General features: G+C 38.9%; 4 protein-coding genes across 5 annotated transcripts in view; 3 read left to right on the forward strand and 1 right to left on the reverse strand.

The window, feature by feature from the left end:
- The first annotated feature begins 16,098 nt into the window (after positions 1-16,098).
- cfd (complement factor D (adipsin)) lies at positions 16,099-18,478 on the forward strand. The gene is made up of 5 exons (XM_046063627.1): positions 16,099-16,230; positions 16,584-16,740; positions 17,044-17,185; positions 17,381-17,671; positions 18,078-18,478. Exons 1-5 carry the CDS (start codon positions 16,167-16,169, stop codon positions 18,255-18,257), a joined length of 834 nt encoding a protein of 277 aa, XP_045919583.1. The 5' UTR covers positions 16,099-16,166; the 3' UTR covers positions 18,258-18,478.
- A 4,317-nt stretch (positions 18,479-22,795) lies between these two features.
- Positions 22,796-49,054, forward strand: dnaaf9 (dynein axonemal assembly factor 9). 2 transcript variants are annotated; one of them, XM_046061945.1, is made up of 38 exons: positions 22,796-22,954; positions 24,499-24,578; positions 24,695-24,820; positions 24,921-25,045; positions 25,406-25,502; positions 25,671-25,777; positions 25,896-25,973; positions 26,875-26,976; positions 27,556-27,611; positions 27,722-27,857; positions 28,145-28,226; positions 28,550-28,586; positions 28,688-28,772; positions 28,864-28,940; positions 29,046-29,090; positions 29,217-29,262; positions 29,371-29,482; positions 29,750-29,820; positions 30,181-30,228; positions 30,312-30,402; positions 30,708-30,811; positions 31,046-31,189; positions 31,461-31,546; positions 31,952-32,053; positions 32,777-32,894; positions 33,027-33,115; positions 33,270-33,404; positions 34,906-35,031; positions 38,457-38,494; positions 39,139-39,274; positions 39,574-39,660; positions 40,371-40,477; positions 40,780-40,854; positions 41,686-41,873; positions 42,029-42,094; positions 42,879-42,972; positions 44,280-44,398; positions 45,017-49,054. In XM_046061945.1, exons 1-37 carry the CDS (start codon positions 22,899-22,901, stop codon positions 44,384-44,386), a joined length of 3,459 nt encoding a protein of 1,152 aa, XP_045917901.1. In that variant the 5' UTR covers positions 22,796-22,898; the 3' UTR covers positions 44,387-44,398; positions 45,017-49,054. The 2 variants fall into 2 exon arrangements, with proteins under 2 accessions (XP_045917901.1, XP_045917900.1); XM_046061944.1 differs by having other exon boundaries at positions 44,280-49,054.
- Positions 49,055-51,642: 2,588 nt separating this feature from the next.
- ky (kyphoscoliosis peptidase) lies at positions 51,643-56,917 on the reverse strand. Its single transcript, XM_046063273.1, has 6 exons — positions 56,339-56,917; positions 55,754-55,868; positions 55,484-55,601; positions 54,053-54,244; positions 53,579-53,769; positions 51,643-53,412 (listed from the first exon to the last, which is right to left on the reverse strand). Exons 1-6 carry the CDS (start codon positions 56,915-56,917, stop codon positions 52,040-52,042), a joined length of 2,568 nt encoding a protein of 855 aa, XP_045919229.1. The 3' UTR covers positions 51,643-52,039.
- A 7,985-nt stretch (positions 56,918-64,902) lies between these two features.
- The window catches only part of slc4a11 (solute carrier family 4 member 11), an 84,248-nt gene continuing 77,208 nt past the window's right edge, over positions 64,903-71,942 (forward strand). The window contains exon 1 of the mRNA XM_046063274.1: positions 64,903-65,290. Within this exon, the coding sequence (XP_045919230.1) occupies positions 65,230-65,290 (61 nt within the window). The 5' untranslated portion in view covers positions 64,903-65,229. The remainder of the gene's footprint in view (positions 65,291-71,942) is intronic.

Genomic DNA, 71,942 nt, shown 5'->3' on the forward strand with positions numbered 1-71,942 from the left:
TTTCTCTAACAAGCCGTCCTGCCTTGCTGACAGACAAGGTGCTTCAGTGGAGGAGCTGTGAAAAAGTCCTGACGGTCCCTCAGTTTGGTGCAACTTCTCTGTTGTCAGTCACACCACATTCAGATTTGTTTCAAAATGGCTTCAATGTTGATATCTTTGTGTGCACAAGCCAAAGCTTCTGGGCGAATGTGGACAAGTCCTCCAGTTGCTTGCCTACGTAAATGGCTGTGTGTGGTGGATTTCCATTTTATGACTCAAACATAAATTATAGATAGAGATTACAAAACATCTCATCACTCAAGGTTTGATGAGTAAAACGTAGCTAAAAACACATGTAACCACAGATAAACCCGACAACAAAAGTATATGAATATCTTTGCTCTTTGGAGGTCTGTTGTTATTGCTCACCTGGAACAAGACAGCTGGCCCCCGTGCTATGCCCTTACACTGGATCCCCTTATTACAGACAATCCCAGCAGTAATGGAAATAACCTGTCGTCTTGGGCCAGGTAGCTTGACAGAGCCATAAATCAAACCGGTGTTTGGGGAGGCGAGGGAGGCGGGGTGTCATGGGGAGAGTGGGTCGAAGAGAAAAAGCAGGGTAAAGAGAAGTAGGGAGGAGTTTCCTGTGCTTGTTGACAGGCTCAAAGGAGGCTTGAACAAACAAGCTCTTCAAGGTGTGAGGAGCTCAGACAGACAGGTAAGTAGGCAGACAGGTTAGAAGCAGGGAGACTTGTTGAGAAACTTAAAAGTACCCTAGAAACAGCAGCATAACAGTAATGATCCAGACTAGTTTTTTGTTACATTCTTTCTTTCTTTCTTTTCAGGAACACAAGGTGGGTTGGGTTTACTCCATCAGTGTGTGTTCAGGTAGTGATATGGGAGGAGTGGTACTGTTCACAGAGAGTAGAGATTATTGCAAAGTGTGTGATATAAGTCTAGCATGTAACATGTCCTATATTATCAGTGACTGGCAGACATCATCTCTGCATTTATGAGTAGGCTTAAGACTTTCCCCTTTGATAAAATTTGTGGTTAGGGGCAGGCTCAGGTGCAACCTGAACACCCCTCAGTTGTGCTGCTACAGGCCTAGACTGCCAGGAGAATTCCCATGTTGCACTGAGCTCCTCTCTCCTCCTCTCCACGTCTTGCATTTTGCTACTGTGTGTTCTCTTTCCACCTGCTCTCCCCATCTCTCTCTTAACCCGACCGGTTGAAGCATTTGAGTTGAGTCTAGGTTCTGCTCAAGGTCTCTGCCTGTTAAAAAAAGGAGATTTTGCTTGCCACTGTTGCCAAGTGCCATTGATGGATCTCTTTAAATAGACCTGCTTTACATGTAAAGTGCAGTGAGATAACATCTGTTATGAATTGGTGCTAAATAAATAAAAGTGAACTGAATTAAATGAGCAGCGCTAATGTGGCTAAAAAGTTGTGTCTTCATGAAAGCATAAAATAAAATGTATGCCAGTCTAATCTGTACAACATGCAGTGCACCACACCAGCTCACAAACCTCAGAGCTTTTGCAAATTGTTTGGTTGCTTATAATTAGCATACACACGCACTCCGTTGTGATTTGCTTTGAAACAATTTGTCAAAGAGAGTCTTGTGGCATCATAATAATCAAAAGCCAATCTCGGATTTGTTGTACTTGGTCGGATTTTGGTGATTTGTCTCTGTGACTGGGTTAAATTCCTTGCGGTGTTGTTGCTGAACAATCCTACCACTGTTTCTCCTCCTGAGTTATGACTGATTAGGTGTCTGCTTATGATCTTGCAAACTAAAGGGGGTGGAATCTCTGTGATCTCTATGGTTTATGTTGATTAGCTTTTGTGATGTTTCACTGCTGTGAAACGGAGTCAGAGAACTAAAGTCAAATGTTTTGGAATATGCAATGAAAAAATCTCAGCAACATCTTATGTGTCAGTGGTGTTTAAATCCAAGCGACAAAACGTGCTTCTATGATGGAATCGAGGACAGAAGCAAGAAGAAACAAACATCTTACATCCTATATTCTTAGAAGCAACATTGTACCATCATGCAGAAGAAATTAAAGGCAGTTCACCATAACAAAGACCCTAGAAAATAAAACCTGGGCAGATGACAACATTTATGTCACAGGGATCCATGTGACACAAAAAAAAAAAATTGTGCATTTTTTGTAAATTTCAAATGGGTACCAATGGCACTGTGGTTGCAAGACCTTTCAGCTGCAAATGTCTGCACAGAGTATACGTCGATGTCACTGATAGTGTCTCAAAAGTGCCATTTTATTTGAAGCTACATTAATAAATACAAAGCATTACTTATGTACAAATAATTGTTGGCTTTGGCAATGTGTTTCCCTGGTTCTGTGAGCACGGATGAATCTGGCAAAGATTCATGTAAAGAAATGTATGAGAGAAACCCAGAGGGAAGGCACTTAGAGAGCTGTATTTATCACTTCCATTAGTAAAAATCACTGAGGAAAACACAGGCAGTTACTGAGCACAATGGTGCAATTGTCTTGTTGTGGAGGGCAGGGGAGGATGATATTAAGTGCTTTTAATATTCACATATATCTGTTACCAGTTTGGATTGCAGGCTTCTCCTCCTTTCCAGGAGGGCTTGTGTAGCGTCGAGCCCTGGGGGGAACAGGTGGATTTTATTTGTCTTCTCTTGTTGCGTCTGCACAAACCCGCACACACCAGGAGACAACATCCCAGAATGGACAGCATAGTTCAAATTTTTTTAATTAGCCAGTAATAGTGCCTTTGTGTCCCAGATCATTTGCATACTTCATGAGTAGGAAAAGGGCAATTATGTTCCATCATACCACCCATTGATGTTTTCTTTGGGCATGCGATGCTATGTGTGCTTGGCAGGGGTGCCAGTCTCTGCATTTCAACACAAAGCATTTTGTTTTATTGTTAATTACATGGCAGGCAAAGGCAGATGGGGCCTGTTTCTTCCTCCCCTCTGTGGGTGACAGTTATTGACAATTGGCCCTGTCTAGCCATAATACGCCAGAGGCAGTCAATCAACCACTTCCAACATAAACATTGCAGGGAGAGGAGCTTCAAATGGGGCAGATTTTACCTTGACAACTGTAACTATGTTCAACAAATTAGTCCCAAAATCCCTTGGTGTTTACACTGCTTGAAATGAAAGAGATTGCCTTTCCTCTGACTGACAGTAGGGATCCTTCAGATTTTGTGCTTTGTTTTCATTGCCGCGGTTGTGAATGGCACAGTGGATGACACCTACACCAAGATCCCAGTCTGATTCTTCAGATTTTTGTGTGTGTGTTCGTGCGTGCGTACGTGCATGCGTGAGTATGTGGGATTGCTATTTGTGAATGGTTCTTGGCATTTGTTTTAGCCTGTATCGCGTGCCAGATTTACAGCAGAACAAATTTGAACAATTTGACTGGTCGATTGCAGAAAATTACACTACAGTTTATTTTTTAAACAATTTTCCTTGAACATTTAATCTAATGTCACTCAGCCTAAAATATTTGTAGTCTATTTAATGTGTGCGTGTTAGTGTTTCTGAAGCCGGGATCAAAGATCAGCACAATAGGTCTATTTACACCGAAAGATTTAGTCTTTGCCTTCTACTGCCTTCCCCTGTTGAGTGACTCTCAATCTTGTGTGAAAATGGTTGGAAGGGTCAGCGCCTGTGAGTGACCCATAGCTATTTCCTCGCTCCTCTGATTGTCCCATGTCTGCATCCAACACTTAGTCACACTACTTTCAAAGGAGGCAGTTCGTCACACCCCGCACATCAAAGAGACACTGTCAACATCCATACCAGTCAAACTGTACAAGTGTGAGAATCTATACGCACAGATGTCCCAAAGGGACCAGATGTGACAATTTTTATTGGTCCTTAGAGATTTGCCCAGTCTGCCTGGGAATTGAACCAGCAATCATCCAGCTACAAAGGAGTTATTAAGGGCAGTTTATAAGGTGTTTAGATGAGAGATAATGGCACCAGCACATTCAAGTGCAGACAGAAGTGATCTATGAATCACCTTACATGAAATACAACAGTTTATTAGTTTTTATTAAGTGTTTGTAAAGCATGTGATAAGGAGAATTTGGGCTTCCAAGCCTACAATTTAGTGGATCGCATCTTGATTTTGTCATGTCATAACCACCCAAATGTTTCCAGCTGCAAGAGGACACTGATCGCCCAAAAAAAAGGTCTCACTGCAACAGTAACACCACATCACAAAATGCTTTAAGTAAAAGATAAGAACATAGACGTCACCAGACCCTTTTTACTGCCCCTGTATCCATGTCCTTTGCCCCAGTCGAATTTTCAAGACCTCAAGTTTCAAGTTAGCAACAATTGACAACAGCTGCAACGTATAATAATATATATGCAACGTCCGGTTACAATTTCAAAAATAAAACTACTGGCTGATGTCAAAAGGCACATTGTCGGTTGTTACAATATGAAATGTCGCAAAAAATCAAGTCAATGTTGAATGTGAGTGTTTACGAGATTGATGAGAGGACTAAGACGGACTATCCTTCTGTGAAAACAAGGCCACGCGTGAACATGCGCTCATACACATGTGCGTGAAACTCGTGCACCTGGCTGAGCAGTGCTACAGTCTGCAGCTGGACCTCATTGCATTCCAGTCCAGACAACACTGGGATGTGATGGCACTCCTCATAGGCCCACATCATTTTAAAATGAGACAATAATTATCTGTCTCTCAGTGAATGTTTAGTTACAACTCTGCACTAATCCAAGATGGAAAGCATTGGATTCACATTGGCTATTAAAATGTTGATTAGCAGGCCAGACAGGCAGTATGGATGTACATCTTTCAGTAGATAATAAACATCACATAGTCATGTCATAGTATAAATAGTATTTTCCTTTTGAAAATGTATTAAAGGAAACCTGGGGAGCCAGTTTGAATGGACTTGAAGCAGCTGATAATGTTAATATCTTAAGTATTGTTAAGTATTGATATTTATAATTTACAGGGGCTATGCTGAAGTTTCTCAGTAGAGTAGATGCTGGATCATAAGCCAGTACAAGCACAGCTGATCCAAATCCAGAAGTAGCACAGACCCAGTCCAGATGTTTTTAGAAGGTCACACAGACCCAGGTGAAATACAGGCAGCCTCAGCCAGTAAAAGCACAGCCAGAGGTCTACAGGCAGCATCAGCTACAAGCCACTCAGACCCTAATGGAGGATTGAAATAGTGTGCAGAGGTCCATTCAAATCAGCGGTGGTATTTTCTAGAAGAGGTTTCCATTCAGGCTTATTACAGAGACAGACTGTTTTAAAGGACAGGTAAGCCTAGTTCACACCACACGATCCTTATGTGTGAACTACTCAACGACGCATCAAAATGGCTCACTGACACATCACTGCCACGTTGCCAACATCTGCCAGATATCTAGCATGCCAAATATCAGGAAGAGTCGGCCGACTCAACATCCACATCCAGCCAATGAGAGCAGGCAGCTGCTACCTGCATGTGCTAATCCATTCTTTCATCCATAGTTTTTGTCATTTCCCGTTTCACATTTCACGTGTGTTTTCTTGACAAAACCTGGTTTGGAGACCAGCGACAGCCACTGTCAGCTCGTGTAGTGTGTGTACCCTTGTCACCGATCAGTCACGTAGTGTGAATTCAGACTCCTGTCACAAGACGGCAAGTTGGGTAGTGTGAACAGCTCGGCCATCGGCCGACGCTGAAAGTCGTGTAGTCTACACGAGCCTGTAGTAGTGAGAGCACTGCAGTGTCAGTTGTGACTGTGCAGCAATGGCAAACTGTTTACATTGCTCACGAGTCAAGTAAGTGTGCCCCATAGCCGAATTTTTCTTAGGTGGTACCATAGGTACTTATGCTCTGGTCAAAGCTCTTTCTGACATCCCCAGTAGAGCTTTATGTCTAGCAACTCCCCTGGATAGGAAACCGGAGAAACTGCAACTGAGTGTGCTGATTATGCACCTAAGTGAGTGAAAAGCAAAATACAGAAATACAGAGAAGGATTTTTTTTTTTTTATTCGGTTTTCACAATTTATTTTAGAAAGCAAAATAAAAACAGATAAATTAACTGCAAGAAGTTTCATTTTGTGTTGATTCTGGCAGCCCCTGTGGACAAAGGCGGTAGTGTTTCCACTACCTTGTTCTGGGTAGCAAGGCCAGCATAAAATGTTATGTTATAAGCTACATGTATTACAGTCCACTGTGTCCATTATACCTCCATGGACTGTACACAGCCAAATAAAATAGACAGTACATGCCTGTCTAGGAGGAAGAAGGACAATTCAGGATCCATTTTGAATCCTTTCAAATCCCTCTCCATCTGTTAAATGGTTGTGTTTTTGCACATACTCTATCACGGTCCCTTTTTCTCTTTGCTTTCCATAAGCACAAAATATAATGTAAAAAATAAAATTCTCTAAAGAATAATCTCCTCCTGCTTCCTTTGAACTGGTTTGTACTTATTTTTGCCTGGGAAAATGTAGACATAGGCTCTTATAGATACTTTTGAATGATTTTGCTGGGAACCGGTCCCAGTGTGGAAATAGCTACTCGGGTTTCTCCCCTGACCAAATTTGGATTTTCTGGCTGTGCAGTCCATTGACCACTGCAAACTCTGTAACTCTTGTAACAGATTGTTAAAGATTGTTTAAATAAATATTAGTTATTAATAAACAACTTTTGTGTTTTCTGAAACTTTTTTTGTTGTGTTTTTGTAAATTTGTTTTCTATAATGTTGTGCTTTGCACATCAGTGCCACTGAAAATTGTCACGTTATCCATAAATATTAATTGTGTGTTTGTGTGATGTTTTAATTTCGGATGAATTGCATCAAAGCTCACATTGGTATGCACCTTCTTGTTTGCTCAAAGTTACAAAGTGTTGGACCTCAGGGTCTCCATAATTCAGTTATTACTAATACTTTATAGCACCTTACCAAGAGTATGTTAAATTGAAAGTAACACCAGTATGATGTATGTGTATTCGTATAACTTAAGAACTTGGCAAAAATCCATGCCATATATAATTCCATTTTCAAATCTATATGAGGACCTTCAGCTTTGTATCTTCCATAATCTTTCAGTTAAACCCAAAAGCCTTTAAAACATGTTTAACAGTAAGACAAGAAATAAGGGAACGCAAAGATGCAAAGAGGGAAGGAAGAGGGAGGCAGAAAGAGACTCAGAGAAAAGAAACAGTGGCTGGATCTACAGCCACCTCAATGAAAGCATTGACAGCTTCCAATAGATTAATCTTCCTCAGCAATAACAGCTTCTTTAAACCCTCTGAATAGCTCCAGGCTGAGGCACACACATGTACACCCAAACACACTGGAGGTGTCAGACTGTCAGAAGAGCACTGTGAGCTGTTTTTGGCCTCAGATCTCACGCTTTAGTAAAACACTAGTTTTCTGTCTTTGCTCTCAGGAGTTTGGAAGTTGCTCACATGAGCTGAAATGCAGGTGGTCCAATATTCTGCCAAAGTGATCTGAATCTGAATCTGCGTAAATTACAGCGTCTGAAAACCTCACTTTCATGACATGTTCAGACGAGGCTCACGGCTTTCTCTCTCTCTCTTTGTCTCAAGTTTTTTTTTTGTTTCCCTCCTTTTTTTCTCCTTCTCTTTTTGTCTTTCTACTTTTGTTGTGTCTTACTCATTCTGTCTTCTCTGTCAACCCCACACTATTGTTGATTTGAACTGTATCAGTCTTCTCCACTCACATAGTCCAAATTCATATTGCAATACAAAAGAGTCAGACTCATTTCTACCACCTTTCCACTGGGCAAAGGAAAGTCAGGATTTTGGACAGTTTTTTCACTGCAGCCAGTCGATACAGTGTGTGAATAAAAAGGTTCATTTCTAATCCAAAAATCAGTTTGTATAGAATAAAGTATAATCCAGTATTGCTGCACCATGATGGCAACAGTGCAGTATGAAATTCTGGAGAGGATATTGTGTCATTGTGATGCATTAATGTGAATTACAACTTTCTCTCTTCTTTCTTGTGAGTACACTTTTTTTATGGAGAGCTGTTTTGGTGAAAAAAACTTTTTATTTTTGTTCCTTGCTTTATCGTTTGGAAACATCATAAAATACTTAGATGGAAGCCCATTTTACTGTTTTTTGTTTACCTCAAGTTCATATTCTTTACTTCAGACATCAGAATATGAATGAATGGTTTAATTGTAATTTCAGATAGGACACTAATATATATATTATGCATATAATTAATTAAGCTAATATCAACAAATGTAAAAACAGGACTGAAGCAACTTAATTCAGACTATATCTGTGCCACAGATATTATTAACAGAGCAAAATGAAAAAGAAAACAGCTAACCTTTCTTTTTAGGTTAAAATAGTAAAAATGTATCCATGTCACACAGAACTTTTATGTTTCTATAGCAAAAACCTGGAAATTCAAAATTGTATGGAGACAATAAATGCTGTAGAGAAGAAAGTTGGATCTGAAATATTCATACCATCTCACAATTATTTTTTGAGTCTCCAGTTTTGGACCTTGAGGTATTTTACTGTAACTTCTTTTCAGAGATCTGTTTTTTAAGTTTTTTATTTAGGGATTAATTGTATTCCCCAAAGGTAATACATCTTGTCTTGTTTTCTTTTTGAATGTGTTCATTGTGGGAATGTGAGCAGCTAGTTTTCAGGTTTGTGGGTTTGTCGCACGTTCTCACCCTACTCTCTGGATGTACAAACAAGCTGAGCGCTGTGCGCAGATGGGGACAAAAGGCAGGCTTATGGGCGAGGCGAGGAGGAGTCAGGTGGATCAAGGAGCGATGTGGGAAAGGTGGAATCTCCCGGCGAGCCTCCTGGGACCACCACCAGGAAAAGAAATTTCAGATTTACAGGATTCAGTGTTCTCCTGGGAAACAAGGAGGCTTTGACGCACTCACAGAAAGTACAGGCTTTCACACACATTTACTGGGAAAAATGGAATAACTAATAGTAGGTAGATGCTTTTGCACTTATTTCCATTGCTGAGAAAACAAGCTGATGAGTTTCACACACAGACATATTCAAACTTGTACAGTCACACAATTCCTCAATCATCTGTCCGGAATAGCTCACATGTTGTAGGCATGTGATTATGTAAATGAACAAAAACACACATTCGCACAAATTCACTTACAGTATTCAGACAATGTTCACACATACGTATAAATACTGTATACATATTTAAAACTGGTGTATGATTTCATTATTTGTATGTTAAATTTTTCTATCCAAATAAAAGACTTGTGTCTACAAAGTGCATTTACAGCATATACAGTACATAAGTGTTTGCAAAACGGATTACCTGATGATTTATCATCATTTAGCCCTGAAGTCTAGATTATGGTTAAAAGCACCATAATTACTTTTATGGTTTCCCAAAGAGTGGAGAAAAACATACACACCTTTAAAACCTGCCTGCTTTTCAAATTGCTTTGGGAAAAATATGAGTGTGAGCTGCAGAGTGTGAGGATGGCAGGTCTGTGGGACCCCGGCCTGAAGTAAGAATAGAGATTAGAGAGATTACAGTTAAAGAGTATCTCGTCCTGTGGAGCCCCTTCTAAACACCAGCTCCCATCAGATGGGCCTGGACTGATGGAGGAAACAGCAGAGATTATACCCGTTTAACAGTAATCCCCCTCCTCTGGAGCAATGCCAGCAAAGAGCAGAAGACCACCACTCAGCTGGAGAGAGAGACACAGAGAGACACAGAGAGAGACAAACAGAGGTGGAAAGATCCTAAGTTGTACAACAGTTTACAGTTACATTTTTGTTCTGTTTAACGAAGCTTCATACCATAAAAACAACATGGTTAGGGAGCTGTAGATTTCATTCCTGACATTTCTCTTGACCTTTTCAATTACCTCTTTTAAGCTGTCCATCTTTTAGTTATAAAGGTTAACTTTAACAGGTTCATGAATGGATTAATGAATGGGCCAACAGGGCAAAGGTCCTGTTTAAGGTGACTGTTAACTTTTCTTATTGGAAAGTCACAGGGCTCAGTTTAACCTAGAGATGTCATGATTGTGTTTTTCTTCTCTTTTTTTTTTGCTTTAATATTGAAAATACGGAGTCTCTTTATCTGTAGCATGGACAACATACTGATGTTCAGATTGAGTTTTGTACGTGCAGCAGCAACTGCTGAGTCTGGTTCACCTGCAAAATGTCACTGAAAGAGGCATGAAACTATCACAATCAACATGTCCTGTAATTGTTTTGTGTCTCTTTCAGTTTGGGTGTCTGTGCCTGGGGACCCATTATCTCATAGCACAACTTAATTTGGGCCTATATGAGTCTACCATGTCTCATAAATGTGGGATGGGAAGCTATCTAATGCAATTGTTGATCCTTTGGATTATCATTCAAGACAAAAAAAATGAGACCTTAGTCTAAAATATCATGTACTATTATGTTGATTGAGATTTATAGACTGTAAATGTAGTTTCTGGTGTCCTTCATCCAAAGTCCCGGCCAGAGTTTTTTGCTAATGCATTTTATGTGTTGGTATCAGTCAAAATGTAAGACACTTTTCCCCTCAACACATCACTAAAGTTTGTGTGTGACTAATGCACCAGTAACTCAGTGACTTCTGTAAAGCATGATGACACATGAATCTACACAAGTGAGTCATGAATAACAGTTATTTATAAATGACTGAAATCACAAATGAGTAATCACTTTACTTACTAGTTTTAGGCCATGATTTAAAAGACCAGTCAGTGTGGAAGAAACAGTAGCAGATTCAAATCTCAATTCAAAATGTAAAATTTTGGTTGTGCACCAACCTGTTTAAGACAGATTATGGATTGTGCCTTCACTAGTACCGTTAATAATTCTCTAACAAGTCGAGGCCGAGAAAAGATCAATGACATAAACAGACAGATACACTGACTGATGAATTGATGAACTAATGAAAAGATAGACAAACTGAATGATCGATTGATTGATGCGTAGAAAGCCTGTCAGACAGACTGACATGCACTGACTCGGTGTCTGAGAATGAAAGCAGGTGATGGAATGAGTGAGGAAGGACGAGAGACATGGAGAGAAAGAGAGTAATGAAACATTTAGAAAATATTAAGTGGAAAATTACTCTGATAACTCACCTCTGACAACTGGTTCAGTGCCAGACCACACACACGGACGAACAGATAGGAATGGCTTGGCTACACACGAACACATGTAAGAGACAAACATACACACACACTGCATACCTGGCTGGGTGGGCTTGGTAGCTCGAGGCTACAGTTGTAATTGTAACTGGTCTCGGTGATAACAATAAGGTGATAATAAAAAATATGATATAGTATAGCACATAAGTCATAAGAAATTTATTTATGTATATATATATAGAGAGAGAGAGAGAGAGAGAGAGAGAGAGAATATACATATTATAGGTATATATATCTATATCTATATAGATATATATACAGTATTCTGTAAACATTTTAGGCAGGCATGGAAAATGCTGTGAAGTAAGAATGCTTTCAAAAATAGATATTTTAATAGATTACATTTATCAATTACCAAAATGCAAAGTAAGTGAACAAAAGAAAAATCTAATCAATATTTGGTGTGATCACCTTTTGCCTTCAAACCAGCATCAATTCTTCTAGGTACACTTGCACAACATCAGGGATTTTGTAGGTCTATCGTCTGATGCATGATTAAACAATTATACCAAACAGGTGCTAATGACCAACAATTCAATATGTAGGTTGAAACACAATCATTAACTGAAACAGAAACAGCTGTGAAGGAGGAATACAACTGGATAAGGAACAGCCAAACGCAGCTAATAAGGTAAGGTTGCTAAAGACAATTTACTGTCAGATGTCATGCACCATGACAAGAGTGAGCATAGCAACAACATATAAGGAAGTTTTACTGCATCAGCAAGGTCTCTCTTAGGCAGGGTATGGGTTAGGGACATGAACTGGGGTACAAATAAATGGCAGCAGGTGCACTGGCCTGATGAGACCAAATGTAAAATAATTGGCTGTAGCAGAAAGCAGTTTGTTTGCCAGAGGGCTAGAGACTGGTACAAGAATGGGTGTCTGCAGGCAACAGTGAAGCATGATGGAGATTCCTTGCAAGTTTGGGGCTGCATTTCTGCAATCGGAGTTGGGGATTTGGTCAGAATTTATGGTCTCCCCAGTGCTGAGAAGAACAGGCAGATACTTATTCATCATGCAGTTACATCAGGGAGGCATCTGATTGGCCCTAAATTTATTCTGCAGCATTATAATGACCCCAAACACACAGTGGAAGTCATTAAGAACTATCTTCCATTTAAGAAGAACAAGGAGTCCTGGAAGTCAAGTTATTACCCCACAGAGCCCTGATCTCAACGTCGTTGAGTATGTCTGGGATTACATGAAGAGAGAGAAGCAACTGAGGCTGCCTAAATTCTTGTCTCTTTCTTGATATCTTGATCTCAATGAGATGACCTGATCAAATAAAGGTTGTACATATAAATAAATCTGGAGGTGGAGGGATGGTGTCAATCCCTCTAACAGAGTTAAGGCAAACAGCACTGAAATTGCACAACAAGAAATATTACACACACACATACACATATATGTATTAGTTGTGCATTGTAAAAATACAACTTGCATGAACTGAAATCCATTACTTAAAATCATAAAACACATAGCATCCACATCAAGTGATGAAGAATTTGCTTTAAATCTTATTTTGTGAATTATTCACAGATACTGGATATTTTACAGCTGTTTCTGCAGGTTAATTAACACATCATCATCTAGGTGGATACAGATGTCTTTGTGAGTTTTAACCTATAATTTCTTTGTGCTATTATGCTCTTCCTAACTTGTAATTGTGAGTATATGAGTCATGACTTAATTGATGAGGACTGGGAAAATGTTATAAAGAGATAACAAGTATTATTTCCCCATGCGCTTTACAGTAATGCGACCACATGATCACTGTCAGGTCAAACCCCTGAGACATTAGGAAGGAACACTCTTGGTAAGCATTTGTGTAACTTTAATTTTCATAATATGTCTACTTCCAAGAAAACAGCCATAATGATATATAATTGGCATCCAGATCATTCAACAGTAACACTTTTTGATATGAAAATACATTTGTTCATACAGCCTATTTTATTGTTTAACATTCATTCAGTTTACTTCAACTTCTTCAAAACGTAATATGACCTTTCAGCAAATCATTCACTATTTACTTCAAATGTTACATGTTAAGGCAGTAAGAAAACTTTTTCATAACATTGATGAACTTGTTAATTTCATTTTAATTTTTTTTATTAGTACCTGTTTGTACCTCCAGAGGGCAGTGCAGGTCTAGAATTAGAGACAGTCAGACCTGTGCTGCTGTTACGTTGTCTATGTGTCAGGGAGAGACTCCATGGCTTGGCAAATTGGCAAAATTTAACACAATTTATTGTAAACAAAAGACAAACAACTCAGTAACACAGCGGCTGGCTCAGGAAGTACAGCTGTTCGGCTGTCCTTGGGCGAGATACTGAACCACAAATTACTGCGGATTGTGCTGAGTGTAGGCAATGTGAATTTCTTAATAGTTTCTGTTTCTGATGAGCAGTTGTCTCCGTGCGTGGTAGCCTCTGCCGTCATAACCTTCACTAGGGTAATCTAACTGAGATCAGGATCTTTTTTTGTTACAGAAACCAGAGCCTACAGCAGAGAGAAAGAAAACTTTTCTTTCAAGGAAATTCCTTTGGAAATCAACAACTGCTTATAAAGTCAACAAACTAAACTCTAACTCTGAAATAACAGAAATAACAGAACCTCATCTCTACTTTCACTATTAAAGAATATTGTTTTGTTTTTTATGAGAAACCTCTAAGGAAATTATAAGAAAATTGCAGGCCAAAATTATGTAACCGTTTCAGTCTGTTTGGATTTTTGAGATGACTAAAATGTAATTACAGTGAACTGTGATGTATAATTACGGTGGCAAAGTTTATCCATTTTCCTTTACAAAGTTTTTCTGAGACAATTTGCAAAAGTATCTTTGCATAAAATAACAGTATAGAGTTTAAAACTCATACCAGTTACATTTATATCACTGAACCAGAAAGCCATGTATTGTAGATGGCACTCTTTTACAATTGTACCGTTTGAGAGTAGGCTACAGCAACTAAACATACATTACAGAGAATCAATATTGGTGTATGGTGTGACTATGATTTATTCTTTGCTACACATGCTAAATTACTGATTACTGCAAAGCTACAACATGTTAATTAAGAGCAAATTCGCTGTTGAAAGTGCTTTGTATTTTCTTTAGAGTTAAGCAACGCAGGCACACTGAGGCTTGTTATCCGCAGTCCATCAAAAATCTCAAGTACAAGCTGCACAATGTGGTGGCACTGGGGAACAAAGTCAATAAAGGTTGACAGGACATACAATATAAAACAATATAAATTAATCACCAAGTGCAACAGACCTTTGCTGAAACAAAACAACATTGGTAAATTTCCCTGGATAAAATATTTCACTTCTTAATCTCCTGGAAGGCTTTTCTTCCCCAGTACATCCACCCCAAATATAATCAGCCAAACAGAAATGTTCCCAGACTGAGACCAATAATTCTTACAAGTTCACAGCAGGATTAATCTGTCCAAACACCAGCCAACAGGAGTCTCAGTTAAACAAACATTTCTCAGAGCTGCTCTGGAAGCAGAAACAAATCCATGGGTTGAGTTCTATAGAAGAAGCACAGTTTGTCTGGAGAAGTAACATCAAACTGATGCCAAGTTAAAAGACAACAGGTAAAGACAGGTGGAAGTAAGGGTGTAATATTTTCTTCAAGACATAGTGGGAATTGTTCATGACACTACAATTATAGTCTTTACAGATGTGAGTGCTCAGACACAGCATATAAAACCCTTTGACAAGTGGCATCCTGACCTGAACTGTGGATTGAGTTAGCGGTTGTGCTTCAGCTTAGTCGAGAGCTGCATCATGTCTGACACAGATAATAATTAGACACTGCTTCTGTGTGTCCTTTGGTGGCTTCAGATAGGAAGATGAGGTTCCCTCTCTAGATGTTATCAATTTTGTGTTGCCTTTCTAATGAAGCCTGGAGGGGGTAATGGCTGCTGTCTGGTTCTGTTCATGTCTGGGCCTTTTTATCTTCGTCAGAAGGTGCTGAGGACAGGGAGGAATTCCCTTACATCACTTGGCTCGGGTGCTGCTGTGTCTGCATTGGCTGAATGTGTTTGCAAATAACAATGAAGAAGTTATATTGCCTTTTAATGAGTCACAAGGACTATAAACCGACTGGATTGGATTGCACAGATTGTCATTTTGAACCCAGGTCAATCAGGCTGCAGGCCTGAGTTTAGTTTAAGATGTTTCATCTGATTTTTTGATGATTTGCATGGTCATTTAATGCATATATTGTTTGTTAGACATTTTTGCAAAAGCAAAATACAAATAGGAACAATGACCATCTGCATCAGCCTATATTCTGAGGTCTAGTCCAAATTGCTAAAACTTCCAATATACAGTATTTTTTAATTTTTGTAAAATAGTGTCAGTGACATGCTGAATAATATGTTTCAATAAATTATCTACAGCTTGTGGGCCTATGTTAAATTTATGAAACTCTTACATATTACCTGTACAATATAATGTGCACAACATCCAGCGCAATGCACAATCAATGCATAGTAGTTTATTATCTGCTGTGACTGAAAAGTGTGTCAGATGTACTTGTTCCATAATGGCTGTGTTTCATTTTCTGTTGAATTTATGGGAAGAAAAGAAGAAGACAATGTCCTTCCTCTGAGTGTTGTGTTTAAGTGTGCAAGGGGTGGAGCAGGGTTACTCTCATGTATATCTGAAGTGAGTGATGTGAAAAATTAGAAGGAACATACAATAACTGAGCCTGAAATCTATGCTTCTTTGTTTGTCTGGAATAAAATGCAGAATTTTAAGTGAAGTGTCCAGAATCTAAGTAAATGTCTGTGAACATGTTGTTTGCATTTTACATTCCAGGAAACAGGGAGCAGGCCTCCCACTTGAAAGAAATGTATCATAAATCAAGTAGATATGGTGCAAGACACAAGTGGGAGTCCTGTTCCCCATTTCCTGGAGACTTTAAAAGGCCGCAGTTGCGGGTTTTGGTTTAGTTAAACCGACATCATGGTTTCAGAGAAAGACATTCTCGTGGCTGCTGCTGTTTTTGTTTTTGCCTTCATTTCACACAGTGAGTTTATACTACCATTATTTCTTTAATAACTAATGATTCATGTATTTAGATTGGGCTTCTTAGTAATTAATGTATTAATGTCCATATCATTTTTTAACTATATTATTGTTGTATTTAAATTCAAATCTAGACTAGTATTATTCCAAAAATGTTACCTTTCAACTTTTTTATTTGCTTATTGTTCTATTTTGTAACACTTAGCTGGTTGTCCTCACGTATAAGTTTGGATAACTCTTGCTACGGCAATGTGACTTTGTACCTTCCCATGTAATACTGTATGTATACTACTGTAAACAACAAATGTCAATATTCTGAACATTGTCTTTCTGATTGTGTTTTGATTATTTCAGGTGAGGGTATAATTGGTGGCAGAGAGGCAGTGCCACACTCTCGGCCCTACATGGCCTCCATCCAGGTGCCAGAAGGAGATACAATGAAGCATGAGTGTGGTGGGTTTGTGATTGCAGATCAGTGGGTGATGACTGCAGTGCACTGTCTGCCGACAGGGTGAGGCAACTTTTTTTTGTAATTTGTTATTTGGGAAACAGAAAGTGCAAGATTAAAAAAATTATGTGGTATTATTATTGGTCCCTGAGGAAGTTAAAATATTTACTTTAACTGTCATTCTTCACATGTAAATGTTCTCTGAGCTATTTTTTGGCAACATTATCACATTTATTTCTTTGTGAATTATTTTGTTTATTAAATCTAGTTAATAAATTTGTAGGAGTATGTGTATTTTTTTGTCAACACCTGTGGTTTATTTATTATTTGTTCAATATGTTTCCCCTTTTTGTGATTATTTCACAGGCCAAATGGAAGGAAAGTAGTGTTGGGTGCCCATTCTCTGAGTGAACCTGAAGAAACAAAGCAGACCTTTGACATTTTGGAACTTTACAATCACCCAGACTTCAGTATGTCAAATTATGATAATGACATTGCTTTAATTAAGGTAAGTGTATATCTTGTGTCAATCATTCAAACAGTCATTGGCACAGTACTCCGAAATCTAAATTGTTATGTAGTGTTGTTTTTGGAAATAAGCCAACAACAGAACTCAATACTCTGAGACATCTAGAGATGGAGACTAACAAGAAGTTAAACAAAACAATCCATTTTGGAACTATTTTCTGTGTGATTTTTACAGCTGGATCGTCCATTCAATGTATCTGAAGCTGTTAAAGCAGTGGAATACCTGCGAACAGGTGGCACAAACCCTGACACAAATGCAGAGGTCGACACAGCTGGCTGGGGATCCCTCGATAACCTTGGATCAAGACCAGACAAGCTCAAAGAGCTCGTTGTTGAGGTGGTCAGCTCAGTTCGGTGCAGACGTAGCGACTACTTTGGCAGAAAGTTCACCAATAACATGATATGTGCACATAAAGTTTGCCCAGACCCCTGTGATCAACCACTTAAGAAAGAGGACACTTGTGATGTAAGTTTAAGTTCCTTCTCCGCTACTAAATATGTATTGGGAATTTGTTCAATTGTCAACAAATGGAATAGACAACATCAATTTAGGATTTGTCTGTATTTAAAGTCTTGTGATTAAAGCTTCAGTGACTTTATGGCAAAAACAACTGATGTCGCTACATTTTTTCAAATGTTTTTATCCAGCACTGATTAATTCCAGTTACAATATTGAATAATAGCTGTACACTCTTGTTACATGATATGTAATTGTGCACATTTTTTAAGTTTCCTCAGTTACATTTTGCTTTCATTCAGTGGTTGCTGCTAACTGGAATCCTGATTGTACTTTGTCAGTTGCAGGTAAAAATGCTGTAATTCCCTGTTTAAGATTCTTTCTTCTTATTTCTTTTGTTATTGTTGTCTTTCAGGGTGACTCTGGAGGTCCTCTGCTGTACAATGGCATTGCAGTGGGCATTACCTCTAATGGTGGAAAAAAGTGTGGTCAAATTAAAAAGCCTGGAATTTACACTATCATCTCCCACTACACTGAGTGGATTGACAACACCATGTCCCAGCAGCCTGCTGCAACACAGGACCAGAGCAGTTAAATAACCTTTAAAGTGTTTTAGCAGTATATATTACAGCAGCTATCCAGCACAACCCTTGCTTCCACTGAGTCACTTATTATTAATCTACATAGATATGAAGCTAATATGTTTATGTGTTAGACAGAAGTGTTCCTTTCTCATTTGCAACGAATGCATGGACATAGACAGAAAGAGATAACACCACTTTATAAAGGAATCAATAAAATAGTTTATCACATTCAGATGTCATGTCTCTCTTGAGTTGTTTAGTATCTTGTACAATACTGTAAGTGTCGCATGGATGCAGTACATAACAAACACAGATAAACATCAACAAAAAAGGTTCCTTAAACTGTATATAAGACTGTACAAACTGTTTCAAAGCAGACTAACTGAAAATAACAAAAGACATAATTAAAATGTGAAATAAGATTATAGCATACTACGTCATATATTGAAGAGAAATCAGAGAGTTAACACCACACAGCTGTAATGAAATCAAAACAATGTTTTGCAACCATCTTATTGTTTTTAAGCAGTTGTGTCAGTTTGTTGGCAACTGAGTATGTCTGAAGAATGGTTTTTAAGGATGTTGAGCAATCATGATAGTAACAAGCTGGTCTCATAAACTTGTCAGATGAGTCCAAAAGTATTAATGTATGCAGCTGTACTTCTTCTTTTCCTCCCCTCTCTGCTCCATGCAGATAAATACAGACATTAATAGTTGCTTATTTGTTCTTTAATGTATCTTAAGTTTGGAAAATTCCCACAACACAACCAATTGCTTTTTTAAATTCACAATAATACAATTAATAATAATTTCTCATTTGGTGAACAACCTTGCCTGGCTGTGTCAGTTGGGAATACATCTAAATTTTCAAAAATAAAATTATGATTTTCTGTCTAGTATACATATAGAAAATAGAATAAAATATCCCTTAAATTTGATGGTTTGAGAGTTTGTGAGATTTATTCATGTAGAGCGCCCCCAGTGGCATTTTTCTGCAAGCAACCCATATCAAATACATAAAAGCAATACATTTACACTGTCATTCCATCCAGTGCAAAATCATTGCAGGGCTGATTCCTCAAAGTTGAATATATTCTTCTTTGACACCATCTTAAAAAAAGAAACTAATAATATTGTTTGATGATTTTATCACACTGTAAGGGTGTTGCATTTACTGCATTGACCACCCTGCCTGTGAGTATAGAAATCAAGCATCTCTCAATAAGTAGTTAGCTTCCAAAGCCCCCTCCTTTCTCTCCTCACTTCATTTATTCCTCTCCTGCAGCTCCTGCACAGAAAATCTCTTTATTGAGTAGGGGCGGCCTCCTTGTGAAGCTACCAGTGTGTTGATTCCTGAGAGCAGGTCTATCACCTGATGATGGCTCAGAGCATTCTGGGACTGCATTCTGGGAGAAATTCAGCTCATACAACAACATACAACAACAGCTCCCACACTTCTGGATGAGACCCTGAAGGGTTGCATGGCCTCTGGCCACGTAGTCATTGATCTTCTGAGACCTGTGCTGGTCCCCATCAAAGCAGACAAAAAGGACGATGTCCTTGTGCTTTGCAAAGTCTCGTCCAAAGATCTTCTCTAGGTCCCCAAGGATCTTACACCCTTGGTGAAGCGCCCATTTTGAAGCACCAGGAGGAAGATGAGGGGTCCAGTAAAGGATGTCCTCGTTCTGCAGCTTTGGGGTGTCCACCAGGATAAGTTGCCTCCCTGCTGCAAACTCTTCCTTTCTATCACAGGACAAGGTGGACTGAGGGGTTTATGACTGAACTCATTAGTTGAGTATTGATTACCTGCTTTCTCTAGGATTAGATATAGAACAGAAGACTTCCCGTGCCAGAAAGACCAAACAGGATGACTGACATCTTCTTTCTGTCATCGTCCTAAAGTCAAAAAGAAAAGGAAACTGGATGTTTGAAAACATTCTCAGAAAGAATAGAACATGAAATATTTTAACCATAAGTAGAAAATAAGAAAACTCGCTTATTTGTTAAAACTGATCTGGCTATCTCTAAAGCATTTTTATTTTGAATTCCAGGTATAAAACTAAATACTAGATATTTTATACTATAGATAATGAGTAATGAATGCACATATGAATGTTTAACTCTATCACCCTGACATTCTGATAAAGCATCAGTGTATTAGTAAAGTAAAAATGTAGTGTTATGTTGTGAGAAATTTTTGAAAGTGCACAATTTTCTAAATAAAATCTAAATACGAATACCTTTATTGTCAATGTACATGTACAATTAGATTCAGTGTGCCATGCCAAGCTACAAGAGGGAACTAAATATAAATTATGCATTATGGGAAAAAAACAAATGTGCATGGGTCACTGTCTTAGACATCTCTGGAGGTCCATGTATTTGTGTAGGGTTGTGACTTTAGAATGGCAGTGTGATCTAAAGTGTAAAGTATCCAAGTGAAACAAAAGTTGATAGAAATCACATGGTCCTGTTCCAGTAACCACTGTACTGATTTGTACAAATGTGTTTGCAGTATAGGAAAGAGATGGATCTGTATTTTTATTTATTTAAGCACCATCACTGGCACTTATCTGTAGCTGCAACATGTCTCTGTAGCTTATCACAGCCTCTTCAGGGCACCCTCTTTTGGTCTCATATTGCTTTATTTCAGCCGCCTCCTTCTTTCCATGGCATGTTTCACCTTCAGCTTCTCAGTTTCTTTAGCTCTTCTCTACTCCTGATGTTGAACCAGTTGCTTGAAGGCCTGCTCCTTCTCCTCGGCGTCTTGTACCTTCTGAATCATCGTCTTAATAGGTGAATCTTCTGTGTTCCTTTTCTTGGCTTCAATCAGTACAGCCTGTGTATGGCCAGTCACACCATTTTCATTCAGCATGTAGTCGACAATCTCAAGTAGATGCAGATGCTGTGATTCTGCAGTATCTTCTGTCGCACATGTTTATATCAGGTATTTTAGAGCTTCTGCTCCACAGTGTGCCTGCAGTATCACTATCATTCTTATTTTCATCTTTCTATGATGTCCACCTTGGATCAGCAGCAGAGATGTACTGATTACATCTGTGCAAGACTTAAAGCAGCCATCTACTTCCTGGCTGATGTTTCAAATATGCATAGTACAAGCTGATCAGGCGACCATCCGCTGAAACTTATCTGAAGATGTTGATCCTCAAAGTTACTGTATCCTGTGGCATCTGCCTTGTGTTAGTTATGCTGTCTGCCAATTAACACAGTGATAATTTGTCAATTACATGTATACATTTTGAGTATAAACACCAAGGAACAATCTGAGTACTATGTTTTTTTTAAATAAATAACTGTTTTCCATTAATTTATTCAATTGTTCCTGTTACAATAATGTGACTGCAACCCAGTTGCATCTGTTACTTTTCAGGCCTTGCAATGGCTAACATTGCCCTTGTATTGCAAATGAAATTAATTTTTGATTCACAGCATTGTAGGAAAAAACTGATTTGAAAAGAATTATGTACTGTGCAACATGTTTTTTTGCAGTTACTCTCACAGGTCTGCTTTAAGATCCTTTTCAAGATTCTCCAGCTCGGAAAAAAAGAATTATGAGGGTAGAAAGATGCTTCCTGATTCAAACATTTCAAGTCAAGGAAATGCATTCCAGCACAACCTAAAACAAAAGTCTCTCACCAAAAACCACATTCACTTTAATAGTGTAGGCTACCTTTAAGGGACCAGTCTCCTGTCCTCAAATACAGTATGGATAATGAACATATATCTATCCCCACAAGTACATCTTTGATATGCCAGTGTTTCAAGAGTCATAGCCTACTAGAAGTGGATGTTTTAAATTGAACCATTCGGGGAATTTACAAACTCTTAATCAGTTGGCCTGGTTCAGTTTTCTTTTCATACCTGACTCTATTAAGTTGCTGCCATGTGCACGATAAAGCCTGAGGTGCTTTCAGAGTCATCCTGTGATTGTTTCTTGTTTGTGTTATTGTAAAATCAGTCTTACTGCAGATATGCAATCAAAACAGAGGGAATAATATATCTTAGTGCCATTACATGACATAAAGCCAACGTCCTTGTAAACATGGTCATCAAAAGGAGAATCAATTTAAATACAAGATTTTTTGAATCTGATTGAATTTACTTCTTTAATTACTTTCTAGTCACGTAATGACAAGTAAAAACAACAACATGGAATTCACAATTGATAGCACATACATCGCCACCATATGAAGGAACTGCCCCCCACACACAACAATTGAGATTACTGAGGGATTGCACCATCTCCCTGTGCTGCTGCGCGCTGCTGCTCGCCACTGTCAAAACGGCCCAAAACACGGCAGTACTACAGCTTAAAATGGGGGAAACCGCCTAGAAAATTCGGATATATCCCATTTTGATTACTTGCTTAATTCGGTCTATACCAAACACGGTACTATGAATGGGAAATGCTTAGGATATTAAAATTATTTGTGGTATATATTGTCAGTATTTCCTCAAATTATCATAATGATATTCTGGACCCCCCTAAATATCATATGGTTCGATCCGTTGCTATGCTATCTTGTGTAGATATTCTCCAGGGTGATGGAGAAATGTAGTCGTTCGGCCTGAAAATACACGACGTAGCTCGATTAAACACGAAAATTGTGTGAAGCGTGATAACAATTACAATGGCGGGTATAAGGAGAGTTAACGGGAAATTATCGGGAGTCAACCCAACTGTCAGGTAATGTTAATATCGAATTGTGTTTACAGAAAACGCTCCAGCGAATCTGTGAAGCTAGAATCTGTGAAGCTAACGTCAACATGGCTAACGTTAACGTTAGCGCGAGCAGCTGTCCCTTATTTTTTGATACCACTTATCGATCATTTTAATAATAATAATGACTTTAGCAAGGTGTCTGGCCAGATATGGCAAGGTTACACTGCCTGTATTACTCAGATAGCTAAGTTACATAGTAATGTAGCTGTGCTACAACACCCATTCCTAGAAATTCCCCGCACCGCCGAATAACATTTGATGTTGCTAAAAACCTACAGTCTAACGTTATGCTAAAAACCCAACGTTAACGTTTGTTAAAACGAATGTTAACGTTAATGCATAACGAATAGTCTTGATGTATGCAAGTACTTAACGGATGTGTGCAAGTACTTAACGGATCTCATAGGTTAGTTGTGAGGGACCTTTGTGATAATGATCTTAGATATCATAGTTATGTCATAAATGCAAGATTTAACCAAAAAAATCTAAATACAATGTCCAGCTTACTGGCTAACTTATTTCCAAAGCCGATGGAATTGCTCAATTGTTCTGAATATGGTTTGTTATCAAACAATGAGATGTGGTTGAACTGTGGAAACTGGAAACAACAAATATGGTGGACTTTTTTTTTTTGTTTTTTTTTTAAATCCAACTGTTTTTAAGGTTAAGAATAAGGTAGTTATGTAGGTACATTTATTGTCACAATATAACAGGTTATATATTGAAATTGAGCTTTGTAACTCCTTTCTTCTACATAGCAGACAATATACATTAATATAGAAACATTTTAAAAGATGGTGAACTGAAATAAACAATATTCAATGATCAGTGGAGCAGTGCTGAGGATGAATTTCAGTTTAAGAGCCTGATAGCTTGGGGGTGAAAGCTGTTCTGCAGTTTGGTGGTGCAGCAGCTGAAACTTCTATATCTCTTTCCAGTTAGGCAGCAGGGTGAACAGGCTGTGGCTGGGTGGGTACTGTGCTTTAGTATCCTTTAGTCTGTGCGTAGGCACCTCACCTCACCGATATCACTGATGCTCGGGAGATGGGTACCAATGATCTTCTGAGCAGTTTTAATCACCTGCTGCACAGCCCTCCGGTCCTGGGCTGTGCACATCCCATGCCAGTTTGTGATGTTTCCAGTCAGGATGCTTTCTATTGCTCCTCTGTAAAAGCTGACAAGAACTTGGCACGGGAATTTGGCCTTCTTAAGCTTCTTCAAGAAATACAGGCTGTTTTGAGCTTTCTTCACCAGCGTGGAGATGTGATATGACCATGTCAGGTTTTCTGTGATGCTGATTCCAAGGAACCTAAAACTGTTCACCTGCTCCACCTCAGCTCTACTGATGTAGACAGGAGTGTGTGTCTTTATCTCCTGTTTCCTGAAATCAATGATCAGCTCCTTAGTTTTGCTGTCGTTGAACATTTTAGCTCAGCATTCTCCTGAAGGTAATGTTAATAACTAACGAAGTCATCTCTGTATATATTTTTTAATGTTACATGTTTTAGTTGCCATCGCCTGCGTCAGGTCCAGTCTCTGCTCTTTGATGGTGGCGCTGCCACTCCTGATGGCATCCTCTGCTCTCTTGGTATGTTAAGTTGCAGCGTTTCTTATCTTTACCTATATTTCTTTATCTGGTCTGGTTAGCTGCACTGCCAACTGCTAAGGCTAGAAGAAATGAAAGTCATTGTTTGTGTATTTTAGGAATTGACAGCAGATATAATGAGGGGTGCACTGAGCTGGCAAAATACCTGTTCTATGAACTATATGGAAGAAATCAGCTCAATATGGAACATTTCCTTGAGGAGTTTCCTGAAGAAATGCTGGATGGTGAGTTTTTCCAACTGTTTCTTATGTCATATTTTTAATCCTATTTTTGTGCTAGCTATAGTTTCTATCTACTCTGACAAATTACTTTTCTACTTTTCAGATGTAATCCTGCTGATCAAGGCAGAATGTGTTCATCTGTACTGCAACCCAATGAACTACTGTTACCTGTTGCCCTATGTGTCGCACTGGAGGAACCTGCATCTCTACTGCATGACAGAGGCAGAGGTTAAAAGCCCTCTTTCTCCCCTACAGGGCTATCATTTCTGTTCATACATTTCCTCTATGCTTAAGATAGGAGTAGGAGACAGAAGGGCATTTGCCTATTAGACAAGTTGGTTTAAATGTTGCACCTCATCTACAGTGGCTGCACAGTTATAGCCAATGATATAATGTGTTGTAGTTTTTCCCAATGTACCTGCAGTTTGTGCACAGGAGGCTGGAAGTATTAATGATTGCCACGCCTCTTTCATTGCTAACAGTTGTAAATATGACTCTTTCTAGCAGTGTTTGTAATTGTGATTGTTATTCCCGAGAAGTCCTTTTATAAATTGTCTGCCTCTCTTCTTTTTCCAACTCCACACACAGTATGAAGATGAGGAAGCAGCAGAGGAATTCAAAATCTCCAGTTTTGTCACAATGGTGCAGGACTGCTATCGTATCGGAGTACCTTTCAGCTCCCTCGGTACATATCACATTTTAATCTCCACATTCATTCACAGTAGTGAAAAACGTTCGTACACATTACATCCCAGTAAGCTGGAATACAGTATAGCTTCAATAGTTTCATCTACTTGACATCGATACGTACCAACAGCATAAGTAAATATACTTGCTCTACTGTTACTTTTAGGACACATCCAGAGGTTTGATATGTTTATGGTGGAAAAGTGGCCCCTTATTCAAGCATTTGCCCTGGAGGGCATTGGTGGAGGAAGCTTTTTTACCATCAAATACAAGGTACCTTCAAACAAAAACAAAAAATGAAGAAATTTCATATAGAAGTATTTGCAGCACTACATTGTACTTGTGGTCTTACACTTGTTTCACCTTGTTTCATGTATGTATGCTTTTCCAGCTAATGGACATGAGTGAGAAGTTGTGGCAGGTTTACAACAGACTCGACCCAGTGTCTCTGGATAATGTCCTCACAGAGGTAACACTGAGATTCTTTTTTCGTCAGCTGTTCTTACTTTGACAGGATTCTTTTGCATTTAACAACAAGGCCTACCTGTGACATGTGGACCTGCTTCTAAAATGCCTATGTCCATAATTCCATTATAAAGAATGATCAACATTTTTTTAATCAAGGATCAAAGGAATTGTGAACATTTGTCCTCCTTCTCCATAAATGTAACAATATCCAAATCCATAAAGGCTATGCTAATTAATTAGTCAGACAGTTTAAGGCTTTTTCAGAACAAATGCGAATCTATCGCAGGTCTATTTAAAAATTCGAGCCCATCTGTGCCTATTCACACGAGTTCGAAACTTCCGTATTTAGCTGTGTAGAAGTCAATGTCATATTCTGTTCACCCTTCACACAACAAGATGGACAATGATGGATTGATCCATTTGGTCTCACTACATACAAAGAAAAGATGGAGAAACCTGGGATAGCTACATTAAGAGGAGGAAGTAGAATAAATCCACAATGGAATAATGAGCCTGCCACCAGTATGTAGAGTTGAGTGTGGGTTTGTTATAGTAAAAATGTTTTGTTTACACACCACTACAATTCATAACTTCTAACTTTTTGAATATTCCACCACTACGCCATTTCATTCACAATAATTGATGACTATGATCAATCAATGATTGTGTGATGGTGTGAAGCTTTCATTTTCAGTGGGAGTGAGTGTGAATATTTATGTCAGACTTGGTGTGAAAGGTTCGAACTCAAAAGATCATCAACGAATATTCCGCATTTTCTTTTAATTTTTTCATGTTTTGTGACCAGAGTGAGAAGGCCTTTAGTCAGTGTTTAATATGTGAAGGTGTGAACATCACTATTCAATATATGCACTCTAACCTTGGTGTTCTTTGTCGTATGTTAGGACTTGGTTAACTTTGAGAAGCAGTGGAGTGGTTTTTTCTCCAGCATGGACCTGGAGAGCCATCTCTCCATCTTGGAGCTATCTGAAGCACAGGCAGGAGAGGTATGTTTATTGCCCACATATTCCTTCAAAAAATAGAAAAAAACATCTGGACAATAATTTACTGCCTTTTAACAGTCATATTGTGATATAGTTAGTAATTTTTATAATTATATTGTTAGACAAATATTTGTCTAGGTTAAAATGTAATATACATTTTGTTATTTGATTTAGATCATGGTATGAGAAAAGTGCATGAAAGGATGTGTACAGTATGATAAACAGTGTTTAAAAAACATCAAAATCATGCTTAAATTAGTATCATACTTCCTCCATCCTCCTGCACCTTGTTCATGAGTGGTGGAGTATCATAAGTTGGCATCGAAGCACCCACATTGTAGGCTGTTACAGTATGCTTCCTCTTCAAAAACTGAACAAGGACATGTGAAAGGAGGTGTAGAACTGGACAGAGAGCAACTCACTGTTTACTTAAATGACTACTTTTGCGTGCATTTGTTATAAACCTTATGTAATTTACAAGAAATGTTAAAAGTTTTTATCAAATGGCATTATTCAATGTCTGGTCTTAGTAATCAGCCAAATGTACTTATGTCCTTAAAGTGTATTCTCATCAATCCACAGGCATTCCGTACTTATTACTCTCATGGACTGATCTCAAGCAACATCACAGATAAAAGGTATTCTTCCTATTCAACAATGTCTAAATACTAATATCATTGTCATCTGTAAACTTGTAGTTTATAGAACAGAAAATACTATTCCCTAATCAAATGTTTCTTTATTCCAGTAAAAGTCAGCAGCCCTTTGTGTTGTTTGGGAAGCATTCCTCCTTAGAGGATTTGGAGAGTTATTTGTTCAACTTCCCCTCAGAGAGTCATCAGGTCCGCAACACAGGGCCTCAAGGATCTACAGCCAGACACATGGTGAGAAGCAGCTAACACTGTAAACTTCTCACATGACTATAGAACTCTTATTAATGATCAAAAGTGGTTAGTAGATCAGCCACTGTGAAAACTACTCAAGTTAAAGAGAAATACTGTCCTGCAGCACCACCTGGTGAAGTATGTGCAGAACAGCAATTTGACAAATCATCTCATGCCAGGAAACGTGATTGCTGTTCCTCATTTTGCACCACTTTTGTCTGTGTCAATTGGGAAAGCGGAATATGCCATGATTGTATCTTTAAAAAGAAACACTTTTTTTCCATTAGATCCTGCAGTGTGTGGCTCCCAAAGGACCTCTAGCTTGCTCTCGAACTTATTTCTTTGGGACCACCCACACGCCATACCTTGGTGAGGATTTACTGTATGACTTATTTAATATTGATTAACAGCTTATATGTAAAATTATGAGTGGGATTTGTAAATATTTTACTTTATTGTCCATAACATCAAATTTCAGTGGTAACCCTACTGTAGAGCATAGTTAATTAATCTGGCACTCTCTTACTAACCTTCTGTCAGGAATTGTTGTGTGAAATGTTGCTTTGCATGACGTTAAATGCAGCATCCAGAAAGGGCTTAGCTGACCAGGGGTTAAGTGTAAGAGAGAAGAGAATCCCTTGTTTGTATTGTCAGAATATGATTTGTTGACACTTCCGGTCTTTCACCCACAGGCAATCAAAACACTGAGCAAAAGAAAACAGAAGTCTTGTAAGTGATTTAATTTAGGATCTCATAATTAATATTTTTCCCTGAAAGCTATTGGTTGGCTATTGTTAAATGTTAAATGTTTGTTTGTTTGTCTTTTTCAGACTTTTGTCACAGATTTATTCAGCTGCAGTTCAGGCAGTCCTTTCAGGAATCAAATGCTACTCCTGCACCTCCAGTGCTACCAAGGTAAGAAAAAAAAGAGCAGCTTTTAATATTTTTCTTTCAGCATGTACTGTTTCATGTACAGTTTATCATTAAGAAATGTTTATTATTGTAGGCTAAGGATGTAGCAGAGAACACCTTTCTAGTGACTTTGGACTCACTGAATTTAAGTCAGTACCGCAGTTCTCTCAGGTACAGATTATTTAAAATATTTCACTATCGTCCACTGGATGAGACTTTCAGCCAAGCAGGAATTGGAGTGTATTGTCTGAATCGGTTTTATTCTTCTTGCCGTAGGTCCAAATGTGAATTCAGCATTCAAGCAGTGAATAAGCAAGGGAGGTGGGTGTTAACATGTTCTTATTGGTCATTTTTCTCACACAGATCCTTTTCATTCTGTTATTTGAATAATTCACACGGAGTAAATATGTGATTTCAGATCTAAAGAGCCTGTTTATTTATTTTCAGGATCATTCCTCTGACTGATGAAGAAAGCCGTTATGTAGTGAAAACGGTAAGATGAGAGAAGCATTTATTTGCTTGACCAAATTACTTGTCTATATAATTTTCCTCTGAAAAGCTTCTTTTTTTTTCATTTGACTAATTATACTTTTTTACTAAGGCCTCCATGACTGTCCATGACATTCCAGACTTGCAGTGGGACAGTGGGGACCTGGGCTCCGTGGTCTTCTCTGAATCCTTCTTGGAGTCCAGCATCAACATTCAACAAAAAGGTACCATATTCATTAGATTAGGTACAATTAGAATGGATTGCTGATTGATTCCACAAAGGAAATTTGATTTACATAATAAGCAGGACAAATCCACAGGTCACCGCTAACAGAAAAGGGCAAAAGTCATTTTGAAACAACGGCGCACTTGTCTCTAATAGCCTATTTCCTGAGGATCATATTTGTGATTTATCTTCTGTGTTTGTCATTCTTTGGCTTTGTTGTTTGTGCTTCATTTTAAAGAAGTGCGTTTCCTCTCCTGCTCCACAGATGGCACTGTGTCCTTAGACAGCTGCTACACCATCCTGACTACAACTGTGCCTCGCTATGCCTGCTGGCTGGTATGTATGGGGCTGAAAGTCAATTTCAGATTAACGTGTTAGACAGAATGTTTGGATACAAATTTAGTTAAGATATTAGATAGATTTTTACAGTTAAATTTAGTTAAGGCAATTTATTTCAGAAGCATATTTCAGAAGTATTTTTTGTTATATTTGTTAAAATTATATCCCAACAGCAATCAATAAATCAGATGCTATGACAAAATGTAAAACCTGACAAAATCAGACCGAATGAATTGTCCTGTATGCACTCTGCCTGTGTCCTCACTGAAAATATGTTTTGGGGGGAGACCTGAAGGGAGGGGGTGGTATTTTTTCAGTTGTTTGTTGTCTAAAGTCTTATTATTATGTTGTTTTTAGATGGAATCTGATGTCAAGCAATCTGAGCAAGCCCAACAGCTTACTAAGGTAAGTTCAGAAGCTTCATGTGTTCAAGACAGTGCATGAATACATGCTTTCATATACGTATATACTGTATGTGTCTTAAACAGAAAGAAGAAGGCACTTGTTTGGGAACTGCTCTGACTGTAGCAGATGCTGCATATGTGTTCTCCAGCAGCCAGCTCTCCACACCTGAAGAAGGTGACACTCTCCAGTAGTATTAACATTTCCACCATGCAGCTGACAGTACAATGATTCTGAGATTTCTAACTTAGCCTGGAATCAGTAATCAAAGTCAACCTTACACCACTCTATATATAAGGCTATGGTTTTTTGAATAATAATAATTTATTGAATTAGACTATTTAATTTCTTTTTAATGTCGCAGTACATTTACAAGGATTTATTTCACATGTTGTGGTGTGGCCAATGTCGTTCTATAGCCTATGTGACAAAGAGTTTTGATTCTACATTATTTTTAATATTTCTTCAAATGTTAATCTCAGGAAAAATCATTTTCTTCTCTGAGGGACTCCTCTTCATCCATTCTCAATATGGAAGTATTACCCTGCCCAAGGATCACATCAGCAGCATCAAGTTCTATGATCCGGTAATATTTACACTTCCATGTGATATGACAAATACTAGTCCATCTTTAATCGAATCACATATATTCTTTTCTACACAAGCTCTGTTTTGTTATTACTTCATACATGAGTGATTTAAAAGACAGTTATTTGCTTAGTTCCATATAACACCATGTTAAAACATATAATATGAAGCCATATACAGTTTAGTTTTTGGTACCATCTCGTGTGTGATTTGTGTGTCCTCATATTACCAGGACTCGAGCGCTGTGGCATCTCTCTTTGTGGAGTATGAGAGCAGCCTGCTCCCTCACCTTCCATTCCCTCTCCACAGCTCTGACCAGTGTCTGGTCTTTGCTCTTCAGCCCAGGTCTAAGAGCCACAGGGCCTTCTATTCCAAGGTAAGACCTTTAGCCAGTGACCTCTTTCTGGCTTTGAGACTGAAGATACACATCTGAGTAAAGCTGATTCAGTCTCTCATGATCCTTTTATAACATTAATCTAAGGATTTCTTTATAGCAGTGGTTAATACTATAACAATTATTACATCATTATCACTATTGGTATATCATTTAATTGTTCAAAATAACATGGTAAAAACTTAAATTCATGTTAGACCTGTTTTATCAGATACTGCTCCAGCTGTATGAACCTAATCTCACTTGATTTCAGATTTTGTCAGTGTGGCAAACCTCTGAATCTGGACTCACTTTGCAACTGGTGGACCAAGAGCACCTGACCTGGAACCAGAAAAACATGTAAGATAACTTCATCTACTTTACAACTTAAGAATAGTTAGCGAGATTCCAGTGAACATTCCTAAGATTATGGAAAGTTAGATTTTGCCTTTGAAATATCACAGACACTTTCAGAATATATGTAGATCAAAAAGGATCAGTTATAAAGAAATCAAGCCAAATATGTAAGTTTTAATAAAATGTGGTACATTGACACCATTTGAATTTTCCCAGTTTTAGAAAAATTTTAAATACATTTGAATATATTTTACTGATACATATTATTACCATTATTAACATGTTGATTGTGATTCACATACTGAGTAATGAATCAGTCTTCTAGATGCTATATAAGGTTGGTCATTAAGATTAACCCTGTTCATTAAATCACGACAAAATGAATTGTTTTGACTTCTTTTTTCTCAGGCACACCAGACTGCAGAAACTGCACGACAGTCAGGAGCCACCAGTGGCCAAACGCAGAGGCAGCCTGAAGACTTCTTACTCCCAGCTGCCAGAGCAGGACATGTTAGTACATCCTCAAGTCACTCAGTGCTTCACACCAAACAAGTAATAAAACCTGATGCTAGGTATTGCTTAATTATGACTATGTAATGTACTTGTACTTGTATAGCGCCTTTCTAGTCAGTATCTTGCCCAAGGACACTTCGACATGCAGCCTGGGGGAGCCGGGATTGAACCGCTCTACCTGCGGAGCCACAGCCGCTATGTGTTCCCAATAGGCCTGTGTTTCTTGATGCAGTGTATTAACCAATGGTGACCATCCACTCTTGGAAGGTCTTTTCTGTAGAGAGAAAGTATATTAGATATACAATAATGTAGCTTAATTTTCTGGCCCAATGTCTACAAACATTTTCTTTTCTGACATAATAGAGCTCAAACAAAGAATACTACATACAAGAATAACTTACCAGATTTTGGCATCCTCTTGGTCTTCCCAAATCTGTCCTAAATCTGGCATCTGGCATCATTAGACATCCAACTGTTTAAAGCATTTACACACCCTGTACACTGCTAAAAAAAAATTTCTGATTGTGTGCTTTTATATAAATGTATACTGCAAAAACTGTTGATGGAACGTATTAGCTGTAAAATAGTTATACTTTCTAAAATTGTAGCACACATCTTTGTCCGTTACCTTACAAACACATTATCAATATACTTTTTTATCAAGTCGCACCAGTTAATTGTGAACCCCATTTCTTCTTACTTACTCGCTGTCTATGCCAGGTTTCTTCAGCACTTTGCCTTGAGTAGTATTGGTCAGGAGCCCATTCTGTATGACCACCTGGGGGTGCTCTTCTCCTCTGCAGAGCTGAGGAGTCCAGTAAACTGTCAGGGAGACAAGGTAAGAATATTGACTGAGGTGCAGTGGGTGCTCATTTGATAAATGTTCCTTCAAAGAATGCTGTCTTGTCTGTCTACCTAAGTTTGGCTGATACTATTCATATCTGATATCTGCCTTTTAATGTGTGAAAAGATTGTCATTACCATCATAACTGGACTGCCGGGAAGCCATAAGAACAGACTCTGCAACTTCCTGGTCCAGTTAAACAAGGAACATGGAAGGTGAGAGAGATTTCAACAACAAGGTTTCTTTGAATTTGTGTTTTTCCTCTGTTAACATTTTTAATCTTACATTGAACTACATAGCTGTTATATTTAATAATAATGATAATGAGAACACAAAAATAATACAATTTGATTATCATTTCGTCCATAGTTGGGTGGTGTATAAGCCTGGTTCTGAAAGCTGTGACAGCTTCTCAGCCTCTCACCTGCAGCAGTACTTGTCCAGTTTCCTGGAAAGCCAGAGAAGCCCAGGAGGCAAACCCCGTCTGTTGGTGCTCTCACCTGGGTAAGAAAGCCCGCTGATCAGCTTGATACAGCTGGGAACTGAGAGGCCGGGACTCATTCAGTAGAGGAGACAGGGTACCCGCAGGGTCTTAAAAGTATTAAAAAAAAAATGTTTTCCTGTCCTTTCGTAGGATTAAATTGCCATAACGTCATAAGTAAATACTTTGTGTGTGTGTGAGACTTCATAATGTACTCCGTCTCGTGTGACTCTGATGTTATACGGCAGTACAGGTAACATTCCTGTTCACGTCAGTGTTCAGCTTTACACTCTGGACTGTGGAGTGTTCGCAGTGCAAGAGCTCTATCATCCAGCTCTGGTGCGTATCAGTCAGTTGTTAGAAAAGAAAAGAAAACGTCTCTGACGGGCTACTAACAAGCTAACACTAGCTGGTTACCTGAGAATGGGCAAGTGTCTGAAATTCAGAAAGGCAGGCGTATGGACAAGTTGGCGGTTGAGGTAGAGGGCAGTGCCGCTGAGGTTAGTGCAACAAGCAGATCGGCATGCGAGCCAGTCACAGTATGGCGTGTGCTAATGAAACAGCGGAGCTGGAAGACCCGCTGCAGGTCACTGGTCAGTTAATGTTACAACAGCAACGGAGAGACAGGTGTGTATAAGACGAGGACGATGTCGGTGCGTCGGCGTTGCGCCGCTGTTGTAAAGTTATGTGAATGGAAACATCAAACTAACGTTAACGCACATTAGACTTACATCACCCAAACCGGAGCCCTTATCCCCGCTGCCTTCAAGCCAATACTATATTATATAGTATTCCAAGCAGCCTTAGATGCAAACACAGAAAATAATTAATAATAACTTAAGCAACTGGAATATTATATTACATTACATTACTTAATCTAGCCAAGTTGTGACTAATTGCAACAACTCATACCACACAGTTAGTTGGTATTTTTTTCTTAGTGCACAAATATTGTATTCATTTCATAGTTGTCATTTATACTGTGGATACTGGGGACATGTCTCCATCACTTTTAAAAACAATTTGTTAAATATGTTCTGAAAATGGCTTGCAGAAATGTTATAAAAACAAATGAAAATACTTGAGAAAGATTTATTTGCTCAATAAGAAAACATTCAATGCAATTTAAAGATAGAAGAAACAAATGTGCATTGTCCAAAAAAAGTTTCTTAAGCTAAAAAACAAGCTGCTGAGTACTGCATTGTATTCTTTCTATTATATTCTTTGAATTGTCACCTGAGTCTTAAATTTAACTTTGAGAATCCTGGGGGTACCCTGAGGAGAGGTGAGCTAAATAGAAGCATTTCATTCCAAAAATACAACAGTGAGAAAATAATGTTATCTGACGTTCAACAATCAATATCCTGAATACTAATATCATCCTAGTACATAAAACGGAGTATGTTGGGTATTCAAACCCAACAATAATAGACAGTATTTTAAGATAAGAAAAGAAAAGGCAGAATGAATGTACGGTTCTTTTCCAGTGTGTGATGACTTATCCATTTATAAATGTTCCAACAGATACACAGATGTTCTGGATGTGGTGCAGGCTGTGCTTTTCCACCCTGACCCAGTTGTCCAAGCATGTTTCACCATCGGCGCTGTCACTGCTTGTGTGGACCCCCTCACCTCCTGTATGGAGCACAGGTAACATTTCGTTCTCCAGTATATTCGGTCTCAAAACTGCTGCTGTTTAAAGGAAACGGATAAAACAAGCTTCAACTGCCCTAAAGACATTTATATCAGATAAACACATGTCCATTGACATCTAGCTACAAACTGTTTCTGAGTTGCCATTTAACAAAACCCCACAATATCTAACTGAAATAGACAAACATTTAAATGAAACCATTTTCAACATACATATTTTGAACTTCAGCATAAGATAATGTCAATATACTAAATTACCTAACTGATAAAAAAAAAAAAAAAAAAAGTAATTTAATTAGATCCTGTTCTGATCCAAAGACAAACAGTTTAGTGACTCTGTTGCACCTTGCAAACTAATCACTTCAGTACATGTCACAGTCTTGCAGCCGTTTCACAGTTAAAGCCCTCGAACAGTGCCTCCTTCTTTGTGCCAGTGTTTTAGGTAAGAAGTTAGCAACAAATGTTAGCGTTTTAGGTGTAGTTTGACTAAAACACACGGGTGACGGAACCTGAAATTCAAATTTAACGCATTTCACGGAGTTATGTTTTGAAGTAACATATGGACAGACTAGATGATGACAGACAGGGTCGGATGTTGATAAATTGTTGATGCGCTGGAGATTTCCAGGACGAGGTTACATGACACTTTTAGCTATTAAAACTCAAGGCTGGATCCCTTTTACAGATAGGATCATTCCTATATTTAATCTCACTCTCCTTTTGTTACAGGCTTTAGATGCAGCTTACTGAGCTTCTCACTGTCGTAGATTGACTGAGCTGCTCCACACAATATGACATACCACTCCGGTTAAAAGGCTGTTTTCAACTGCACAGTCAAGCTGGGTTGGCCAGAGACACTTAAATACAGATGAAGTCAGTAGAGGGTCTAGTTTTTACAAAATGCTTGAAAAACTACTGCTAATGTCCTTATTCCCCAGAGATTTAGTGTCTAATAATGTGTTGAATAATGTGATTCAGCAAAGTAACATCCATAAATACTAGAGCATATATACTGGAAAAATACTCCTACAGTCCTTTAGACAACGTGATTGTCTAGCAAGCTGAGCTTTGTTAATAAATCAACAACATGTTTTGGATCCTGAGCTATAAACATGTTGTGATGACCCTCTAGTCAAACTCTGACAAACCCCACTTGGCTCAACAGTGGAAAAATGTGTAATAAGAGGTTTAGTTAGCAATGTGGTTAGCAATGACTTTTCTATTTGAGGCATCTTCAACAAGCCCCCTATCACTGTCTGTTGCCATAGATTGTTTGGGGGTCTGTGGACCCCACTATGGTGCTAATTGGGTGTGGTTAGTCCAGCTTTGGCCTGACCTTCCTGTCAACCCCCCAGCATAGCCCTCTAATCCTTCAGGTCCACATGTGTGACCAACACACCCTCCTCAGTGAAGCTCATCAGTCAGTCATGATCCATTCTTTGTGATGAATGTAGACAGTTCATTACATCAGGACAGGAAAGATAAATGCCTTTCAAATTGCTGATCCTCCAGCCTGCAGGCTAAGAGCTGCAGGGGAGGGTCTTTGGTGGCATGAGGGGGACTTGGCTCACAATGGTTATTCAGAAAGTGGTGTATAACACAGATCGATTTGAAAACTGAGGATAAATTATGTTAAGATTAAATGAGATTACAGAAAGCTTTTACATTGGTCAGTTGCCAGTCGTAGTCATGATGTCATCCTATGAAAAATGCCTCACAATTGATAACTGGATTGCTAGCCAAGGGCCATAACATGGAATTAGTCTGTTTATTGCTGCACAACTTTGACAAGCACCCATTGATCATAATTATTTCAGTTGTTAGTAAGGATTAGGGTTGGGCGATCATCTCTATTTTCATATCGTCTGATCATGGCTACTTGAGATCACCAATTGGCGATCTGACGTTGCAGCATGTCAGTGAAATGCCCAATTGTATTCATACGTTAACATGTCCATCTCCTACACTGACAACGTTGTGTTAAGAAAATAGATAGATAACTTCTCAGAGTTAACTTTAACGCATTAGTATTTTGATATACAGACGGCTCCATTTCAATGAAAGAGAGAGAGCAAGTGGCGGCGCTGAGTGAATCTATGCGCTGCACGCAGCTCCACAGTGGATTATGATTTTACTCATATTAAGTAGTATTTAGTATGTGGCGTTCAGCGTTGATATTGTGGCGTGTCGCCACAAATAAATCAATGAATGGGAAACACTGCAGTGTGGTGCAGATTCTAGAGACTGTTTTTATGTCATCTTACTTCTGATAGTGAGTTAGATAAAAACGCCTTAATATCGGCGCATGGAAAAACCAATCGCTGATCATCCCTTCAATCGTCATTAAGCGATCCAATCGCCAATCGTAACAACCCTAGATAACATTGTTGAAGTAGACGTGGGTTAAAATAAAGAGAACTAAATTAAAGTACAGCTCTTGTATGTGTCACTCAGATACAAAAACCGTATTTGCAGCAGCGACCATCTCAGTCAAGCTAAATGTTGACTGATGGCTGGCAGTCATTCCTTACCCTGTATTCAAGTACACTGTATAAATATTAGGGCTGTCCCCGTCTAAGGATTTACATAGTCGAATCAGAATCGTCAAGTCCTGCCTATAGTCGACTGATAGTTGAATCATGTGTGTTTTTGTGCACGCCAATTGCGAGCCAGGGAGGGGTAACACATGGTGGATCCGCTTAAATCTTGAGAAGCTGCAGAGCTGCAGTCTCTATTCATTCAACTTACACTGTAAATTTCCAGCTAAGATGAGGCTTTTGTTGACCCTTTTCTCTCTCTCTCTGTCTCTCGCCTGTCATTCTCCAGTCTCGTGCAGAGTTTTGCATGCATGCCGTGCTGCCGACAACTGCATATACGTCTATTTCAAATAGCCACCTATTTAATAACAATATAATATTCTTTGTGTGGTTAATCAACGGTGATAAATTATCCGAAAGTCCCGCAAGGTGCAGACAACTCGGCACAACACCGATGAAGCTGGGGCTCGGTCTCTTCAGCAAGTGTTCCTCTTCTGCCAATACACACATACACACTATGCCTACACATGCGCACTGACGGGTTAGGGTTAGGATTACAATTTTGGATTTATTCACGCACTTATTGAAAGTTTTATTCTTTTTACATGTTTATTAAAAGCATTAAATGTTGAAATGTGTATTGTAAGAGGCAGTATATTAAGTTACTGGGAGAAAACTGGTAGTGTGCTATGTGAAATCAGACGTTGAGCACGCCCATATCATCAAAATGGCATGATCCTTGTTTTGCTGCGAAGCTTCGACTGTGAGATTGACAGTCGAATCAGACTCCGCCTATCGAAGCATCGAGTCTTCGAATATTTGGGGTTAGCCCTGATAAATATGTATAATTATTAATTTTCTGAAGTCTCTTGTCTGTCACTTTAGGTTTGCTTTTCCTAAGCTGTTGGAGCAGTGCAGCCAAGGTAAGTCCTGACTGTTGTACCATACAGTTTAGGATAAACGTCTTTCATGGAAAACTGAGAAAACACTTTATTTAAATTCATTGATATGGATTTTTTCAAGTGTGATGCATGTCATGTTGACAGGTTGTATAATATAACCATTAATTTATGATTTTTGTCAAACAAAGTCAGAGGAGAAGTTATACATGTATGATAAAATCATGGTAATATTCTCACGGTAAAGTAAATAGCAAATTAGAGATCCTACTTCCACTGAAGAAGCAATATGTTCAGTCTTGTATACTGAAGTGACACATTGCAGATTTAATTCTGCTTTACTGCCATCATACTAAACATCTTTAGAAGTCAGGCTGGGTGAAGCTGAAACTGGATGAGCATGGGGCAACCACTACAGTTTAACCTGTCACAGAATGACTTATTATGCTTTTTATATCTTACTAGTAGGTTTGAATTAATCAAATTTCAATGTCCCTTCAAATTCAGCCTGCAGGTAGAACACAGGAGCAGTAGTGCCAGTAAATCAGATGTAGTGTAAAATTCTGTATGTCAGCAGTGGCTACACAGATATGGCTTTGTATTTTCAGGAAAGTGAGCCAGTTTTTCCTGAAATTCATATTCCCTTTTTGTGTCTCATTTTATGTCAGGTATTGTGAGTACAGTGGTGTTCACTGGGCTGACAGCAGAGCAGAAGCACCCTCTCATGCAGCATGTTCAGCAGTTGGTACGCTCTGCCAACCCCACCGCAGCCTTCATACTGGCAGAGAGAGGAGCTGTCACCAGGTAGGCGCCCACAGAATTGTGATCAATGCCGCAAACAGTCAATTTAGCTGCTTTTATCCTTTCTTAAAATATTCACTCTAGGCTATATTTTATTCTGCTTTTTTAGTCTGTGTCTTATTCTGTTGGGTCAGAGCACTGCTTGGTGTCATGTCATTTCCCAATGCATTCTGTACCATAATAAATAAAGGACATTATCACTGGTAGTTAATTTTTTTTCTTTGTCATATTTGCATATGTTTATACCCATATTTGTGGTTTAACGTATTAATTCTGTAATGTTTTGTTTTTTTATTTATTAGGACTGAAGATGTGAATCTGATATTTTCTGAGAGCAGCTTCAATGAGCCACAGATGCTGAGAGCACGTTATGTCCTCTACCCTGGATGGTAAGACCCTTATCCTATGTTCCATTCTATTGGCTGTGACCCTCGTGTGTCCACACTCAACCTTTTGGCTACCGAGTGACAGATTGGCGTTGATTCCTGCCTCTGCCTTCCACAGTCCTGCCTCGCCTCCCTCCCTGTAGTTTAATTGCCACTCAGCTGCAGTGGCGGGGGTATCGGCTGCTGATTGCTGTAAAGCCCCTCAGGGTATCTTGTGTTCTATCACCAGCTCCCTCCTGGATGCACAGTAACAAGTTGTTGGCCATGCAGTTGCCATGTACACAGAGGGGGTCTCCTTCCCTTGGACCAGGTCCATTTAGCCTTCATGCCACAGTGGTCAGCCTAATATGAGCCTCTCCTGAATCCTCCTGTCACATCATACGCTGGATGTCTGGCCCTTTTGATTTACTCATCTCAAGCTTTATTTTGTGTACACAAAGTACATGAATGTGTTTAAAATGCTTCTTACACGTCCTAAAATCTTTGACCAAGACAATAATCTTTTTCACCTTGTGATTAGAGTATCTACATTTATCGATTTATCATGCACTTCCACAGTGATACCAGCAAATCACATACACTGGCCTCTTTCCTGTGGGCAGCTGGTAGAGTAAACAACTTTCCAGCCAAAGACAAAATGTAGCACAAACATTTGGCTTGCTCAAGACTTAAATTTCTCACCATTTGTGTAATGTGCATGTGTTCTGTTTCAGGTGCAAAGGACGCTTCAACTCTGGTTCTGGGTCTCTAGTCCTCACCCAGCAGCGCGTGGCTTTCAACCGGCCCCTAGAGAGGCCTCTATTTGTCACCCGCAGTAAAGGTGAGACGGAAAGGATTTCTCTCCCCTTTTTTTGACTCTTACACGTGACAGAAGTTCTAGATATGAGGTGGCAGGGTTGATGGTGATTACATAAGCTGCCTTTCTCTCCAAATATGGAGACAAAGTGGTCTCAAAGTGTTTGTCTGCTGGTGCTGTGAAATGATCTGTATTCCCAAAGGATGCACTTATGACATCTTGCCACCAACTTTGCTTTTCATGAAATTTATCATTTGAATTAATATAGTTAAATCCTATAAAGTTTCACAGTAGTAACTGCTAAAACTCTCATTATTTTTCTGAAGCATTAAAGTCATCACTAAGGCCAAGCCCCTTCAAAGAAAATGTCTACAATGTTTGGGGGAAAGTCAGATTTTCTGGTAAGAACTACATATTTTAATTGTACCTATTTTATCTTTTATCTTTGTATCATAAAATACATTGCCACTTTTTTGCTAACTTTTGACATTTTCAGATACAATTTCAAATATCAGAGGAATTGCTATTGTTAAGCATTACTAAACAAATGTGACTTCTTTCCTTGGCAATTATTTAACCTGCATTTGCATTTCCCAGTCTTGGGAATTATTAGAGAAAAGGTTGCTCTCAAGGCAGGCCAGAAGCTCCTGACGGTAGGAATATTGCTCGGTTGTTGATCTGGGTGTCTGGTGTCTAGAATTCAGCTCATAGTCCACTGGTTTGGTTTTCTCCACATAGTTTTCTCACTCTTTTTTCATTTGAAGACCTGTGTAGAGTTGTTGCATGAGGAGAGAGTGCAGGTGGCTGTGAGGAGATGTGCAGAGAGTGTGCAGATATTTGTAGAGAGGTGGGAAAATACAGTAGTATGGAACGAATGTGGAAACTGTACTGTATGAGCCTTATCCTAATACTCACATTCCCCAAGTGTGTATCTCAGTCACTGTCTTTAGGATAGGGTATCATTTACATCACTTTATATTTGATTATTTTATATTTAGCTCTTGCACATTTAATACATATTTTACATTGAGTTAGGACATATTTGTTTTTTTAATCACACACGTGAGTGCTGTGAGCCATTTTGGGAGCAGAGAGGTTATAAGGATGTTAAAACATTAACACCCCACCAACGCCATGATGTTACTATATGAAGTTGCTGTAGCAGGTGTTACACAGTGTGTGAACTGTATGTGCAACTTGGATGTGAGCTCCTTCATCTCTGGAACCTCCAGACTCAGACCAACTGATGGAGGTGAGCTACAACACAGTGAGCGGGAGCCTGAACATTGTCCCGGACCAGAGCACTGACCTTCTGAACCCGGACTCCAAAAAGACCAACATGTCCTACTTTCTGATCTTTGATGGTGTTAGCCTCACTGAGGATGGACTGAAGGACTGGCTTAGACTGTGCGCCAAGCAGGTAGACATCTTAATAGCCATCGCTTGTTTTGATGGCAATACACATTCATGATACTCATGTTTACATCTTTTTTTTATGGGTAGCATCAGTCAATTACTATATAAGGAAATAAACTGTGTTATCACAAGGCTATTGTTTCTGTTTGGTGTTTACAGAGGCAGACAAAGAAGCCTAAGAAAACAAAAAATACCCTTTTACCACAAGAAATCAAGCGCATACACGTAAGTGTGTTTATATTTATAATTATATATAATATAATTTTTTATTAACCAGCGGTGGAACTTTGTGTGGAAAGTAATGCATTAAAGTTACTTTGTGGACTTTTGTGGACTAGGTGTTTTCATGAGCTAGTGCGTGCTTTGTATATGTGTATGTATATTGAATTGCAAGCATGCACGCAATGCACATATGCGCGTATATTGTCACAACAATGAATGTCAACATAACTGTGTTAGCTTACCAGAAAAATTTATTGTCAATAAATGCCACTGCAAGAGCGAGAAGAGTATGAAATCTTGGATGTTAGGTACAAGCTTCAACCAACCGGAACCTTCCGGGTCTGAAATGTGAAGCCGATAAGGAAGTGCATTCTTTAAAATGACTCCAGTGGTTGCAAAAAGAAGTCAGCTTGCATACTCTATCTTCGATACAGCTTGATGTTCATTTAGTGTATTATGGTCCCATTTAGAGTAAAATAGACTACAAAGCAGGGTATGCTTTAGGACGTGGCGACTTGTCAGATGAAGAAATGCATATCCCTCCACAGCCAAATATGATCACTTCTTCCAAAAAACCAAGACGACGGCCAAAATACGAAACTCAAGGCTTCAAAACAGTAGTCCACAAACCAATGGGTGATGTCACGGTGGTTACGTCCACTTCTATTAACGGCCCCACCATAGACTTTTGCCACTGTTATTGATGTGTGCCTTTTTCAGTCAATAATAATAATAATTAATAATAATAATAACTCGACTGAACTTGATGTTATATGTTTCTGTTTAGATCACCAGGCATTTGGACCCTCTACCACCAGGCTACTTCTACAACGGTTATCAATATGTTGACATCTTTGGCGAAAAAAGGAACCTCCATCCCAGTATCCTTTTCATAGAGACTACTGTCTAATGTAGAAACTCAACTACATCTAATTTATCACTCAGGTTTGGCATACTGTACTGGATAGTTTTCAAAGGCTAAAAAAAAAAAAGACACTGGTACCTTTTATATCTATGCCTTTATACCTGATGCACACATAGTAGATGTGAGTCAGTTTAGGTAATAAAAATCAAGCTCTGAGTTTCATAACTCATAGAGATTGTGTATAGTTTATGTAAATAGGAACTTGACCCAAAGAAAGCAGTGATCATGAATCATTATGCAGGTGTGCTTGCATCTGTATTTACTAGGCTTGTGACAAGACACTTAATCCATGAGACGAGACAAGAGATTGGGTTCACGAGATCGAGATGAGACAATATTTCAACACTATTTTTAAGAAATCTTCAACACTGAATTATATGAAAATTTTGAGCATTAAACATGAATTATTTTCCTGCATTGTAGTGAATTTTTCTGCACCAATTTATGGTGGAAATATTGTTATTTATGTAAAGGGAAACAATTTAAAATATAATGGAATATAATGCAGTAAGGCTCTCAGGCATTCTTTGCTGCTTTCAGATATGTTTATCCTGTAGATCAACTTTTCTCATGTAATATCATCCCTGCTGAGTCATGATTTAGTCTTCCCTCCTTATGTAACCTCTTAAAATGTGGCACCTATTCACCTCAATGAGGTGAAAAAATTATTTTAATTCAGTTATAAAATGCTGGACTTTAATAGCTCCTGTGTTTTAGTACGTTTTCTGCTCATGGTCAAAACTTTCTGCATTTTTAGAATCTCTCCCACATATCTGTGTTATCTGACATGTCGAGAAAAAGTACAAAAAAAATGACTATAAGCCCTATAATCTGCTGTGCATTATGTTATTGCTTCGCTTGTAGTAACGTCATCCCCTTCAGACCGTTTGACTGACAATGTTAACAGCTCCGATAAAGTGTGGCTCACAGTCTCAAACAGCAAAGCTGTGCCTCTGTTTTTAGATGTTGATATTTCAAAACTGCAACTCACAGCGCGAGAGGTTCTCAGCACACTCTGATGTCGCATCAGCTGGACGGAGTTGATTCTCTCCACGAGTCTATGTTATTAGTTATACATTTGTTTTTCACTGCGTGAGAACATTAATGTCTGGCTTGACAGAATGTGAATTGTGTGAGTATCGCGAGACAGCTTTTAACCTGACCAGAAATCTTGTCACATTTTAATCTTGTCACAGCCCTAGTATTTATTGTTGAGTGTTGAAAAATTTACCTGCTCATTCCCTTACATTGCTGTTACTGCAGACATGGAAGAGTTTATTAAAGAGTACATCACAGAGGCCAACAAAGAGATTGAGCTGTTCAACCGTCAGCTGGAGCTGGAGGGACAGCCTGACCTGTTTGACCCATGATAGAATCTGTCTGTATGTCTACTCCTTCCATCTGTCTTTTTTAACTCTAAGGGGACCACTGTGGGAGGGACAGGGCGGGCACAGGGGTTATGTGCTGAACACACCACTAGAATGGTCAGTGTGTATTCACACCACATGCATCTGCAGAAACTGCTGCTGCTATACGTCCACTCATTATCTATGTACTATGTCACTTTGTTTCCTAACTTGGTGGCATAAAAAGGTTGAGTGCAGGTGAGCTTTTAAACAGTGACATCACCCTTCAAAAGCCAGTTATGTCATGGCATGGCTATTTGCCTTACTTACTACTGCAACACCACTAACTGCACACTTAGCACTTTGGCGAGTTAGGTATCATAATAATCAACTGATAGTGGGAAATTGATCTGGTCACTGTGTGGTTACTTTAATTTAGGACATATGTAAAGAGAGGGCAGTTGCTCACAAGTGCAGACAAATCTGAAATATAACACAACATAAGACTCCATCTTTAAACCAATGTTATTACGCCACTAAGCCTGCAAGCTATTAGACTTTCACAATTGAAGGGAATTTCCCAACGCACACTCCTACTGCTTGTGCGTTTCTGTTTATCACAGTTGGCAAATTAATGCCTCTATTTCTGTATAGGCATGGATAGCCGTGTGATTCTGGTGGGCTCCCTGGTGGGGTTTCTCAAGAATCGCTCCTCCTCTGTTGTCACCCAATCCATGGCCCACCTGTTATCTTGTCTGCATGCCACGCTGCAGCAGAGGGAGCGCTTGGCCATAGAGCTGTAAACATTGGACAGCCTGTTGGCTGCAGACAACTGATGAATGATGCCATTAATCAAATAGCTAAACGCCATCTCAGTGCTTTATTTTAAGACTCCTAAAGTGAATCTAATGAAAGTGCAACAAAGCAGTAAAGTGTTGAAGTTCTAACACAGCTGAGGCTGTCAAACACCTCGATTCACTGAGGTTACATGTCCACCAGAAACCTTTCCTTAAATATCTATTGTGTTTATTATAATGCTGCTTGTTAACAGTGAGAAACCAGATAGACACAGAAAGTTAAGCTCAGCCTCACTGCAGCCAGGTGTGGATCACTCATTTCACCATTTTGGTCAAAATGTTCTTTTTTTTTTGCATTTGTCGTAAGTGTGAACATTCCCGTGTTTTGTTTTTAATCTTTTGGGCCAATGCTTTTGGGCAGGACAAGGGGTAAATGAAATAATCTGGGGATACCGTGATTCAGTTAACTGTTTTATTAGGTTTGGGTAAACATCAGGAGAGCATTTAGTGAAGGGTATAAGCCTTTGTATCAGTGGTATGATGTTGCAGAGAATCAGACTTTATGTCCTGTTTAAATGAGTAGTTATGCTACTGTTTTCTCTGCGATCGTGTGTCATACTAACGTTCTATGCATGTCTTCCTCTTATCAGGGTTCCTACACAGGTTATGAAATTCTATGACCTGGAAGAAAATGAATGAAAACGTGTTGTTATTTGTAGAGCTACATATTTAGGTAGCGTAAGACTCACTTAAATTCTAAATTGTGTGGTATTGAACCAAACAAGCATTTCAAAGTAAAAGGGTGATAAATAAGTGGAATTAAGAAGTTGAAAAAAATGTGTAGGAACCCTGCTACAATCTCTAAAGATTTGATGGCTTTCATACATTATGGGGTCAGCAGTGTAACGATTAACAGTCTTTGGGGACAAGTGGCCCTATGTTTGTTTTGAGTGAACTGAAACTAACTAAGGAGCACTTAAATGCACATATAAGTGTGCATAAACTGCTGCTGCTTCTATAATGGTACAGTATATTACATTAGGCCTTGTACACTGGACCACAAAAAAAAAACAAAAAGGTTCTGGACAATGAGTACTCTAAAGTCCATAATCTAATTCCTTGGCAGACGAGGGAAATGCTTGCTAGTGAGGTGAACGCTTCACTGCTGTTCAATTCATATCTAAACAGATATTTTTAGATCAGTGGTGACCCCAGTGTATTTTGGGTTGCCGTTCACAACACTGACTGTGTCGTGTTTTACATGTTTGTCTGTCAGCACTGTCAACGGACAGTAAAATGGAAAGAATCAGTAATGTTGTTTTCAGCTGGCAGGCAGAGAGTGATAACATTGTTAGCAAGTTATTTTCCCCCAGATGACCCGCAAGTATCTGTGCAGATTCGAATAATCCTGAGTATAAACTCAACCTGACACTGCTGGCCCCACTGTCCACTTTGATCTGAAGAAGCCATACCATCTTATGCTAGATGTGCCACTGTCATTTAGAAGAATAATACAATATAATAATAATAACACAGAGAAATGAAGTAATATGTATTTCCCTGATATGTTCAGCCGGCAAAAGAGGAGTTCACGTGGAGATGAGAAGCTCACCCCAAGTTACTCATTCCATTAACTCCTCTCTTACAGTCCTTCTGTATCACTCTATAAAAGAGTGCAATTGTACTTTGTGTTTTTATATATACTACTTACAGTACCCTCAAATAGCTCTTTAAGGACAAAGCTGAGCAAACAAATCAGCTGCTAAATTCTCAGTCTCTCACAGCTTGTATTCTGTGCTCTGCTGGATTCAGGCATTGCGTGCTTGTAGTTCACATAAACCCCATAAAGGGTCTTAACAACAAGTGAAGGGTTTTGTTGAAAAATGAGATGTTGCTTAAAAAAAACATTACCTCTTCATACAAATGGATGATGCTGTAGAACAAACAGGTCTGATGCAAACAGATGCTTTTTTTTAAAGGGGAGCAGGATGTAATGTAACATAAGTCCTTTGTTGACAAAACGATAACTCTTGTTTAGGCTGGATCTTCTGTTTAGCGTTTCAGAGATGCACTCTCAAAGCCGTCTGTTTTGTGCAACAGTTGCTGTCGTTCTGCAGTTATGTAATACTGCAGAGAGTTACCTTGATTGACAGTGAAATAGTTGTGAGGCTGATGTATGGAAGACTGAAGGTGCCACGACTTTGAAACCTGCTACGCTTATGAAAGAGCAGAGAAACTAAAACCATGATTGGCCAAGAGATCAACTGAAGTCCTTAAAGAGTTGAGGGTTATGTAAGATGTTTGTGATATTTAAATCAAATTACCACTAACACATACACGACTACTCCTACTAAGTATGCCTACACTATTTTGCATGTGCTGAGATGTCATGTGAATATGATACCACATATATTCTGACAAAATTGCCTTTCACCAAACTGGTACAACCAAGAGAAAATAATCACATTTATTTTACTTATCTGCTAAGAATTTGAATTACCTCGAAACGACAAATAGTATTTTTGTAAGACAGTGAATTGAACATTCTAGATGCAAGAAAAAACGTCTACTCTCGCACAAGCTACAAAAAGCAAAAGCAGATGCAATTTTTTTGTAGAAAAAAAAAAACTCTAAGAGAATCTGATTGGTTGTGAGATGTCAGGTTTCTCTGATCCAGCAGTGCCTTGGCTACAGCTAAGAAAAGCAGAGATTAAAGCTGCATTCAGAGCTCCATCTCTCTCCCTGTCACCAGGGGAGGAGGTGTTGTCAGGCGAGGATCCGTCCTTCAACAGTGTTGGTGAAAGGAATCCATGGAGTCGTTCTTTAGAGCAATGTGTTTTTACTAAGCCAGAGGGCAAAGTAGGCAAGGTCACACAGGGGGAGGCCGCTGGAGGGCTCAGACCGATTCAGGTATTCGCAAAAAAAATGGTGGAATATGGGCTGGGTAGCACAGCGAGTACTGAAACCAGTACAGTTGTTATACTTAAAATGTATTTACTTTCACAGTGGTACATTTCTGTGTAGCTTATTTTAAATTATTACATGAGTAACGCATCAAATTCAGTTGATTTCTTAAGTAAAATTCTACAAACTAGAACAAAAGTCCAGTTTCCTTTTAAAATGGATAACAATATAATATATAATATCTGATATAAGAAAGGCATGTTTGTTTATTTATTTTGCACCCAGCCCTAGTTGGGATACAGAGCCTTGGAAGTTTTGTACCAGAAGATGAACAAAAAAATGAGGATTTCATTTTTGACTAAAGTTGGTTGACCCCTACTTATTGCACACTGGGGGCCCAAAGAGCCCTCCACAAGCCTCTGTGTGACTGCTACGCAGCTGTCTGGCAGACTGAGCACTCTGGTGTCTTCATCCTGTATGTGGAGGCTAGCCGTTTTGTAGCTGAAGTTATAGGACAAAAACAAAGTTTGGTGTTGATTGGTTTTATATAAAGTGGAGAAATGTGATGTTCTTATACTGCAATGTGATAATGCAGTTTGAGAAGTTTTTGTTCTTTTCTAGTTTTGAAGATAGTCTCCAGTGTTCAAAAGGGAATGTGTGCACTTCCTGAAGAAGTGGATATATTATTGTATTTTTGTGCTTATTGGAGAAAGGCGGCTTGGAAATAGATTTTAAACTGTCCAAATATTTCTCAGGCCTCAGGGGACTGTACTAATTGTTTGGGCCGTTCTGTCCTATTAAGGTTAAAAGGGAATCACTGGCTCTTCGGCCGACAGTCCTGGCAGACAGCGAAAGGAATTGGCTCAGGTGTACTTATTATTTCCATACCTGAGATTACATATTTGCCCTCTCAAAATTAAGTGTTATAGAAGAAGATGGGGGTGAAATTGTGGTTGGTATCTTCTGTGTGTGTGTGTGTGTGTGTGTGTGTGTGTAAAAAAACAAAAAAGGATGTCATGATGGCAGAATTAGATCTGGGAGGGGGAAAAAAAAAACTAAGGGCTCATTCTCCTCTATCTACAGGCCGTCCAAAGTAAAAGGGGGGTGAAAAAAACTGATATAAATAACTTAATGTCTCTATTGTAATGAGAAACAAACAAAAACAGCTAACTTTAAAAGTGCCAAACTGACTTCCACATTTTGTTTTGAGGGTGTTCACGGCATGTGAGCAAAGCTGAATTGCGTTTGCACAAAACTACTGTAACTTCTGTTTTTTTCCTGTGACTGATGCTTTTATAATCTAATTGTTGTTTTTATTGCACCACATGTTCCATTAAATATTTATATGGTTGATAAATCTTCGTTCTTTTATCACTTAATGCAACATTTACTGTATCACTGAAAGGTCTACATTCTCTCGCTGTGCTTTGATTGTGTGATAACGGTTTTGCTCTCAGATGTTAGCAGCCACGCATGCAGCCAGTTCAACATAGCAGTGGATTTGTCACTTGCTGAGACAACATGGATTCCCTCTGTGCATCCATACCCTGTATCAGCACCAACTGAGGCGGGGAGGTCTCTTTTATTAGGACTGGGAGAGATCGACTAAACAGAAATTGTCTACGGATCACGTGTGAAAGCTCGGTGTGTGTGTTGTGGTTTGGCTATGAATGCACGTTGTTAAAGAGAAATGGCAGCTGAAATAGTGCCGAGAGAATGTGATGAATCCTGCTCCACATAACACAGTTTTAGCCCTCCCATTTCCTCATGCTGTGTGTGTGTGTTTCTGGGTGTTTGAAGAAAGGAAGATAGACTGTGTGTGTGTCCTTGTGTTGTTGCCAGGCAGATACAGTCCTCGACATGGCTAACCTCTGACATAAGCGCTTTCTCGTCTCTCTCCTGCCACCACAGTGCCGCCAGTTTTTCCCCATAGACTTAAGGCAAGACCCCCCGCCCAAATTCACTTAGCGCACTTTAAACACACTCTTACCATATCTCTTCCACCATTAACCGCCCTTTTTCTCCTCCCCGCTCCACTATTGTTGTATTTTTACTGAGGCAATGAGCTGAGGCTATTTGTGGGCTATTATGACAGCCACATGTAAACACTCATCACTCTTGCTGGCGTCTGCCAAAGCCTGCATAGTGGGCCCAGGTCACTGCAACAACAATTGTGCACTGTATAGTGTTGGATTTGCTCACTTTAACTAAGTGGGATTTTGGTGGGGGGGTCTTTTATAATTGAAGCTAATAAAGTGATACGTTGCATGTTTTGGTGGGATGGAAAGAAAGGTGTCTCCAGCCTTGACCCCAACTTAAACCTTCCTGTGGGTTTGACTGTTTCCAACTGCATGGGACGAGTTTGAATTCATGTCAATAACCATTTAGTTGGAATTTTTTTAGAGAGGTGTTAATTCAACTGTATAACCATTTTGGAGGCTGCACTTTGTGGTGCTTTTAAATTGTATTGCATTATACGAACAGTTGTTTGTCTATTATTTTGTCCACTCCGCTTATATTGATTAGGGTAGGCTGAATATTAAGAATACCTGTCTGTATAATAACAATAAAACAACAGTTCAACAGCACCAGAAACTACACCCTCCAAATCCAAACAATACAACCTTCATCTTCAAGGTAGGTACTGTTGTATTAAACCTCATTACTTTTAGCTAGGTGTACCTAATAATCTGGCAATTGAGTCCCAATCCCATACAATATGCTATTATACAGATTATGAGTATGTTGTGTTCTTACTAGAAAAGTGTTTTGTCACTTAATGTAATGGAAATGGAGGAGCTTCTTATGAGCTTTTTTTATTAAACACTATTGTAGATGGTGGCGGGACAGCTCCAGAAAGAGATCCTAAATCTCTCTTTGTTACATTTACGTGACAGTGGGGACTCTCCCTGGGGTCCATGTTAGCAACATAATGTATACACATGCTTTCACATATATAAATACAGACGGGAAACAAATTAAAGGAATACCTGAATGAGTGGAGAAACATCCAGTGCACATGCTTCCATGCACCAGGGCTCACTGAAACATTTGGTGAGTATGAAAGTGATGTGAATAAAAAGCCACTGCCTTTACAGCCACCAGACATAACACCCCAGTTTTACAACCATGGAATATTTTGGACCGGTGTTTTAAGATGATGCTGTCCACATGTTTCCATAAGATCTAATTGTATAATATAAAAGTTTATCTTCAAATCTATTTGTGACTGCCACTGATGGTACATGTCCTGTAATGGTTATTTTTCTGTCTGCTTCTCTTGTTTTTTTCTTGATCTCAGTGATTACTTGATTAAATAAAGCTTTTACTTATATATGAGGGAATATCTGGTGGAGGAGTGGTGTTCATCCCTCCAATAGAGTCTCACAGACCTGGCAAAGAACACTGAAGCTTTTCTGGAGGTTTGTGGTGGCCTGTCTCCATACTGAGACGTGTCTTGCTGCATGTTGTGTCATGTTTGTCCTTGAATTTATTACCCATCTGTACATTAACATTTCTTAAATTGAAGTCTTTTTGCGCAGCCATGACTGTTGAAAAAGAATGTCATTCAGATTGTTTTCACAGTATATTTTTTATTTCATGCCTTTTGACAACCATCATTTCATAATGATTTTTTTTTCTTAAAACAATAGTTATGCACAAATGCACTCTTTATCTGACCACCATTGTCAATTTTAAAAGGTTTTTGTACTGAATACTATCTGGATAAAAGCCCTTCCTAAAATTGTCAGGTCAGTTTGGTATTGCATTTTTATCACTTCATTACGAGTTTATACATTCACAGCATCATATTTCAAATTTAATTTTATACACCTTACTGTGACTGGCAATAGCCTGGCTCCATCTGTGTTGTGTTGATATAGTTTAACCTGAAAGATTATGCCTTACAGTTTGAAGTATTTGCAAATATTTTCAACCCCAGTCTGATTTGCATCAGTCCATATCAATAACTTCATCAGGCTGTTAACAGCTGTCCATCTGGTGTTTGTCTCTTGATTTCACACTTCTCTCTCTCCAACTGGTTGATGTCAAAGGTCATCAAAACAGCCATGTCACTGGAATCCCCCGAGGCAGCGGCCAGTTTCAGTTGTTCGAGACCATTTCCACTGAAAACTTCGCCCTCCCAGACTCTGCTCTTATTTAGTTTCAGATCAGTTCGCGTCTCTCCCACCACGCTCACCCTTTGGGCTCCAGGGATCCTCACCCTGAAGCGGACCCATGAGAGGGGCTCTAGCAGGCCCACGCGAGGCTCAAAGAGCACACAACCCTTCCTCCAGGCTGAGTAGACACAAGGGAACGGAGGCCCTGGCTGATCACAGCTGTTCCTCAGAACAAAGTCACACATGGGGTTGAAATCTCCACCAGGGGTGAGCCTAGCATACAGGCCCAGGCGATACACCCCAGGATCAGGTAGGCTGACGCTCACAGTCACCTTGCTGTCTGTGTATGTGCAGAAGAGGTGGCGTGAAAGTGGTATGGCTGCTGTTTTGCTCTCTTCTCTGCTTAGCACAGTGTGAAGCTCAAGGTCCTGATTGTTGTGGAAGGTGATGTTACACTTGCCTTGCTGGGTACTCACCACCGCTGTCGTATGGCTGAATTTGGTCAGTCCTGCCTCTGATGTGCGCGTCCCTGGCCCGCATGCTGAGCCCAGGTTAGGAGGGAAGAGCTCATTCAGACTGACCACCTTCCCTTTGCAGTGCAACAGGAAGTTTGCAGCATTCTGGAACTTGACCTCTGTTTTCTCATAGTCCCGTACAAACACTGACAGCCGGTAAAAGCCACGCATGGGGCACAGGACATGGCAGGTCAGGACATCCTTTTTAATTTGAGTAGCAAGGCAGCGCTTGGCTACAGCAGCTTCCATCCCTGGGTGGACCAGTTCACAAAGGACCATCAGAGGCCTGGATGTCTTTAATGACAATTCAAAGACACCTTCTTCCACCTCAGCAACCTCGCTGCCCTGGATGCTGCCTGCGACACCAAGGGATCCAGCGACAGGCTGCAGGCCCCAAGACAAGAAGGGATTGTCTGGGATCTCCTCCATGGCCCTGGGAGTCGGACACTCGACTGTGAAGGAGCATACCCAAATCAGGGGCGTGGTGGCAGTTTCTGGTCTGGCAAACACCTTCACGTCATATACACCACTTGCAGGTGGCAGGAGCTGCAGCTTCATGCTGCGATGGGACACCGTCAGGAGGCCGTAGGAGGAGTTGCTGGACTCCTTCTGCTCAGAAGCTCCACAATGGAGAAGGTCCTGGTGCTGTGTGATCTCATAGGTAAAGGTTGCTGGCCTGGAGAAGCCGAGGGACACGTTTGCCTCGCCATCATCTGAGGAGGAAATCAAAGCAGAGGTTTTTTTATTTTTTATTAATTTAAGTAAATTACCCTTCCCTTGGAGAGACGGAACAATAAGCATGATAGGAATTTATGAATTCAAATTTCTGATTTAGCAAAAACTAAATAATATATAAAATCAACAAAACTCAGGGCAGACCTGTGACGATGTGAGAGTGATGAGGCTGAATCAGCCTGAGCCCCATGGTGAAGAAGACTGAGGTCTTGAAAACCCTCCTCTCAAAGTCCTCGAGGGTGATGGGTAAGTCCAGGAGCTGCCATTTCTCCTCATCGGGGAAGTGTGAATCTATGAACTCCTCCGGGTCCGTTAGGAAATAGAAATCATCAAACCTTTGAGACAACAGATGGAGACAACAGACTGGTTTGGGACTCAACTCGCTGCTGGTTTCGGGTGCATGATAATAAACAAGAGCAAACTCAAACTTGTCACGATTGCAGTGTTATGGTGTTTTTATGGAACTGTTTGCAGTAAAAACAAAAAGATGCTCATCACTCAGGCGTGGCTTTAAATTCCTAGTTTGGGCTAATTTCACAGAAACTGTCCTTCTAAAACTATACAAATGAACGGTGAATGGGGTGGAATCACTCTTTTGTCCCTCTACCCTTTTCAAACCTTCTGACGAAGCTTTCATGTTCCATATCTACTCGTCCTGCTCCCCAACAGGCATCCAATAGGAACCACTGTCCTCCCAGAAGCACAGCGTTCCACAAGTGATCAGATTTCACATTCTTAAGGCTGTGGCCCTGACGGTACCCGATGCCCTTACTGTGCCCCGGAACTTCTTGGCACTCGATGCCCACCTCTCTGTAAACAAAAACCAAACAGAGCACAATCACTGCTTTTTACTTCTGTTTTAAATCCCCTGTCCTTAAACTCTAGTTCAAGGTTGTTGATTGTGCTGTTGGTCTGAACTTTATTTCATTCACTGCACAGTATTTATACTGCAAATGTCTTGCTAGAACTCTGAAGGGATCAAGGATGCAAAATGCAGCACAATACTGAATGACTGGATGGAAGAATGGGAAGTGAAACAACGCTTTCTGTGTTTGAATGTTTTATGTCTAGATGAATGAAAAACTCATGTGCGATATGTTTTTCTCCATATACTGCACATTTATATATTTATTTATATATATATATATATTTATTCTTTTAACATGTCTCTCGTGAACAAAAAAATATTTTTATGAGGCATAAGCTGCATAACAGCACCATAACGAGTGTTTTCAGATTCTGAATGGGGTTTATTCCAAGTAGCCATTCGTTTCTGTTTGTATAGTGAGCCATATGAACAATAAAGCTGCAGTATTCAATATTTTTATATTAACAATAGATACAAAAGCTGTGTATAATATGAAATTAGTAGTGATGAACACATACGGTAGATGACAAACCCACAATTATCACCCAACTCTGCAGTTCCCCTCATATCTAACTAGCATTTTAACTCATTGTCAATTGTCCCTGCCCTGAAAACTCCAATTTCATCTAACTTATTTCCACCATAGCTGGCATTAGTTTTCACAAAAAAACGTCTTGTTAAATTCACTGTACACAATCTGCCCAGCACCAAACGGCTGACAGACTGTAACTAACATGGTGGAGTATTATACTGGAGCGTTTATCGGCTTAAGAGCCAGATGTTTTCCTCAAGAGTTGGATGAGAACAGAAAGTGAAAATGACATTTATATGGTAACTACATGTCAACACATTAGCCATAACAACTTTATAAGGTGATGATATATCAATGTTGTGTTTATAGTTTGTACTGCTGCCCCCAAGTGGCCAAAAACATCAATTAATGCAGATTTAACATGCAGAGACTTTAAACATTGCAAATTGTCTCTGTTTCTAACATGATTTTCTTGGAAGGGGTGAAAAATTTGAACTTCCTGGAAGCGGTAATTTGTATTTAAAGCGATTAACCAATAGTCATTACAAAACAAACGTTCCAGAATATGTGGCTATGGTCTACATCCTTGAGGATAGCCATTTCCCCATGTGTGTTATTTATTTAAAGGTTTTAGTTTGGGGCTGTTTACCTGCACATCTCTGTACAGAGGTTGGAGTAGCCACAGCACACACCCCGACCGGCTGCTATCACCTCCTCTGGTGAGCTCAGCTTCTCTGAGTGGCCAAGGTACCCACTTACATCATATTCTATGAAGACAATATTTATTTTATATCAGAATTAGGTGTAATATGGCAACTGGTCTTAAACAAAAATAGATTATCTCTCCTGAAATGCACTATGTGATAGATAAGAGAACACTAGGATTTATATAAGTATGTATAGTTCAGCAAATACCCACCGATGTTGTGGCACAGCCAGACCCAGATGGCACGAAGCCTCTCCAGCTCATTTCTGGCTCCTCGTGTGATGCTCTGTACTATCGTCTTCACATCATACACACACTTTTCCTTCAGCTTCAACACACAACCAATATATTGACTGTTAGGTTATTTAGGGTTTTATAGGTAATTAATGTAATGCAAAAATGTTGTCATTTGCTCCATAATCTTACTTATACCATCATATTTGTCGGCATCTTCAGTGTCTGTATTCTGTGTACTGAACAAACCAGGTTACGATGGATGTGAGTTCTGCCTGACAGCTGCTTTATTTGTTATGGTTTTATTGCAGTAGATGAGTAGATGTTATCACTTCCTTAATGCTTTTCCTGTAGAGCACAAGAACCATCTCTGTCTGGGTTTGTTTTTGTTGCTCTTAGTGTCTGTGTAGTTTATCAGGTGCACATGGACTGATGTTAGTCAGTGTTGATGTTAAAGATTCAATCAGAAGTGAATTTCAGGTAGATCTGCACTTTGGCTGGAAGCAGTAAAAATGTTAGCACTTCCTATGTTATGTTATACTAGGATGTACTGTATGTTTTCACCTCTGCTCCTGCCCTGATGACATGTGAATCAACCCTGTGGAAGATCTCAGAGTTGGTGAAGAGGTCCTTTCGACGCCTCCTCTTCCCTACTGCCATAGGGCATGGTGACACCCTCTGTCCCAAGTGCACTTTTGGTTTCAGGTGCCTCTGTTCCTCGGCCTCCTTCGTCACTGCACTCTTTTTCACCACGGTGATGGTCCTGGCTGCGCTCTCGGACGACAGCTGTCTCTTTGCTGCAGGCCGCTGATCTTCACTTTCAACCGTCAGTTTCTCAAAAACACTCTGCCTAGAGAGCACAGCACTCTGTGAAGCTGCGGCACAGACCAGGACCTCTGCAACTGCCATGTCTCCCCCAGAAGGTGGTTTTGGACTCTCCTGAGCTTCGTTCTCATCATGCACCAGTGCTCCTATAGCTGCAACAGAGCTTGGTTGGGTTAAGACTGGATTCTCCTGAAGGTTATGAAGCTCCTGAGCCTTCGCCTGTACACATCCCTTTTGGGTCACGTCATCTTGCTGAGAAAGGCGTGCAGCACAGGAGAAGGGGAAGGAGAACTTCTGAATTGCAACTTTAGCTGCCATTATGCTGAAAGCATAATGTCCTAATCAGAGAGAAGGTAGATACTATTCAAAAGACAGTAGCCATTTTCTTTGAGCTATTTTTAGCTAATGCTCTTAATCCTGAGAGCAGGTAGGGTTTTAGTACTTTGTTCAATGGCTTAAAGTGAGACCCATGACTGCTATGGGAGCCCCTCACAAAAGATCCATAGGACCATATATTTTATACAATACATTCTGTGTAAGACAATGATGAATTGGCAATTATATCATGTCTATTCATGACCAGAAATTAACAGAAAGGTTGGAATCATTAGTCACTGTCGCAGCTAAGAGCGCAAAGAAAGTCAAAGCCTTCACCAGATTAATATGACCTTATAACTTTATATATGTGATGAACCTGCAGATTGATGGCCATGTTCAACATGTGTTCAACATGTGTGTACACATTAGTGAACATTTTGAGAATAAAAATTTAAAAAAAGACTTCTTCTTTTGAAGGCACAGCAGGTTGGCACAGTGGAGACCGAGCCGAACTTGCCAAGTCTGAGCTTTAAAATACAGAAGTCCGAACTTGGCAAACTCAGTATTGAGAAACTGCCACTGACCGTCATTCAACCAGATGACCCCTGTGTTGGCAAGTGTCGGCCCAGCTCAAGTGTACTTCAGCAGGCGACTAAGTCCTATCAGCTCTGTGGGCGCTATGTTGCAGCTGACCCTGACCTCTGACCTTACTGGAGTACGACTAAAGTGAAAGTCCCAGGGGATCACCCTCATGTTGGCGTAAATCCACTGATAAAATAAAATGAGGATTTTTGCAGTAGTAGAATGGTACTTATTTCTCCAAACAAATCATTCAGCATTTTAGAACAACCGATACTATCTTCAATGTTCATGATAACTCTTGAAAACATTGATTTATGTGAGATTCACATTCACAAAAGTAAAGTTGGATAAACCCAGTGTAGGTACGTTTAACTATCGCTGCATCCCTAAAAGTTGCTGAGGTTTTTACTCACCCTTGCAGGAATTAAAATGTCTGCTGGATGTTTGCTGGAGTGTCGGGCAGAGATGTTTCCACTGTGTGTTCTCAGTGGTCCCCAGTTGCAGGGGGAGGCTTATATACTCTCCCAGTGGCCTGCCAGGACAGGCCCCAGAATAACAGGCCTAAAAATACTACAAAGCAGTTAAGACCAGCCAATAGAGTAAGCCCCAACTCAGGAGTGTGACGTCTGTGAGTGTGTATCTGTAAGTGTGTGTGTGAGGCTTACAGATGTATGTTCTGATGCATTTGCTAATCAGTACATACACACAGCAGCTCATCTGAACACGAGTGAGTGTGAATTTGTGAATGTGTGTATGTCACGCTGTGTATGTCTGCATTTGTCCATATAGATTGTGAATGTGTGCGTTTTTGCTGCGTTGATGGGTTGGTGGGAAGGTTGGCACATGAGCACGTGTTGGGTGCAAGTGAGGGGTCAGATTCAAGGAAGAGGTGGTTGTTCAAAGAAAAGAGCAGAGGAGTTTATGAAGGGCCTGGCAAATGATAACACCCACATCAACATCAAACACCCTGAGTCACCCCTGGTTCTGTCACACACAGAGAAATACACAATTTCCATCTTATTTGCATTTTGTAAAGTCTGAATCTATACCGATCACTTTTATTAGATTAGAGATGTACAGAGGAGAGGAATTAATTGTTCAAATAGAAAGTCAAATCCAGTTTAACTCAACAGGCCAGTATCACATGCAATGTCTCAATACATTTAACATGCTTACAACATCTACAGTTCCTAACACAGCCCATATTCATTAAAAAGGCAATGAACCCCTCAAAGTGATACAATTAAAGAGGGGGAAAAAAACATTTAAACCTACAATTACTGTAATTTATATGGACACTCGGGATCAGCGGAAACACGTAGTTACCACAACACTGACATACAGTATGGACCAATTTTAGCATTCATTTGGAGCCACCTGATGAATGTAAATCTAATATTCACTCACCGTTTAGCTCTGTTTTGGTCTTCACCAACTCCTGGGAAAGATTTCCTTTAAATGTTTTTTTTTTACACATCAATGTCTGTTTAATGGTCTTCAGCCCCATTTCTTCTATTTGCTTAGGGCTAGCAGCTCGAGGCTACATTCTTTGCTACAAGCAAACTAACTTTGCTATAACACCCCACATGGAAAGAACCTATATGAGGATATATGCGCATATATGAAACCTATATGCAGTTTATATGCACATATATGCTGCATATATACAGCATATATGCACATATATGATAATATATATGCTGCATATATGCTGCATATATACAGCATATATGCAGCATATAGGCAAAATTGAGGTGCATATATGTGCATATATACAGCATATATGCACATATATGATAATATATATGCTGCATATATGCTGCATATATGCTGCATATATGCGTATATATGCAGCATATAGGCAAAATTTAGGTGCATATACAGGCCATATAGGTCTCCGTTATTGCTTCTTTATATCCACATATAAGCCCTATATGTGGATGCAAGATATGTCTCCTATATAGCTCATGACAGGATCTGGTCATTTTGTAGCTCACATCTCACTTTGGCAACTGTCATACATGATGCTTAGCTCATATTTTCTATTATCAAGGCAATAACTAAGAACTAAAAGAAAATTATGCAAGGACTTATGTATGTGCGAACACGTGAAATTGGTATCACATGTAATTGGCATGTTATGGAATTTAACAATTAAGTGAGAGGAGATGGAAAGCTATGATGTCTACATGTTTTCCTGAAACATTTACAAGGTCAATTCTTTCTTGTATAAAGATAGTGGAAAAGAAGGAAATGTATAACAAAATGGTTTGTTGTTTTTTTATTTTGTCAATCAAGCCTTTTTTCCCCCCAATTTCAAGTCACTTCCAGATTCACATTACAGCTCATACACATCCACATATTCACCGTTACATCCACCAAATGCAATGCAAAATGCAATGTTTTCTGTATTGTCTTAATGCAGTTTCTAGATGAATTTGGCTGAAAGGTCATTAGTCTAAATGTAGCAAAAAAAAACCCAAAAAAAACAAAAGTACATAGAACATACATTCAAGTAATCATCATCATCCCACATCTATCTGAGCATTTCACTGTGGTAAATGAATTTGAAGACAATGTCAACATTTCTGTTCAGTTTTTTGTCTTATTTTTGTTCTTGTACTATTTGATTGTTCTTAAGTTAATAAATAATGTAAATTTCTACATTTTGGGCTATTATTTATGTTGCCTAGTAGCTATGGATTTTTATAATTTTGCTAATATATAGGTAAACATAGGTGCATATATGTGCACTGATATAGGTACATGTATGCACGGATATAGGTACACATATAGGTACATGTATGCACGGATATAGGTACACATATACTGTAGGTACATGTATGCACGGATATAGATACACATATAGGTACATGTATGCACGGATATAGGTACACATATAGGTACATGTATGCACGGATATAGATACACATATATGTACATGTATGCACGGATATAGGTACATATAATATAGGAAAACGGCCAATTTTATATATGTCACATATATTAAAAACCTATATCAAAACCTATATTAAAACATATATGTTTATATAGGTTCTTTCCATGTGGGACATCCCAAACACTGACCAAAACTGCCGATGCTTGAATTGCATTGTGGGTATTGTTGGCACCAGGTTTTGCCAAGAAAGAATAGAATAAAAAAAAGATATCTCTGGCTCTGCTGCATAGATTTCAATACATTTTGTCCATCATGAGTTCAACAACGCTACATGCTAAATCAGTGGAATACTCTTTTAAGGTGCTAAATGCTCCTCTATGTTCACCAGCTAGTTGCTAACTTTATCTGTCTGCCATTTAGTGCTGGGCAGATAGTGTACAGTTTATCTGCATTTCTATCAGCTGCCTGCTGCGGTCCAAAGCTAGACTTTGAGATCAAGGGGAATTAACCAAAACAGTAGAGGCAGAGTAGGGATTTTGGACACAACTTTACCTACTTCCAAGGTGCATGGAGCAGGGAAAACAGTCGAAAGAGATCAAACACATTACAAACAACATTTAAATAGGGTAGGCATGTAAAAGAAAACAATTTTAAAAAGGTGAGGGAAATGCAGAGATGTGTGATAATTATCTGTGGGTTCATCAATACGAGTGACCCCTTTCACATTACGTATTGTCATTAATAGGTGCTTTAAGTAAAATAATAAAAATGGCCAAAAATGTCAAGAGTGGTTGTTCAAACAGAAATATCTTTAGCATTAGGAGAACCAAATGTGGAAAAATAAAATCATAAAAAGATTTAATAAAAAATGTACAGTGCACTTAGTGGATTTTCTAAAGACAAGAAATGTAAGAAGAATAACAATTTTCACAAAAATGAAATGTAAATATGTAACATTGGGTAAACTGCAGGAGCAGGAACACTGCCACAGCCCTACATGTACTAAAATCAAACAGGCCAGTGTATCATGTTTTATGTTCATCCCAGGTGCTTTGAAGTTCCAAGCACAACCAATTCTGTAGTTTTCTCACCTATATCAACTCAACACTGGAACTGTCATCTCTAATGCATTTCTGTATGTGCATTTATAAATACTGCATATAGGAAAGCAGTCCTTGAACCAAGCTTTTGTCAGATTGAATCACCACAAAAATAGAGAGAAGGAGAACTTGCGGGGTGATCACCGTAACTTATGGCCCCACAGATACAGTATTACATAACACTGCCATATGTTGATGTTGGTGTTGATGCTGATGCGTGGGCATGGCAGTGGGACAGCCACCTCCACCAGTGGTGGTTCCTGAGCCAGCTGACTGTGAAACTGCGGTGTAATAATGCCATCTGGAACAGCTGTCAGCCAAGGAATCTCGCTCTGGCTTATTAGGGTAGAGCAGAGGAGTAGTGGGGAGATTCTCTCCAACTCAAAGAGAGGTGAAACACATGGAGGGAAGATGTGAAGCATTGATATGGCAGAGAAATGAAAAGGAATTCACTGCAGGCTGAAAAAGAGGAAGAATCATTTGCTTCCAGGCACTAGTAAATTTATTATAGTGAGAAACTGTATTTCAATGCCTTTTGGGTTCATGAGCTTTAGGGGTTTTTTTTTAGTCCCCACTTGCACTATTTAACCATCGACAAAAATGGACTACTTGTAGAGGTGGTTTCTTAATTTTAGTAAGCATATGTAAAATACCATAAGCGACCACCCGGTGTCGCATGACCGAAGTTCTATACTAAGGGCACATGATGAGAACTTAACTATCCTCATATATACTGCACAAACTCACAGTAAGGTGTGTGGAAAATCCACAAAAACCAAGTATGTAAGTGGGCCTTCTGTTAAAAAAAATATTATTTGTGAAACTAGTGTTTCAAAGTTCAAGAATGAACTTTCACACTGAGCCTACTAAGAATTTAAAGTTATTTTAAAAAGAATACATTGAGAAGTAAATGAAATGAGTGCAGTGCAGTGCAGGAAATCAATCAAATGCATGGAAACATAAGATAATCTGAAAAGTGGCCAAAGTTGGGATGCATCATTAGGTGGACCTGTGTGTGTGCAGCATAGTAGCTAAGTGCATCTTTACAGTGTTTGCTTCTGACTGGAGGCACAAAACCTGTTTCTTTGAGATCTAAGGGACCAACTGGGTTTATATTCTTCAAACATATCAGAAACATATTTGGCCTTTGGCTGTTGTGTGATTTATAAACTAGCAGAAGCACTTTGAAATCTGTTCTATAACTGAATTGGAGCTGCTGTACTGTGCTCAATTGTCTTGGTTCTCTTTATGGCAGCAGCAGCAGCCATCAAATGTGTTATCTTTTTGAAAAGATCAAGAACAAGAGCTCATTGCACTCTGCTGGAGATGAAGGCATGAATGAGTTTCTCTAAATCTCACGTTGACATGAGACCTCTGATTCTTACTATTTTTAGATGACAAACAACTGATTTAGTCATTACTGCAGCAGTGCTGTGAGCTACAGTCTTGAGTCCATTAAAACAAAGAGATTTTTAACCTCGATTTTAGTTTTTATAGCAAAGGTTAAATAAACTTGAAAGTTGCAGAGTGCAACAGGACCGCCATAATCCAAGGTTTGGCTCGCACACACAGATACAAATAAAAGTGTTATGAGATAGGGTCTCAGGGAAACAACCTTAGTAAAAGTGTACCGTATAAAGCACTTCTAGTTCTTGGCACGAAATAATTAAAGAACCCCTGTGAATATTGTATTGTAAGTGAATACTTACCTGCCACAGCCGAGAACTCCCAGCACTCAGCTGATGGAAATTCCCCCTCTTTAACCTTTGCTTTTTAAAGACAGTATAATCTGGACCGTTTGCTTCTAAAAATGAAATGTAATAATGCATGGCTTCTAAAAAATACATACAGATACATACCCTGCAGGGACAATATCACAGAAGCTACAGTATGAGCCTCATTCAAATACCCGTTCCATAATCAGTCTGGATTATTTAGAAATAGTTTATAGTATATTTCCCATAGAAGATCATAAAATAACCCGCCCAAAAGCTGTTGATACAACTGGTACAACTACACTGAACAAAATTATAAACGCAACACTTTTGTTTTTGCCCCCATTCATCATGAGCTGAACACAAAGATCTAAGGCTTTTTCTATATACACAAAAGGCCTATTATTCTCAAATAGTGTTCACAAATCTGTCCAAATCCGTGTTAGTGAGTACTTCTCCTTTGCCGAGATAATCCATCCACCTCACAGGTGTGACATATCAAGATGCTGATCAGACAGCATGGGTATTGCACAGATGTGCCTTAGGCTGGCCACAATAAAAGGCCACTCAGATTTGGACAGATTTGTGAACAATACTTGAGAGAAATGGGCCTTTTTTGTACATAGAGGAAGTCTTAGATCTTTGAGTTCAATCAACAAAAGTGTTGCGTTTACAATTTTGTTCAGTGTAGTTGCCTATTTCAAATATCAGTTGCCCAGACTATTGATACCACATGAAAAGAGGGCTGAAAATGTATCATCGGGAAGTTTGTACTTCAGCAATATATTTCAGCAATAGCCAAGTCAAATAGGATGTTATTTTACCCTCTCAAATAATTCATGTAACAGTTTAGTACCACATTGCTACGTATCTCTGTACAATTCTTTTGCTTAATTAAGCTCTTAATGACTTATTGGAAAAGTTTGCTTTAAACTTAACACACGCATCTATGTTTGACCATATAAATTACATATATAGTATATTCACCATTAAATACTTTGAATTGTAGATGAAAATCATAATTATAAACAGGTCACAAAATGATAAACAGGAGACCACACAAAAAAGTACTTCTACCACACCAAATATTTTTTCAGACTTTCCTCTAGTCTTTGCTTTTTTCTTGTGAATACTGAAATAAATGTACCTCTATGAGGTGAAAAAAAGACTGGTTGAATTCATGACAGGTTGAAATACGCAACCAGTGAGGAGGGTTGGAAAATAGACATTGCTTCCTCTCTGGGAGTCACAATCCAAATAAATGTTGGAAAACACTGGGTTTAGCCTAGCAAACACAAACTCACCCAACTACCTTATTAAATAACAAAAAAGGACACATTTTGGCTATTTTTCATCATACCATGTCTGTTTAACCCAGGTGTTTACAAACATGATTGGATAAAAACCTTAGAAGCATCAGAAAACAGTAATTTTTAAACATTTATTTTTTTTTATTGTTGTTTAAGTAGTTATAAATGCAGTTATTTTCTCATCGGTCCATGCTTTAAAAGGCAGTCAGTCAGCGGGGGGTAAATTTAGATTTTGGTGGTTGTGACATTGGCTCTGCGTTGGACTGGCGACCTGTCCAGGTTGTACCCCGCCTTTCGCCCAATGGGATTGGCTCCAGCTCCCCGCGGTTGATGATGGATGGATGGATGGTTGGTTGGTTGTGACATATTTAATCACACATTGCACCTTTACCTCAGTATTTGCATTTGCTCAGCTTGTAGTCACATTGGACACTTTGTGACAGTCCAACTCTGGTTCGGACGAATCAACGGTCTCGTGCCTGTAGAGAGCGGTGGGCGGGGTCGCTGGTTCAGGCACTCGGCGGGCTCGCGCTGTCATCAACACCTGGTGATGGACGTTGATTACATAGTGATACTACTACTTTTTTAAATGTAGCGACCGGACAAAACCAAGTCAGTACCTTTGTTTTACTGGTTTCCTGTGGACAAACAAAGAAAAAGCCGGCGAGAGAAGATATTTCGACGTTATCTGCAGACCGGGGACATAATGAAAACTGTTAAGGACGACGGAGAGGTGACCGGTGTGTCAGTAAATCGATTTACTGGAGGTAAGATGCATTTTAGTTTTTTAAGCTTCTTGCTAATGGTTTTTCTCACAGGTGAACTGCCGTGACATTTATGGCAGTTGTGAGAACTATATTCTTACCACTCAACTCTTGCTACTTTCTGGCTACTTTTCATGAATAATGGCAGGTTAATTAGCTAGCTGGTTACAGTTAACGTTAGTTAAACTGTAACCAGTGTGTGTGTGTGTGTGTGTGTGTGTGTGTGTGTGTGTGTGGGAGAGAGAGAGGGAGAGATAAAGACAGATTAAATGCTGCACCTAAACTGCACCAGAGGAGGGTCAATTTACTGCAAGACAGCCTTCTTCATGTATTTTGGCATGCTTAGCAGTGTGTTTTTTACGAATATTCCTTAACTGTTACAGTAATTTAGGACTAGTTGAAGTTGTTTAAGAAACCTGCAAACTACAACAAACTTGAGAATTCAGAGTTCTTTGTAAGAGAGATTCTCATGTACCGTCTCAGACAATGAATAAGACTGAGAAAAAGCTAAATGAAACGTTCTTCTATTATGACAAAGACAAACATGGCAGTCCCCATTGCAGCTTTTGTGCATTTGACATGGTCTTTGCATACCCCACTATCGACATATTCCTTAGAAGCGTTGCATTGACATCGTCACAGGTTTCCACCTAAGACATGTTGTGATGAGTCAGGAGGTATGTGAGGGACACAGCAGAACTCGTTATATCTGGATAGAGGAAAAGATGAACACACAAGCACAGTAAACTGTGTCACTGATGCCAAAACACATGTAAACAAGCAGCTTTAAATCGAACAAACAGTGAAATGTGGCATCTTGAAAGAGATGCTTTCCATTGGTCTTCAGGTTTCTCTTAGAACCTCATAAAATGAAACTGTATTGCCAGCATCATAAAAATTAGGCCTAAGAGGTATAGGTACAGATAAGTAGGCCATGTGTGTTGTGTGTGTGTGTGTGTGTGTGTGTGTGTGTGTGTGTATGTATGTGTACATTTATCTAATTCTGTTCAAAATCAGTTTTTTTGGGGCCAATTTGCATGCTCCTCACAAGCTCACTTTTAATTCAGTACTGATTCTGTGACGTCTTTTAATAGATAAAATGTAGACTAATCTAATAAGAGTGCAAATATATATCAGTGAAAAAACAAGACATTTTCAGTTAATGAAAATGTGAAAAATAATCAATAATGGAAATATCTTCTAGAAGCAGTCGGTGTTGTATAAATGTGACTGTTATGTAAACCATATACAGTGGTATTTTAAATATGATCTAATATTTAAAAAGTCAGAGACAGGTTTTCCTTCATACTGTAGGCTTACAGTAAGATTAATTTTTTTTGGCTTCTACTACTCCGTTCCTACATCAAAATCAAATCAAGGTCCTTGTAATTAGAACACTTCACAGAAAGACACACTATTAGCCTTTTGAACCTTCCTTTGCCGTATCTTGTATTTTTAATTGGCCGTTGTAGAACAGAGGCTTTGTAGTCCTAAATGCTTACAAAGTTCAGAGACGTGTTAAAAAAATCCTTGTGACCTTGAATTTTCCCCAAAAAGCACTTTTTCTTTTACACCCAGCCCAGTAATGCACTGTGTAACTGTCTTAACCAGGATTATTTTTTTTATATGCTATTTAGCTAGCACTTTCATCCTGAAGTCCTTGTGGACTTGAGAGTGTATACATGTTGTTTTGTTCCGGTGGGAGTAGAGCCTCCATCTCAGACGCTGTTAACACTCTGTTCTACATGTTGACCTACTCAGGAAAATCCACAATATGACCCTGTTACCTCTGTAAAGGACACATTAAGAAAAAATACAAACCATATGGGTTGTTTATGGGTCATTCATTTTTTAAATGGAATTCACTGTTGGCTGATATTACGTACCGGATACAATACAGTGTCTTAAAATCGAACAATTATTACAGTATAACCTCTATTTAACTTTTATCTCCCTTTTAGCTTATAACATTATTCGAAAAAGGCAAAAACCACCTCAAGTTAGCCTAAAAACCTATTTGCAAAATTGAGGAAGTTTTTCAATCAAGCTTTTTCAATGCAAAACTTCAAAATGCGCATTAAAAAAACTTTGATGGAAACACAGCTTATGTCTTTGCTTGTGCGAACATAACATGTTAGTTCCGCCATAAACGCTTTTGCAGAGTTAGCGAAACCATTCTAGTTGGGTTGGCTGCTGAATGTATGCTCGTGCTTGTCTAACAAGTCATTTGCGTTCATTTTACAGTCGGTATGTAGAAAATATGTGTAATTTAGATCTGCTGTTGAGAAGAGAGTTTCCCAGTAAGTTGCAGCAGCACTGAATAAAGAGTAGTAACATTGAACAAAAAGTGTAGATCGACATTGTGGAACCAAAGTTGGGTAATGTTATGTACTGGAAATGCAATCAAACATGCTATTTCACTTGCAATAGCATACTCCTAGCTGACGGTAAAAGGAAATGAGGGAAGGCCATATGGATACATCTTATCATGGTATATGTAATTTTAAAAGTTGAAAATACTACAATAGAAAGCAATATACACAGTATGTTTTATAATTAATTTAGGGGAGTTTTGTTGAGAAACTAGATAATAAGAATGGAATGATTTGTTTTTTGTATTTTTTTTTCTTTTGGGCCTATTTAGTGACTTGAATATTCATATAATAGTCCTGTTCATTAGTTTGCAACATTGCCTGTAAAGGTCTAATACAACTTGACATTTCATAGCCCACTCTGTGTAAACAGTATGGTAAAGTGGGCACATTTCCATCGTCTCATAGTAATATCACCCACTCCTAAGAAGAATACTTACAAAGTTGATATGAAATTCTACCAATACAGGGTGCGATCCATTGGTACACCTTATTTGTCACAAGCTACTTTATCCAAATACTAAAGGTCCTGATTCAAAATTATTAAGTTTCTGAAATGAAATTATTGATATAATATGAATGAAAGTTTAACTGGAACAAAACGTCTCCTGAAATTGACAAGACGCGATCAGCTAGAGAGATGATGTATCACTCTGTTGCAGTTGTTGGATGAATAAAAACACGTTCTGTGGTGATGTTACAGAGTGGAGGTTCTTTTACCTTATAAACGATCTTTGGCACAGTACAGGCTCACAAACCAGACAATGGCCACGTTTACTTTGGCCTGCCATCAAGTTGCTCACAGAATAACGACAGCTGATATGACCTGCCGCTGATGTTGTTTGTCTTGTAATGATACTTGTGGCGAATGCTGCATTGTAGAGCTGGCAGTGGTGAAGGAGAGTAGCACTGTAACAGCAGACTGAGGTGGATAAAGCTCAGTAAAATTAAAATTAGATTTGGTTGGGTATGGTGGGCTACAGCAACATATTTGAATTCTATTTTTATTTTTTATTTTTTTCCCATTAAGTTTTTTTGATTCCGTATTTGAATTCTTAAGCTAGGTAAAATTAAGGCCATGTAAATTTAATTATTGGAACGGTTTCCCAAGCTAAAATAATCAAGTTTAATCTGGGAAAATAATGTATTGATCTGACCAGAAATGACGATTGGATTTTAGTCAGAAGCTAACCCAAGGTGTTGAATATATTGAGAATTTAATATAATAATGTGTCCTTATTGATATAAAGAAACAGATGTATGTTCAGAGTACATCTTTAGTGTTTTTCATGAACTCACCTTACCTTCTCTGCTTCCTCTTTCTGTCTTAAATAACTGTCAGTGGTGTGTTCATGGACGCGTGGGAATTTGGTTCACAGTGTTAATTGTTTGTTAAGTGTCATCCATTAACTGCTGTCTGGCAGGACTGCAGTAGAATCAAGTAGCTACTGGTGAAGACATTAATCAATCAGGTCAGACACAGCGACTCACTTAGCTTTCAGCTCCCTCAGTCACACTTTATTTGCCAAGTTAAATAGATACTCAATGTGTCTGACTTAAACTGGTACTCGCATGATTTTCTTGCAATTAATCGCATTGTTACGCGCAAAATTTAATAATGAATTCTAAAGTAGTGTATTGCGCACATTTAATTAAATGTACTTCTATATACACAAGTGCCCATACAGTACACATGTTGGAGTAGTAGCACAAAACAAACAATACAGGCACACCAGGATCACACACACACACACCATGAAATAATACAGCAGACACTGAAGACATTGAAATGAACTGAAGAGCAAACATCCTGGAGCAACTGACACCTCAGGTCACTTTGGTCTTAAAAGTGAATGTCAACCTCTTACTAAAAAATCATTCACCAGTCTATTGTAGCTGGAGTAGTTAACTATTAAATGTATGATGTTACTAGAATAAAATATCGTCTGCCTATTCTTCAAGAGTGACTTTGTTGACTGAAAATATTTTCTGTACCATCTCAGTGACATTACACTTTGGTTCTTTCTTTGATGTTTAGTTGCTTCAGGAGAGTGTGATGCAAGTTTGCACTCACTTACTAAACTGTCCTGGTGCTGGACAGTCTGAAAATACATTGCATATTTTACTTATTGACCCAGGAAGCATTGATTTAGTTATTTGTAGATTCAAACTAGGGCTGCTGGATTATGGCGAAAATCATAATCACAATTATTTTGGTCAATATTGAGTCGAAACTTGGTCAAATATGATCATTTATTACTTATTGACTTAGGAAACATCATGCATTTATTAAACTTTTAAAATGTATTTTAAATCATAATATATGCATTATCCCAAAAAATCCCAAATGGCTCATGATACAAGAAAAAATAATCCAACAACTTTAAACTGTATTTGGAGCTGTGAGCTCGTTACGTTACATAATGCTGAAATTCAGCCGTGGTGTTCTTTCGGGAGATGCAGTTACTAATAATTAAGTATAAATAGTACATAATTTCTTAAGCTATAGGCCTGAGTAGAGGATGGGGAGGAGAAGGCGCAGTGGATTAGTTGCATGCCTTTGAGGTGGGAGACCTGGGTTCGATTCCCACTATGACATCCACCAATGTGTCCCTGAGCAAGACACTTAACCTCTAGTTGCTCCAGAGGCGTGTGACCTCTGACATGTACAGTAAGTCACTTTGGATAAAAGCGTCTAGCTAAATGAATTTATTATTATTATAGGAAAAGGCTGCTTGCCACTGGGCCAATTTATGCAGTGTAAAATGCCGGACGCTTATAATAGTAATAATAGTGGCTAGCAAGTTAAAGCAGTTATAACCTCCCGTCATCTTGGCTCGAGCTGGTCTAAACATGGCATTGACTGGCTGAGATTGACTTTGGGCTTTTGAGTGGTGGGAACCACTGCTGTAAAGAAAAGCGGTGCACTGGATTTATAACACAAGACAAAACGAGAGCATCATTGTGAGACTTTTTTCGTAAACGCTGGAAGCCAAAATCGTAATTGAAAATAAAATTCGGCCCTAATTCAAAGTGAGCTCAATTTAATTAGCTTTTTACATGTCCGTGTGACAATTCAGCTTCTCAGTAAAAGGATTTGCTGCTTTTGTCTAGTTTGTATGATTGTAAGCTGTTTATCTTTGTGGTTTGTACTGATGGTTGGGGAAAAAACAAGACATTTGAAGACTTCAACTTAGGGAAATGGGGATGGACATTTTTATATACAAATTAATTAATCACAAAAAACATTAACAACAGTATAATCAGTGAGAATTGTAAAACTGAATGCATAGGTAGCAATTATGTTATTACTGGTTTACAAAGCTATGTACTAGATTTGTAAACCAGTTTAGGGTATTCAGAGTGTGTAAATGAGTGAGCGTGCATTTTCTTTTAATTTGTCTGTGCGTTTGTGTGTGGTTTATGACAGATGCATATTGTTGTTCTTCTTTGCAAGCGGCCCTTGGCCAGCATTTGAAAATGGACAATGCAAGGCAGGAGCCAGTCAGGAGGAGAGGAAATCCCACCCAGTGTTTTTCCACAAACTGTGTCTTTGCTGTCTTCCTGCTTGGAGCACAATACAACAAGGTGCCCTTTGCAGTTTATTGCTGCGTTTTTAATGCGCTCTGTAGGTGCACAGAATTTTAAAGCTTGCTGCAGAGTGACATTTCTTTTCAGAAGCAGTTCACTGTAAGCAAAAGGAAAGGCTTCTTTTCAAAACAAGGCAGCTTAATCTATTTTGATAATAGTGACATGCTCTCTTGCAAAAATATTAATAGCACAAAGTAGGCGCCTGTATTTCCTGGCTGATAAAATGAAAATCTGTAGACTGGATTCTGAATGATGAACATCAGGAAATTATAAGTTACTTCTAAAGAGATGGGTAGAGATTTCAAAATTAATTCTTTAACCATAAATCAGAAATGGTGAGCAGCAGTATTATTGGATTTACCATGACTATTAATCTACAATATTTTTGACACATTGTTAAGGATAACGTGAAATACACTTCCAAATGTCTGCAGTGTCTGTTATAGAATTTTGTTCAAAATTAATATAGTCCTGAGTCAAGTACTGCAGTATTTGACACAGTTTGCCATAAGAATGGGCTTCAACACTTGTAGGTATACTTTTATTTGTGCAAATTTAAATTAAGTTTGAATTTAAACATGTAAACCCGATTTCAAAGCAGATCACCTCCATGGGAAATTATTGTTGTATGTTGGTCAGAGTATGAATTACAGTGAGGGCAGATGAGACAGGATGATCCATGTTGCTGATGT

This window comes from Micropterus dolomieu, linkage group LG11 (genome assembly GCF_021292245.1).
Source record: "Micropterus dolomieu isolate WLL.071019.BEF.003 ecotype Adirondacks linkage group LG11, ASM2129224v1, whole genome shotgun sequence".
NCBI classification, from domain to species: Eukaryota; Metazoa; Chordata; class Actinopteri; order Centrarchiformes; family Centrarchidae; genus Micropterus; species Micropterus dolomieu.

Excerpts from the sequence above, each read along its gene's own strand:
- ky (XM_046063273.1), bottom strand. The coding sequence starts at position 56,917 with ATGGCAGCTAAAGTTGCAATTCAGAAGTTCTCCTTCCCCTTCTCCTGT. Across the intron at positions 55,869-56,338 it reads TCATCAGGGCAGGAGCAGAG|CTGAAGGAAAAGTGTGTGTA; the intron begins GTGAAAACATAC and ends TGTGTGTTGAAG. Across the intron at positions 53,770-54,052 it reads CATGAAAGCTTCGTCAGAAG|GTTTGATGATTTCTATTTCC; the intron begins GTTTGAAAAGGG and ends GTTGTCTCAAAG.
- cfd (XM_046063627.1), top strand. The coding sequence starts at position 16,167 with ATGGTTTCAGAGAAAGACATTCTCGTGGCTGCTGCTGTTTTTGTTTTT. Across the intron at positions 17,186-17,380 it reads ATGACATTGCTTTAATTAAG|CTGGATCGTCCATTCAATGT; the intron begins GTAAGTGTATAT and ends TGATTTTTACAG. Across the intron at positions 17,672-18,077 it reads AGAAAGAGGACACTTGTGAT|GGTGACTCTGGAGGTCCTCT; the intron begins GTAAGTTTAAGT and ends GTTGTCTTTCAG.
- dnaaf9 (XM_046061944.1), top strand. The coding sequence starts at position 22,899 with ATGGCGGGTATAAGGAGAGTTAACGGGAAATTATCGGGAGTCAACCCA. Across the intron at positions 27,612-27,721 it reads AGCAACATCACAGATAAAAG|TAAAAGTCAGCAGCCCTTTG; the intron begins GTATTCTTCCTA and ends TCTTTATTCCAG. Across the intron at positions 33,405-34,905 it reads CTGTTGGTGCTCTCACCTGG|ATACACAGATGTTCTGGATG; the intron begins GTAAGAAAGCCC and ends ATGTTCCAACAG.